The sequence below is a fragment of the Chiroxiphia lanceolata genome, chromosome 11, assembly GCF_009829145.1.
Source record: "Chiroxiphia lanceolata isolate bChiLan1 chromosome 11, bChiLan1.pri, whole genome shotgun sequence".
In the NCBI taxonomy this organism is placed as follows: domain Eukaryota; kingdom Metazoa; phylum Chordata; class Aves; order Passeriformes; family Pipridae; genus Chiroxiphia; species Chiroxiphia lanceolata.
The window spans coordinates 10,811,471-10,883,237 of NC_045647.1; the positions used below are offsets into that span (position 1 = coordinate 10,811,471).

The 71,767-nt window shown below is 46.4% G+C and overlaps 1 protein-coding gene across 2 annotated transcripts; it reads right to left on the minus strand.

The window, feature by feature from the left end:
- Positions 1-6,623: 6,623 nt before the first annotated feature.
- On the minus strand, positions 6,624-37,237 carry CHST13 (carbohydrate sulfotransferase 13). Of its 2 annotated transcripts, none has more exons than XM_032698781.1 (3): positions 37,141-37,237; positions 11,343-11,425; positions 6,624-7,944 (listed from the first exon to the last, which is right to left on the minus strand). In XM_032698781.1, exons 1-3 carry the CDS (start codon positions 37,235-37,237, stop codon positions 7,099-7,101), a joined length of 1,026 nt encoding a protein of 341 aa, XP_032554672.1. In that variant the 3' UTR covers positions 6,624-7,098. The 2 variants fall into 2 exon arrangements, with proteins under 2 accessions (XP_032554672.1, XP_032554673.1); XM_032698782.1 differs by lacking the exon at positions 37,141-37,237 and adding an exon at positions 27,232-27,252.
- Between the last annotated feature and the right edge of the window lie 34,530 nt (positions 37,238-71,767).

Below are 71,767 nucleotides of genomic sequence, written 5' to 3' on the forward strand. Positions count from 1 at the left end.
CTTAGTGCTTTGTTTTGTAAACCTTTATTAGCTCCTCCAATTTGGCACCGGCTTGAGCAGTCCTGGAAGATAACTCCTCCTGCCTCACCACCATCACTCCTTCTCTTTGCTGCGTGTCCCCCACTGCCTTGGAGAGGTCTTCTCTGGAGCTTGGTGCTTTTGCTGCTCATATGGATCAGGTAAGGCTGGTTCTAAAGACAAGCTGATGAAGACACCCCAGACCTCTACAGGATCCTGAACATGTGAAACTTTTTCTGATTTCCTCATAATAGCACAGATTTGCCCTTGCTTCCTCCAATCCTGCAAAAGCCCTGACTGGAGCCTGTGGCTTGAGCAGACTACAAGGGACCCCAGTCACACTCCAACATCAATTCCCACTGCCCAACACACAACTGCTTCTCTATGTGCTTGCAGCAAAGCCCTGGTACTGGTACATCCCTTTATCAGGGATTTCTGGGAAGAACTCAGCTTAATCTGGTTGTCACTGTTGACAGAGGACACGGATGGGAACACATAATGGATGCCATCCGTGTCCTACTTGTGGGACTCAGCTGGGCCAGGGTGACCTGTGCTGCACCTTGCCCATGCTGGGCTTGGGGGGTTCCCACTGGGGCTTGGAGCTGATGTGGGGATATTAGAGGGCACAGCAAGACGTGCTGTTCTCCAGGGTACCCCTTGGTGGTCAGCCAAGCTTCAGCCTCGTGCTTGTGCACACAGTGTAAGGAGTGCACTTAAGACTCAAAATTGCTTCCAGCCTCAAGCAAAATGATATAACCAAAGGAAATGGTTTCAATAAAAGGGGATTTTTTTTTTCCCTTTTTTTTAAGGGCAGCAGGAGGCTAGTTATCTGGCTGTTCAGACTGTTTACTCTTTCTCTTTCCTCCTTTTTTTTCCCTATGCAAATAAGAAAGGGCCTTTGCTAAAAAAGCTTATATGTAACCCTGGATCAGCATTCCTGTAACTCCATCTGAACCTGCTCATCTAAGAAAGTACCCCCAGCCCCTCCAGTTACTGGTCAGCACTGCTCCCTCTCTCTGACACCGGCTGCCCTGGCTGTCCCAGCAGGGCCAGAAGCCCCTGAGTTATCCAGGCTGCCTCCTCCTTCCCTCCCCTTAAAAGCAGAAATTTGGTGCTTAAACGCCTGCAGGATCCTCAGCTTTTAAGAGCTTTCAGTACATCACAGAAGGCCCTACCTGGTTTTATGCTCCCTGTGGTGTTGTGTTGGGGTGATTTTGTTGGGGAGGAGATTTGGGGAGGGGGTTGCTTTCCCTCCTTTTCCTCCACAAAATTCACAGTTTCAGAGCAAACCTATGTGGGTAGCAGAGCCCAGACAGGGTGTGGATATTTCATAGTGATTTCTGTCTTTAATCTAACCCAGCAGGGAAGTCATTGCCAGCGGTGGGCCTGGCTTCTCTGCTGCTATGTCTGTCATTACTGTGCTCGGCTTCTCACTAGGCTGGAGCCACCCCACCAGAATCACCAGCACCTCTGTTCAAGCCAACAGTGACTTTTATTTGTATTTAATCCTTGTAACTCCCAAGTAAGCAACATCCTTAAAAAAGGAGGAGGTGAGAGAAGAGAGCTTCTTTCTTGCTGCTATTTAGTCCTTGTCTGCTGACCTGCCTACCTGGGCTCAGTGCTGGCCCTGGACTGAGAGACCCATGAAATGCTGTGAGACGCTAGTGGAAGGCTTATCTTCTTGTAATATTTAGGGGGAATAGAGGAAAATGTGGAGTGTTGGCAGAAGAATGAGATCAGCTGTTTTTGAGCCCTGTGCAGCCATCAGTCAACTGATCCAGTCTGTAGCAGGGGAGAGTGAAAAAATACAATTTTCTTTTTTTGTTTAAACTCCCTTGATTTTATTTCCCACTGTATTAGCAGTGCCATTACATTCACTCCTGCCATCAGTCATTAGTTGTCCCCCAGTAAACTCGAGTTGATGTAAGTGTTGTGAGACAGGGGCTGAGGAAGGGCACTGGAGTTTGGGAGGGAGTGGGTGTCAGCCATGCACCACCACAGTGCCAGTGTGTTGGGGCCTCAGGGAGATGCCAGCTGAATTGGGAAGGAAGGTCAGTAAGGGGTTCCCCCATTCCTGGGTGCAGAGCAGTTTCTCTTTGCAGGCAAAGAAGGGACTGTCATCATCTGCAGAGACAGATGAGAACAGGAGTTTGTTTTCAGGGATAGTCAAAGCATTTATATTTCTCCCCTCCCCAGCTTCCAGTCACTGCCTCCATCCTAATACAGTAATTTTCCAGAAACTCTGAGATGCAGCATCCTTACCAGGGACAAGTGAAGTGCCAGCCAGCAAACACAAGCAAGTCTGAAAAGCCTCCTTCAAGCGAGACGCCACTTCCAAGACATACTTGAAAACACAAATTTTTTTTCCCTTTCAATGGAAGTCTATTTAATCCTTCAGCTGGTAAACAACCCAATCTGTGGTGCACAGCAAGCTCTGGAAGGAAACCTCCTGATTACTGAAGCTCTATTTTGTTCCACTGGAAGGGGAAGCTCAACAGCTTCACATGGGCCACGAGGGATTGGCCAGTGGTTCCATAGCACGGAATACCCACAGCACAGGCAAAGTGCCCACCATGCTCCTAATTCTGGTGCAAGTAGAGCTGTCAGTGGCACTCAGAGGAAAGGGCAGACTTTCCATCAACTGCTAAGCCATGTTGGACTGTGGCAAAGTTTAACACTGCAGGAAGGGAAGGTATGCTGCAGAAAGGGAAGGTACTCTCTTTTTTATGCTAGGGGGCATCACTGTATTTATATAATAAATATGATGCTGTACACATATGTATATGTAGACATAGATAAGCCAAATGCCTATTAAGTATTATAACCATATACAAATATAATAATATATAATATGTAAATATAATAATAAATGCTCTTTAATTATTCTTTTAATACATATTTTATACATATATTCATATGACATACAATGCATGTATTATCATCTATAAATATTTCAAGTATTTGCAACAATTCTATTACACATTATAGTATAATCATTATTTACCTTGCCTAGGTGTGCACACATAAACATGCCAAAGTGAGCCTGTTCTTGTTTCTTTTGTGTCCCTGGTGCTCTGAGAGCTCCCCAGTAGCTTCCAAGCCAAACTCCAGGACCAACCTGAGTAATTCGGAGTTGTTTGTCCCCAAGCTTTTCAGTGTTTCTGAGGCCAGGATGGGAACTCCCATGGTACCAGCTGCCTTTCTGAGGGTGGAGGGATATTACTACCGGGGTCCTCACTTCAGCAAGGCCATGACTGGCACTGACCCCCAGGCATACCCATGCTGTACTTGCCCCATCTTGGCTCTGTGACACAGGCACTCTGTGACTCAGAAGTCTCAATGCTACTTCATATGGCAATGGCCATGCTTTGCTGCTTAAATTATTTATTTCTAATAGGCAGCTGATGAGGGGGATTAGGAAGGGAGGGTTTAAATAGAGTTTGCAAGGTTATTCCTTCCCCGAGGCTGAGCCCTGTGCGATCATGGTGTTTAACTTGGATTTTTCTCTTAATCTTTGTGCTTCCTTTGCAAAGCTGGGGTGACCCTGGCAGTGCTGTCATGGCAGCTCTCCCTTCGCCAGCACAGTCCTCCTGCCCAAACCCATCACTGCCAATGTAAGAAATCCAGCTTGGGCAGAAAACGGCACTGCCCAGTCAGTGTGATGCAGTGCCTAAACCCCACAGCAGATGAGCTGCCTCATGGCATAGGTGTCTAGTGGCAGCCACACCCATTGTGCAGTCTCTGCTCCTTTCAGTGCTTTAACAGCCACTAGCATCCTTGCTTGGCTTTCTGTGGGACCAACCCCTCCTTGTCCACAGCCCAGCTGCTCCTAACCAGGCCCCAGATGTGGGAGGTCAGTGGAGAGTAACCCCTGGGCACCAGCCCCACAGGGAAGGTTTATTTCCCTGCAGAAATACCAAGCTGGTTTTTTTTCTTGGCAGTGTAAGGCTTGTATTTAAGGGCACTGAAAGAAGTCCATGCACAGATAGAAATGCCCCTGCTGCCCTTGGGGTTAACCCTTTGCTCCTTTCTCCAGGTGGCAGCAGTTGAGCTCATTCCTGGTGGGATGGTTGGGTCTGTCTTCACCTCGCTGCTCTTGAGGCTGCGAGAAGGTGAGAAGAGTCTTCACCTCCACTCATTGTGGCAAAAGCACAGCACAGTACAGTACAGAACAGTATAAGGTGTGTAGTCCCACAGGCCAGTTGAACCAAAGCTCCATTGCCACAGGACTGCATGTTGGTCATGTTTGAGATCCTAGCGGTGCATTTGTGCCCTTCATCACCAGACCACTCTCTTCCTTCCAGGAACACTCCTCTGTTCCATGTTCTTGGAGGGCAAACCCCAGGTATTCCCTTGTATTCCATGCCCTTGTGGTACATCGAGCACTGCCACATTCCCACTTCCAAGTAGAGGAGTAAACGAAATCCAATTACACTTCAGAGGTGACCGAGGGTTCCTTGGTATTTTCTCCTCTAAAAAGAAAAAAGGAACGCAATGAAACAGTTAAAAACGCCACAAGCAACCAGGATCCCTCAAAGAAATCATTCCCAGCACACTTACACCGCCTGTAGTTGGGATCATCGGTCACACGGGGTCCTCCTAGCTCCGTCCTGCTCCCGTCCTCCAGCGCTTTCGGTGGGACTGGGGAGGGGTCGGGCCGTGCCTGCCGGGAGGGCCGCAGCATCGCGTCCCCGCAGCATCTCGTCCCCGCAGCATCCCGACCCCGGTCCCGGAGCGTCCCAGTCCCGGCTGTTCGGCTTTGGCACGGTCAGAGCATTTCCAGGTCCGGAAAGCTCCAGCCCGGGCTGAAAGTGTTCACTTCACAAACACAAAGTGGTCCTTTTTTTTTTCTGTTTGCACGGGCAGGTTTTGCTCTGGAAAGCGAGACGCAGGCAGGGAAGAAGCCAAGGGTATGACCTAAAAGGGTTGGACTGTGGACGTTGTTTGTTGGGTTTTTACAGAAAAAGCCCAAAAGCGGCTATTTCCAAAGGTCCTACGTGACCCAGAAGACACCTTGTTAAAGGGTATTGCCTTCAGCAGCCCGTGGCTGGGGCTGGAGGGCTGCAGTTGTTCCATACATGTGTGGTTAGGGCGCTGTTTGGGTCAATGGGTCAGGACTGATGGGGATGCCAGGAACAGGCTGCCGATCAAATGGCAAATGGTTCATGGCTGGGACCATCTCCCCATCGCCACCATTGCAGGAAAGACAAGAAACTGGCTAAAGAACAAAGCCCAGAGCTTGCTCTTCCCTCACTTTCACACCAAAGAGAGCCCAAAGGGGCTCCCAGACAGCCAGATGTTGCCTAAACACTCACAGGGAGCAGGGAGCAAGTCTATCTATCCTTGCCACTCATTGTGCCATCAGCTCTTTAGAGGTATCTGCAGGGAACAGTATTTAGGAAAAGAAAAAAAAAAAAAAGAAATCCATCCAAAAATCCGTCCCTTTATGACTCTGCATCTGACCCCAAATTATGATTCATGACCAAAAGGAATGAAAAGATCTTGTGGAGACCTGAACAATTACTCTTCCAAGCAGAGGCAGTGCTAAGCAGGGAACACGAGACTCCTGAGAAAGCAGGAGGAATGCTCTCCAAGCCTGAATGCTGCCGATGAAATTTGTTGCATCATATAATCTGTTTTTGTGCTTTGTGTTTCAGCTAGGCAGGGAGATACTAAGACAGCATGAGAAAGGCCATTTCTGCGAGATCTCTAGTCCAGATTGGGAGAATCAGTCAGACTGCCAGGATCACCAGCAGTTTCATTTGCTTTTCTTTTTCATTGTTTTGCTAAACCCAATCTCCAAATGCAGCAAGCAAGGAGGGAGTGTCAGCATGTAGGTGCCAATCAGAGGCAGAGAGGAAAAAGGTTAAGATATAACAGCTGAAAGTTGTTAGATGGAAACATTGTTTTTGAAAGAGCCTGAGAGCACTATAATTTTATAAAACCTCCCATTGTATTGCACTAATAAGTCAAGTGTTTGCAGTTGAGCCAGCAGACACACTCTACAGCATCTCTAACCAGTGTATTTATTTACAAAGGCAGTCACCGAGCCAAAGCCAAACAGAAAAGAGGGAAGACTGAAATATGGTTTTAAAGAAATACAGCTCCTTGGACTGGTTTTAATTTAAAATCCTAGGGCTAGGTTTGTCATTTTCTTTTGTGTTTCCCCCCATCCTCTCCTTTTTTAATTCAAGGAATGATTGTCCAAAGGCAGCCAGGCAAAGGGTTGTTTCCCTCTAGGTGTCTCTCTCCCTGTTTTTATCCTCAATTTTTTCTCAAATACACACACACACATGTACACATACACACAGACAAACAGACACAAACATACAGAGACACTTTTCCGTTTTTGGAGTCAGGAGAAAGCACTGTGGACCTGCTGCAAACATGTCCTCTCACTCTCTCTGGTGTATTTTGTATTCAAACTGAGAGCATGTGGAGAGAAACAAAAAAACCCTCCAGGTACTGACAGGGAGAAATGTGTGGTCAGAGTGACACGTCTCTGCCTTCTCCAGCAATGGGGGATGGTGGGGGAAGTGGGACAAGGATGGTGGAGAAAAAGGCAAAAAGAAAAGGTGGGAGCAATTTTCAACAAAAGGAAAAAGTTACATTAAATTATTGCTTTATTTCTGGTTCTATGCAAGTCTCTGACACACTCCACCCTGACCCCCAAGACACCATGTCTGCCCCTGAACAGCCCAGAAAGGAGAAAGACCTGAAGGGATCCTGCCCAAAAAAGGAGCTTTCCCAAGACTTGGATCTACAGAGGAGTCCCTTAGTTAAAAGAAAGTCCCCAACCAAGGCAAGCCCTCCTACCCAGCAGTTTCCAGTCCCACCACCATTCCCTGTAGATATTGAAGGGTGGGAGGGATAGCAAAGGAAAAACTCCAGCCTCAGTGTTTTGAGAGGTGTCCTCCCTCCAGACCATGCATGAATAAGGCATCAGGATGTGGAGCAGACCCTAGTGAGAGGGCACAGGGAAGAAGTCAACCAAGAGATGAGCACAAGGTGGGAGGAGAGGACTTGAGGCAAGATGAGAGTTATCCAGCTCTCCCTCACCTCTCCCCACCAGCCCCTGTCTCATCGGATGCGGAGGTATGAGGGGATGGAGTAATTGAAGAGCAAGTAGTCCATTTTGTATAAATTAAAAAGTTTCCTTTGGTAGAAGGGGTTAATGTCCTGGAAGAACTGGGCTGTCATGTCGTCCGTGGTCCTGGTGGTCTTGGATGAAGCTGGGAATTTGACGGTCGTGTCGGCCCCAATCAGCTGGAGGATGTAGTTGGCATCTTCGGCCAAGGTCTCATACTTGCCCACCACGTCGTAGTGGATGATGCAGGGGTGGCAGAGCGAGTGCACTCGCTCCCAGTGCTCGTTGAAGGGCCCCTCCTTCTGCGTCCGTGGATCCAGCAGGTAGTAGACGAACTCCTCAAAGCGCACGTCGTCCCCGCGCTCCAGGGCCTTGTCGCTGGGCTTCTGCCGGTGCCGCCGGATGATCTTGGTCCCGTAGTTCTTGTGGAAGGCCTGGTTGTAGCTGAGGGTGAACTTGTTGCGGTAGGCTGAGACCAGGCGCTCGAAGGGCTCCCGCACGAAGACGAACTTGAGGTAGCTGCGCAGGCGGTAGTTGATCTCGGAAACGCTGTACTCGGAGAGGGTGCGCAGGTTGGATGGGACATGGGCCTCATGGGCGGGGATTTCCAGTGGGTCCTTGTACTTGCCTTGCCCTGTCAGGACCATCATCACCCGTTTCCAGTTAGTGCAGGCCACTTTGGGCACATAGCAGTAGAGCAGCCCATGCGTGTCATCCACCACCAAATGCCGCAAGTCATCCCGCTGCAGGAGGCGCCGCTTGCGGGTGTAACGGTTGCAGACGTTGCTCAACATCTCCCGTCTCTGATGGTGAATCGCCTGCAGTGTCGACTGTTCAAACTGGGGAGAAAAAAACCAACAGAGATGGTCACCAGTTTGCCCAAGATAACTGTGGCCTACACACAAGACTTGGCCCACAATTGTCTTCATTCCTTCCCCTTTCCTGGGGTTGGCAGTCACCCATGTAGGATTTTTGGTGACAGCATTGGCTCTGAACACAACTTGATTTGGTGCATTTAATCCTTGGACAGGCTGGGGTGTAAAAGGGAGGACAAAATATGATGAAGAGCTGGGTGAAGATACAAGTTAAAGAGGGTAAGGGAAGAACAGGTGGTGCAGAGAGGGTCAATAAGGGAGCATCTTTTAAAAGCATCCCCACATGTACTGACCTAACGTGTTCTCCCTTACACCAGTCTGGGGGACATGCACGGCCCCAGGGGCAGACACTGCAGCCTGTTTGCTGGCACAGGGCCCCTCCTGGTGCTATGGGGCATTTCTGCGTTGCACTGACACCTACACCCGCGGGCTCGCTGTAACACCCCACCTAAGAGTGGCACACATGTTCAGGTATGCATGACAAAAAAGGCATGGATGTGCTGCCAAGGAAGGCAGAGGGAACTGGTCTTTAACGCTGACAGTCCAAGCCTGGGGAGTAGGTGGGGAGCTGGAGGTGAGGTGGGGTGGCAAGGGCAGGAGCAAGGGGCTGCTGCAGATGGTGGTGGGACTCTTTCTGACGGCTTTGGGTTCCTTCTACTGAGAGACTTTTTCTACACCTGCCATTCCAATGCCTCGGCTCTGGTCACAGTTTCCTTTATCACAGGAATGAGGAATTGAGACATGGTCATTTATCCCTTTTCACTCTTGCATCAAGGCCTGGTAACTGCTGCACTGGCTTCTGAGGAGCCCAGAGCCCCCTAACTGCCCAGCTGAAACCCTCCCTTCAGATTTGGGGATGTGACCTTTCCTGTCGTGGTTTTCATCAGAAATCCCAAAATGTCATTAAAGCATCTAGGGAAGGAAAACCATTTCCAGGAAGTCAGAAGAGGAAGGTCCCCTCCTCCTCCTACTCACTCACTCCCTGTTTTGCTCACAAGGCTTGGGAGGTTTTGTGTTCATCATTGCTGGGAACAGCCCTGTCCAACGCTAACGGCTCCACCACACGCCGGCCGACTCGGGATGGCTCTGACCCCGCAGGGCTCTTGCTCTGATGCTGTGCAATTACTGCCATGTTGCAAAACAACCGGGGGGGTTCCTCTTTGGGGTTATGAAGACAGTCCTGTCAGCGTCCCAGGGTGCCACAGCAAACAGCTCTGCCACCCACAGAGACAGGGCAACCTCCCGATGAGGGCAAGGGTAGGCCGTGTCCTTGGTCCCTACATCCTTGCCTCTGACAGCTGTCACTGCCTAGGCACGCCCTTTGCTAAGATTCAGCTGCATTCTCACTGCTCCCTGAGGGACTGTAAGTTGGTTTGGGAGGCACCAGAGCCTGAGAGAGGCAGGGTTTGTAAAGCTCCTTAAAGAAGTTGGGATACTGAGACAAACTGCCCAGCCTGTGGATGATCCAGCGGACTTGTCTCCTTCAGAGAGGCACTAACGCCTGGGCAAAAAGCTCCTCCTGCAAGGGATGAACCACACTCAGACCCTTTTGGATCTCATTTCCACAAAAGAAAGAACCTTGTCTGGGTCGCTGCATGGGCAGTAACCTGAGACAGGGGTAGGAGAAAGCATCCCATCCCTGCTCCTTCCAATAGGGGCATGATAAGGGAAAATGCTCAGAGGGAGGAAATGCAGGTGAACAGATGCTAACTGCCACCAAAATATGACTCTGACATTGTTAGCTACTTGGCTATGAAGAAAATACAGCACCTAGGGGGGTGATAACCATAGCTGAAGAGGCATTCTCATGGTACAACGTCTTGTGACACAGTCAAACCTTTCAACAGAAATTTCTTTTGTTTGGAGCCTCCCTGTAGCCTTTTAAAACTGGAAACTCTTTTTGCAAGGGCTTAAAAAAAAGAGGCATTTTAACAATGTGATTTTTTTTCAGGTGTTTTTCCTTACACTTGCATAATTCAAAGCTATTGGACCAGAGAGACAGACAGACAGACAGACATTGTCTGCAGGCATGGCAACAAATAAATGTGACTACTTTTCAACAGCCGCCCACTGGAATAAGTGCATGTCTTGCAGTTATTTCAGAGCAAAATTGTTCCCTTCATTTCCTTCTCTTTAAAAGCCAGGGAAATTAAGCATGACTTTTAAGGAAATAACACCATGACATTCCAGCAGCATTAAGGTTTGCCGGCAGTATGGTCGAGGAAGTCCATATCTGCCATTTTTCAGAGAGCAAACGTACTTCGGCTGCTTATAGGCACAAAAGCATCAACCTAGACAGTAACATAAAGCATCACATCTGGAGAGGAGATCCAGCTCCACCTGCATGGGGCAGTGCTGATGGGCAGTGGGGAGGCAGTGGGGATGGCAGCCCACTGCAGGGACCACCAGCATCGCCCTATGCCCTGCAGGAGATGACAGCCCCACGGACATGAGGAGATGAAGGGCACATTTGGTGGCTGGGGCATGTGGCAAGGCCCAGCCTGTTGCACCGGTTGGAGGGTGGTTTCCTGTAGGACTTCCTGCAGGGAAGCTGTGGGCGAGGATCCCTCTGCAAAGACAAGTGTGGCTGCAGGAGGGGAAAACTGCCCACCCAGAGGGGAAACGCAGCAGAAGGAAACAAACACCTTTTGCAGTTTCAACCACAAACCCCATTGTGAAGGGCAAGCAGGACACCTTCCCTGATTCCAGCTGGGATGCAAGGGCTCCCTGCTTCAAGCAGCAATCATGGCTTTTCCTGCTGCAGACCCTTGCATAGGGAGGGACCCACTAATCCCACCTGGAGGAGGGTGATCTCTGCCCAGGCTGCCAATTTTTCAGGAGATGTAGCCGGCACAACTGAGGGTGATAAACAGGCCTGAGATGTCCCAGGATTGTAAATCCCTCATGGCTGAGTACATAAAAATATATATATATAAATATTTAGATATGCATATATGTATGTGTGTGTGTATATATGCAGCACCCAACACAGAAATATCTATCAATTATTAGCTCAGAAAGGGCAGCAATGATGCTCTTTCCCTGCTATGACAGCCCAGAGTTGGCTTTGAATTCCTCAGAGGGTGAAATCTCCCAGATTTGCCCACCTATGGCTCAGCCCACTGGTAATGAAACCATTTGCCCGAGTACCAGCAAGGGCCATAAGTGGTTTGTATCAACAGTTACTCCCCAAAGCAGTGTGGTCTTGTCTTTTGGACACAGCCAGAAGTTCAGGTGTGAGGACCTTGGGGGTGGTTGATGATGGCACAGTGTCCTGCACACCAGAGGGGTGAAAGAAAGGGTCAGTGCCCAGCACTCCACTCCATCTTCACCCCACCATCTCCATCTCCCCTTCCCCTTACCTGGTAACTCTCATACAGGGCCTGGAGTGGGCTGCGACCGGCCTTCCCCTGCCAGGTGGATCTCATAGCTCCGTCTTCTGAGGCTGGAAAAGGAGTGAGAAAAATTAGAGGGGTTGGAAGAGTCTGCTTCCCTCACCTTCTCTGGAGATGCTCAAGCTGGAATAAGGCAACATCTCCTGAGAAGAGACAAATCCACCTGGTTCTGAAAGCAATGTTCAAGCAATGCTTGTCCCTCCCTCTTACATTTTAACAAAATCTGCAGCTACGATTCAAAAGATCCAGACCTAATCTTTAACAAATAAAAGACCATAAATAAAGATTACATCTTGTTACAATTTCAAGAGCAATTGGGAACAGTTTGATCCATATGCATTTGGGAAATGCCCCTGTGTGCAGGCTGTATTGTTGAGGGAATGACCCAGGAGGAGATAAGACCTCGGTCAGCATTGCCACAGCCCTGTGAGGGATGAGATGGCATCTGTGCTTGGCAGAGGGAAGGGGCAGATCCACCACCAGCAGCTCTGTGCTGAGCCCCCCCAGGCTCAGAGTTTGCACTTCCAGGCTCAGAGACGTGGACAGTAATAGAGAAATTGGTCAGGTGCTTTGTCTGACTAGTAAATCAATTTAAGTTCATTTTTGCTATTTATTTTTTTCTTCCCTTCTAAATCAGCACCATCTCCTCTGGTGTTTGAAGCTGAAGATAGCCACCCAAGCAGTCATTGCCCCTTCCCTGCCCTGCAGATTGTCCGGTTTCACTTCAGAGGTTGATTTGCAGCAGCACCAAACCCAAAGTTGGATCTGGCCAGGTATGAATGTGGCACCGGACACTCAGTTGGTGATAGCTGCTCCAGCTCTCATGCTCATAAATTATGTAGGGATGCAACCACCTTCCAGGCTATGAAGCATCTGCTTCAGCTGCCATTCCTTGGCCCTAGAGACCTGTTTCCAGCACAGCATGAGCAGAACCATGTGGCCTGGATATCCCAAACCTAATGCAGGGAGCCAGCCATGGGAGGAGCACAGGTTCTCGCTTGCAGTAATACCTTCAAGCAGCTGTCCCACAACTCACTCTGCTTTGTGTCTCTGACCCTCCCTGTTAGCAGAGGATGTCACAAGAGTTTTCACATGAGGTTTCTAACCATGGGTGTTGTGCAGGCCTAGAATTGGTTTCCACAGAAGAAATCACACTCGTGAGTTTTGAAAAGAAAAAGATGTTATTTCTGAAGGGGATGATAGGAACCAATGTTCAGGAGATTGTGGCCTGGGAGGCTCTTCCAGTCCTCCAAGTTCCTGGGAAAAGCATGTGACACAAGCCATTTCTAGCAACATGAAGGTTTCTAATAGAGAGTTTTTGCCTGACAGTTTGAGGCTCTGGATCTTTTTGTTCACTGACCATCACCAAACAAAACCAAATTTGTTATACAAGCCCCATATGGCATCTGTATAACCAAAATAACCAGTAGGAAAAATCCAGATCGCATCTCCATTTTCATGTGCTTGTATTTTGCTTAAACGAAAACTGCTCCAAAGCACGAAGTAACCAGGATCTAAGCTAAAGATTATTCATTCCTGGAGCTGCAATTAAGAGGAAGTGACTGCCTGACCTCACAAGATTTCATCAGCAGTGCCTGAATGCTTGTGCGTCCGTGGGAAATGACACTTCCTGCAGGACTGGACTGATCAAGATGTGACTCAACGAGAAGTTACAGTTTCTTCCTCAATACCCTGTATCAGTTACCCCACAGGAGGGTGAAATGGCATCTATGCTAATGAGAGATAAGCAGAAAATCTAACGTACAGTGCTGGGCTGAGATGCTTGTCCCAGAGGGGCCTCGTTTCACATTTCCAGGCTCAGCCCTCTGCAAATGACAGGGAATGAGATCAGCCCTGAAAACTCAACTTGCTGCAGCTCAAATCTGCGAGCAGAGACCATTAAACTTGAGTCTCTTTCCTGTCTGGGCCTGATAAACTCCCGTTCGATGTAGGAGAGTGACCCCACTGTGGGCTGTCTGCAGTGCCCTGCACTGCAGCAGACACTGGTCCTATATTTAGTAAAAACAATGCAGAGGTGTTTGTTTTCAAGATTAACACGTGCATCAACCAGAACCTTTCTCACTAGGACAGAAGCAAACCCTGGGTGGTTCAGGCTGACTTAAAGCTGCTAGAAATGCAAATAGCTTGTGCTGGTGCTGTGCAAGGGGGTGGGGAAACGTCCCAGGGAAAGGCTTTGGTGCCTGGTGCAGCGTCAGGTCACGGCCCTGGAGGAACACTGGCTCGGCAGGAGGCTGTTTGGGCTGAACAAAAGGCAAATCTGCAGTAGAGCAGGGAAGGCAGCAGAGGTTGGGCAGGTCACATCCATGCTCTGACCTTTCAGTCCTCTTTTTTTCAGAGGAACGAGCCTGGCCAGCGGCTGCTGCACCTTGCAGGACTTGCCAATAGCCCCAGCAGAAATGCTCCAAAATAGATTTCCTCCAGGCTTTCCCCAGCGCAAGAACTGTTAGAGAACGAGGTGTCTTCTCTGGTTAGCAGCAAACCCCCTGGGATCCCTGCTATGCTCTTGCTGCACAGAGTTCCAGAACAAAAGGGAAAAAGGAAAAAAAAAAAAAAGGAAAAATCCCCTGTCAGGCTGCTCCCGTGCAGCTGGAGGAGGCCTGGAGTGCTGAGCTGGCGGGGGGAAGATGCCAGTACTCCACACTCACTGCATCCTGATGTGCACTCCAAAGCGATGACACCATCCCTGCCGGGGCACTGCCAAACCCTTCAGAGTGTCTGGCCCAGTGGCAGGATTTTACAAGGCTCCACTGTAGAAAGTCTCCCCCCTCAGAAACTGTCTGCTCTCACTACACACAGCATCCCAAGGAGAAAAGCAAATGGGATCCTGGCTGGGCCACAGTGATGACTTTTGAAGCCAGTGTTAAGCACCACGGCAGATTGGGAGATGCAGCTGCAGCCCAGCACAGCTCCATGAGGCACCGATGCATGGGAGGGCAGCAGCTGGTGTGTATGTGTGTCCCATGGGACCAGAGTGTCCATTCTCTGCAGGGCTGGGTCAGAGTGGCTGCAGGTGCCTGTGGCCAGCAGCATGTGCATGAACAGCGAAAAGCCCAGGCTGCCTGTGCTCAAAGCATCCCAAAAATATGTGGGATGACCTGGCAGAGCTACACTGGCCATCACAGTGGTAAGCAGGCCAGGGCTGCTGCAATCCTCTTGAGCCAGTAGCGGGCTGTAGATGGTAATTTAGCAGAGTCCAGCCCCACTAAGATCAAGCTTTGTCATCTAACACAGATCTGCCCCATGACCCCAAGATGTGATCATCTCTTACTCACCATCTTTCAGCCCTGACACCTGTAACATCACTGCTCATGCACTCCCCTGCCGGTCCTCCCCTGTCACCAGACCTCAGGTCCTCATCATGCAGCTCTATGAACACAGCTCAGGCCTAAGCTGAACACAAACCCCCACTTCCCCAGCTGCCTCGTCCCAACCACCTTATCACTCAAAAAAAAATCCCACAGCTTGTTCCCATTCTGGGGTTTCTCCCTATTTTGGGACTCCAGTTTGGGAAGGCCAAGGAATACTGAAATAAATGACAGTGTTGAGGAGGGAGTATCATCTGAGTAAATCAATGGTTTGTGCTGCATTTTGGCACCATGGCCTTGAGTACAGCAGGATATTCCATCATGGAGGAGCTGCCAAGATCTTCACATCCTGGCTTTTCTCCTGACTTTACAGCTTGTTACTGAGGTTCCCAGATTCCACCACATGCAGTGGTAATGCTTGGAAATTTAGCATTGCCACAATTGCATCTGAAAGCAGCGACGTTGCTTAGCCAAGGCATATCAACTTTCTCAAGGGGAAAAAATATCAACCCTTGACAGCTGCTGGATCACTATTTGGGTAAGAAGTATCAAAACAGTGTATATCTGTGATGCAAATCCAAAATGTTTTTCACTGAGACGAGCAGAAGGAAGTATCACATTTGTCCTTTGCATCTTCAAAGTGTGAGACAAGGGAATAGCAGTGATGCAGAGCAAGAGAGCAAAATTCCCATGCTAAGAGACCCTGACCAGAAATCACCAAATGAGATGAGCTCAGCTGAAAGGGAGTTCAGGCACATTTTTGAGTCTCCTGTGCAACACATGCTTTCAGACTTTCCTTTGGAGCTCAAAAAGGCATCATGCTCCCTCCCTCCTTTCCCCCTGCAGCCCAGACTTTAGTGCTGTGCCATCACAACTGAAATTATTATCTTGCAGCGTGACATCAACGCAGCAGCAGGATCTGAGGTTTCAGTGACTTGCCAGCTCTCACTGGAAAAGGGAACAGATTTTAAAGCTGTGACTATTTAGGTGTACTAGCTGATTACAAAGACAGCCAGACATGTGTGAGGTGAGGAAGGACTGGATCATGCCCATTCCAGACCTCTGGAAGCACCAGTGAAAGAATTTGCTGTTTTGGCTGCAGAGACCCTTAAGAAAGGAGGGAGGTTCTTTCTCTGCAACCACAACAGCAAATCCAGTGCTTGAGCTGAAAAGTTTGGCCAGGAGACAGGATTCAGGCAGCGACAAGCCTGCTAGGCTGACATCAGCATTACTCAGGCTTTAGAAAATAGTCTGAAGGAAAGAAAACAAATACAAGATGTGGGTGCAACTGAAAAATAAATAAACATGGCACTTACCAAGCACAGCTCATACCCAGGCAACCTCGCCTGTGAATAAAATAAGCCATTTCTGTAGATCAAGCCTATGTATCAGATCTTCACCCAGATAAACATAGCACATGAGATAAGACACACCACAGGAAACAAGTACTTCAGTGGAAGATAAAGTTTAAAAGGAGAACTGTAAAGGACATGAGCAACTAGAAAGCAGGTGGCACTTAAATGAGAAATACTGGGCAGAGGGCAGATTTCTAGTAAAATATCTCCCAGATCGGCTTTGGGATTAATACTTTGGGAAGGACTTGACATAAAAATAGAAAGATACTGATGACAGACAAAGCATTGAGAAAGGTTGCCATGGCAAGGAGAGACTGAAACACCAACAGGGAAAGTTCGTCCTGGACCAGGGGAGTGGAAATTTAACAGGATTTAATTTCACAATGTTGGAATTCAGCCGTGTCTTCTACTTTGCTGCTGGAAGTGGCAGGAGGTCCCAGGTGCATTAGTTCTGGGCTATCAGCTGCCAGCGTGACAGTCATAAAAAAAAGGCAAATGAAGTCCTGAAACATATCAGGTGAGGTATTTGCCATAGCAGCAAAAAAAGCATGAGTACTATTATCCATAGCATTGGTGACCCTCACCTGCTGTGCACTGCCAGCTCTGCTCTCCTGGGACAAAGGCAGATCCAAAGCTGCTGACAAGGTGCCAGGTGATCCCAGGACTTGCTGCCCCACGGGAGGCTGCAAGGGCTGGATGTGTGTATGAGACGTGATTATACCCTGGGAACAGGCCAGCAGAGAGTAATGGGAGGTGTTTCACACACAGGACATCTTCATGCCCACTTACTCAAGCACCAGGTAGGAATAGGTTTGGAAAACTCAGATCAGAGGGATCCAGTGGCCAAGACAAAACAAGGAGGCATCCCAACTCATTTTGGGCTGGAGGATGAAGATTTCAGGCATTTTCCAGGCTGGACACCAGGGCCATGAGGAGCCAAAAACTCCACTTGTGGTCTCCAATACAAAACACTGGAGAGGGTTAAAACCTGGAGGAGATTCAGTGGTGTCCAGCCAAGGGAAGTGAAGAGACAGCACATGTGCTTACACATGAGCAGGCACCCCAGAGGCCCTGAGGAGCTAATCCTGACCCCACCGCTGCCTCCCGCTGCTGTCTCACAGCCCCGGCTTCGCTTCCTGTTGTGTCTGTGCAAAATCTAAAAAAACAGAAAAAATGATTGTAGTGCCTGAAATGATCACTGTTAATTACAGCCTGTAACTGCCAATGGGTGAGTGGGATAGGTGCTTCTTTGTTCTGTAGGAAGACTCATTTCTCAGGGCAGACCCTCTTGGAAGGGGATGTTCTCTCTCAGACCAAAAAAACGCTCCGAACTCAGAGGAGGTGCTATTATTGATGAATTCTGAAAGGAACATAGGAAAAGATATTAGTGATAGGAACTGTCTGCCTAGAACACATGGCATGTGTGCAGCTGAACTGCATTCATGGGAGAAGGAAGAGTTTACAGTGGGAAACAAATTATTATATTACCCCTTTTTATCAGAAAGGGAAACAACACCCAGAGGTCTATGAAGTAAAGGGTTTAGCACTTGCTTTAAGTCAGTCACTAGAAGAGCCAGAAATTAGGACCTGAATCTCTTTGTGGGCACAGCAATGAGCTTCTCCAGACCTTGCTGACTCCTCTCCAGCACCTGTCTCAGGCGATGAGTGAGTGTTTCAGCCACAGCAGTGATGGCTCACTCATTCCTGACTGCAGAAACTCAGCTCTGCTTCATGAAGAGTCTCCTCACTATTAAAATAATGCACCCAAGAGACACAGAGAAGGATCCTGCCATCTAATTTATGAGAGGTTATTGTGACTGTTAGTCGAAGCCAAACCCAAGTTGCAGCCACTGGCTGCTGAATCTGTCCAATTTTCGATTTTAACATCCAAGCAGAACAAAAAAAAAAAAAGAGAAGGAAAAAGAAAATAGAGCTTGGCAGCAGCAGTGATAGATCCAGACAGTTCCTTCAGTCTGAGCTCAGTTTTCCCTCCTGCTTTGATAGCAAAGCCTAGGACATGCAGCTGGACACAACAACTGCATGAGGATGGTCCAGGGCACGGCAGCCAAGAAATCCCACATGGAACCACAGTCCTGGGCAGTGGCCAATGGTCCACGTGAAAAGTCCTGCTTGGAGAGAATCAGAGCTATTGGGTCAAACAACACCATCTCAAGAAAGCAGTCTAATTCTAGGAAGGTCTGGCTTTTATGCTCCTAATGGTGGAGAATATATTTCCTTAATTTCTACCTAAGCACAAGGTCTGATTGTTGTTTGTCGGTTTTGTTGTGTTTGTTTTTTTTTTAATGATAGCTACTTTTTAAAACAAGGGTGATGTGGGAATCCAAACACCAAGATTCCACAGAGAACTCCAGATACACTGCCTTAACGCTGCGGAAAGCAGTGACCTCTCTTTGTGTAAAAGATGACCAAATAAGTGACTATTTGGTTTCTCACATGCTACACTTGGCTGTGAAGACCTGTGGTAATTTTGTCATTCACAGAGCTAAGGAAGAATCTCCGAGAATTAAAACCAAAGCTCATTCCTATTTTAATTCTTACTCAGAGGTTTTGATTTGGAAATGGAAATTTTTGGCTCCAAAATCAAATTAAATTTTTGGCTTCAAAGAGGCAATCAAGTCTCCTTAGATTCTCGTGACTGCTGATTCTTACTGCATTTAGAAAGTCAAGGATACAAACAAAAGAGGCTGAATTAAAATGCTTAAAAAAGGAAAAGAAATCTAACAGAGCCACATGATTGATTTGCTTAAATGCATCCTTCAGCTTTGTAAATTCAGACACAAACACCTCCACCAGGGAGCTGCAAGTGTAAGGAGGTGTAAGTGCAAAGGCTCATCCGGGTGTTTGCACCCAGAATGCTCAGATGTAGTGGGCAGCATCCATGCCCCATTCTGGCAGGCAAATTGGCAGCAGAGCACATACACGAGTAAGAATTTTGGGGAGAGAGAACATGTTATGGGGAACAGCAATATTCAGAGAAGCACAAGCAATGGCAAGAAGTAACCAGCCCTGTGGAGAACAACCAGAAGAGATGTTTTCCAGTCTTTTCCCCCTGCCTCTCCCATGCAAAGTACTGCTCCCCAAGAAGAGGAAAGCTCAGATATCAACCTGTGACAGCCCCCACCCTGCACAGCTTCCACATGGCAGTGAACAGATCCCTTAGGAGCAATCGCTGTGCTTGACCTCTTTTGTTCATCCTGGGGCTGCCAGCAGGAGTGATGGAGGGGAGCTGGCATCAACTCACAAACTACGTAACTCTAACATTTACAATACAAACATGCATTTCTTGTTCCAGACTAACATTCTCTGCAACTCAGGAAATGCCCCTGTGGCCCTTCCCACTTTTGCTCCTCTTGTCACGGTGTTTTTCTCTCCAGTTATGGCTTGTTCAGTGTGTTCTGCTTCATGACAATGTCCTCTTGCAGAAGCTCAGCACAAGCACAGGGAATCACCTGTTCCCATCAGCAAGTGAGCAGTGGGTGGCTCTCCTGTGCAGGAGGTTGTGTGGACACAGGTAACAGGTTGCCACCTAACACAGCCCTGTGCGGTGTGGTCACAGGCAGACCCACCGCTGGCTGCCTCCAGTATTTTCCTGGCTGATGAACAAGCCAGCAATGCATAATCCAGGCTATCCCTGAAAGCCCGCCCTCAGCTCTGCAGGCCAAGCCTCAGTGAGGGCTGGCTGCTCTGCATGACTCTCTGCTGAGGTAGAGGCGGCACAGAGTCTGTTGGAGATGTCTGTCTCGGCTCACTTGTTAGGGAAAGGGAATAATTCTCCGTTCTCCATCAGACCTTTCCCCTGCCAGCTCCTCCTGCTGCCTTACAGCAGACAGACAACCTGGAGCATCCTGGGGAGCAGCAGGGACCTTCGCCTCACTTGCTCCAGAGTGTTTTCAGACATTGGAGCAGAGCAAGGGGCAGGACACCGCTGAGCTGACTAGCTATGGATGGCTGAAAGAACTGCACAGGAGCCCATGCATTCACACCAGGACCCAATTAAGGTCCTGATCCTGTACAACTCTAGCTGGAAGAATGGGCAGTGGGAGCTCCAGGACCTCCAAGGGGAACCCAAGGTCTGCAGCTGGTTATACCCCTGCAAGTGTCCTTCCCAGATGGAAGGACAATGTAGCTGGCTACATTAGCCAGGCTAATGTAGCTTATCAGAAGGGCAGGACTGTCACCTTTGGGATTCTGCTTCCTTGAGCAGATCAGCAGGTAGGCACATCCCTGTGCCCTGCAAAACTATCCATCACATGATTTAGCGGCATTGCTCCATGTCACCAGCTGAGCCACAACCCTCAGGCATTGGCACAGCACCAGGAAGCTCAGCTGTCCCTCTGAAATCACTGGATAAATGTCTTTTCACCAGCACCGCCTCCTAACTCTCAGGATAAGAAACTGCCTCAGGTAGGTCGTGTTTGGGTCATACAACTCTATTTTCAAGCATAGCCACCACCTCGATGTTGTCGGCCTGCTTATAACCCATGGCAAAGCCCCATCTCCAGCCAGATGTCACCTCTCACAAGGACAGCCCCCAGAAGTACAGACAACCAAAATATGTCTGTTCTCACAGGGTTGGGGAGCAAAACATACATATAAACCTGAAGCTCATCTGCTTGTCCATCAGAGGGCTTAACAAAGGGTATTTAATTTCTCTTACCACTACAAGACTGCTGCTATGAGTTTGTATAAGGCACTTCCCAAACAGAACCCACATGACACAGTGGGCTGGAAAACACAGATCTGATCACTTTGGGACTGAGCAACAGATCACTGGATGTTTTGGTTCAGGTGGTCCAGCACACCCTTGTTTAAAGGCCCTGCTGAATCAGCCAAATGCAGGATTGCGCCCAGAGAGACCCTGGTACCATCAGCCCAGCCTGAGGGGACTGCTCCCCATGGGAAGGCAGAAGGTCCCCTTTGGTGGTTCACATGGTCCTGACTTAACGATGTTTCATTCAGCAGAAATTAAACCGAGTGACTTGAACTTGGCTGGATCAGACAGAATCGAGTCCCAGCAGCATGGGGATGCTTGAAAGCTTAGCTCAGGCTTTTTTCCCAGCGCTGCACATTTTCTCCCATCCCCCCCTAGACCTTTTGAAACAGCCAAACCAAGTAATTAACCCCCCCCTTCCCCGCCTCCCCTCACCTCCCAGCACTTAGAAACTGTGGAGAACTAAACAGAGATGTGTTGGGAGAAGGTTACCCACAAAGCTAAGGGAAAAACCACAAGCAAAGCAGCTCGGGGCAAACCTGAGTGGGGCAAGACAGGACGTGCACATGAGGAGGTTTACACAGAGAACCAGCCCACGTACAACAGGCACAATGAGCTGCAGCAGTGAAAGACAAATCATCTCTCCCATCAGCTTGGATGGGTGAACCTGCACATGTTTGCATATGGGAGAAGGTGGTTTTGCAGCACCACAGGCACTTGGGGTCACTTAGAAGTGATGTTTTAGCCATCATAATAAAGTACCATTTCAGGGCAAGATGATGGAGGGATGCAGAAGAGGCATGAAGGCTGCACAATGGTCCACCATCTTCCTCTTCTCCAGTACCTGGTTAAAATATATTCCATTGCTGTGGAGCCAATGGAGGGGTCCTACCAGCCTCTATCATGCAGACCTTCCTTCCCTGAAAATCTCTCCCTTTTCCCCAAATGACTCTTGTTCTTCTGGGAAGCTACTTGAGGCCAACTCCAAGCAGCCAGAGATGGCTCCAGAAGGGTGACAGGGCACCCAATCCCCTGAACCTATTTTCACCCCACACCTCTGCCGACAAAGCACCCCCAATAACTCCTTCCCAGCCATGTTCCTCAGAAGAGGCTCCACGGGAAGTGAAGTGACACAGTTCATTTCTGAGGAGGCACATCTGTACAAACCTCTTAGCCAAGAGGGAAAGGGGGATTTTCCAAACTCCTTCCACCAAATGCATATGCTAAATAGCTACTATCCCCTGGGACAAACCCTTCTGCAGTGTTTTCTGCCCCAAGCCACACAGTTCCTACACACACAGAGATGTGGAGGTATTTGGGATCCCCAGAGCTCACCATTACAAGATGTGCACGGGCAAGATGTCCAAGACTACTTCCTCTGGGAAGCAGGTGAAAGGAGGTGTCGCGTCCTAAAAATAATACCTTTTTTTTCAGCAATCACTCCCTTGTAGCTTCTTCAGAGTCCCAGGGCTGTGTGGGACAACTGGGTGGTAACGGCAGCCAGGCTCCCTGGCACTGATGACATTCTTCCTCTAGCCAAGAAACACACTCCAAAAGGGGACAATGAGTCACTGTTTTACATGGGATAACTCAGACAGACCGCACCGCCTTTAACAGGAAAAGTCATTCACTCCTCCAGGGATGTGCCCTGCTGGCTGGAAGGCAGCAGTCCATGGGCAAGAGAGGTACAAGGGGAGTGCTGCCTCCAGGAAATGTCAATGCAGGGTGTGGAAGAAGGTCCTAAGCTATTCTCTATGGGAAGTCATGGATGGGAAGAGCCACGCAGAGGGGTGAGTACATGTCCTGCTCTAGTTCCAGCCAGACAGGGAACAGTCAGGCCTGCCAGAAGCAGCAGTGGCTGTGGTGAATGTCTGGGGGTGGAAACGCATGGCCCCAGGGAACTGAAGCAGGACCAAAAATCCAAGCACTCCTGCCTCCACCTGTGTGTAAGATCCCTGACATCTGTGCACAGTAATCCACTGCCTGCATCCCTGTACCTGGGGCTCATGGGGCTGGAGTGCCTCTGGCATGCTGCACAGGGGGATGGAGAAGCAGCAGAGCTGCATCACTGCTCTGATATTGGGGCACTTATCCCCCTCACACAGTGCATATTACTCGCAGCACAGAGCCCTCACACAGAAATCTGAGGGTAGACAGGCGTATGGAGAGCCCAGGAGCCCCAGGCATATTAAATGCTCTCACACGGTTTCCAGCCCAAAAAAGGCAGATGGATGTACCCTGCTTCCTTGATGTGGGGTTGCAGTGTCCCTTGTTCACGATTGTCACCTACCCATAACCATTTCTATGCTCAATGGCTCACACCAGATGCAATAAAACTGCAGATGGCACACATGGGGCACTGGCCTCCAGCATAAAGTGCCACTGGCACCAAGCGCCACCAGACTTCTCTGGATCCAGCTCAACATAACCACATTGACTTTCATTGGAAAATGCCTCAGCCCAGCCTCTCAAGTGCTGTGGCAACCTTTGTAGGGCAGGCAGTGCCCGTGTGCCAAGAACAGCGACAGATGCCTCCTGACCAGCTGGTGAGACAGGCAGCAGCCTCGCAGCTGACCTGACCTCCTTCCCAGACACAGTCTGGCACTGTCCTCCTTGTCACCAACTTTTCAGTATCTTCTCTTCTAGCTTGAACATGTCCTGACCAAGATCCTTGCCAAGAATCACATCCGAAGTGAGCCTTGTGACAGGTCACATATGAGGCTGGCATAGCCACTACTACAGAAACGTGACAATTAGACCTATTTCACATCACCACTCCCTCCTCCCCCGAAAGGATCCAGAAAACATTTCTCCACGGGGCAACTTCTCCATTCTCACTCCTCAGGGTCTGCTGTGCCTTTGGCACAGTTCAGGGCTGGAAACAGGACGCTGGGTGAGATCAACCCCTGCTGCACCACAGCCTGTGTGTCCTATTCAGCACCACGTGGGATGTGGGATGGGAGGGAGGCAGCAGTCCAATGTTCAGAGCTCTCTGGATATTTCTCCAAACCACTAAAAAAGAGGGATCTCTGCTGAAAGTGCTCAAAAGAAACATAGCACACATTGCTGACAATATAATCTGTACTGTCCACTTCTATTAACGCTCTTACAGGTTTAGCAGCAACTGGAAGGCATGGAGCTGACTTTTCACCATCTGAGGCGTGCAAACACTTCCAGATGAGCAAAACCAGTGTGACCCTGCATCCCCCACCAGTGCCCTTCAGAGGGGCACTTCCCAGCAGGCTGCTGGAGCACTTGCCTGGCAAAAGAGACAATGGAGTCATTCGTGTGTGTTTTGCTCCACGTGGCTGGCCAACAAACCCATCCCACAGAGCTTCATATTTGCAGTGCACACTCAGCATTCTGCAGTTAGCAGGGGCTGAGAGACAATTCAGAGCTGATGATTTGCAGCCAACTCTGCTTCCATCTGCTGTACGCCACGGCTCAGACAGCAGTCACAGAGGTGGCTGCGAGGTTTGAGAGGGTGTCATCAGATGTATGTTTTTTTAAGCTGCTACAAAAAGAACATTAAACTCCTGACATGAGATGGGGTCTGAACATCCTGCACAAGTTTAGATTTCTACTACATGTTATGCACACTGGGTAGGAAAATAATTATCTTTCTAACTTTTTTTTTTTGCCTTTTTTTTTTTTTCCCCCTTAAGAGAAGGCTGCTCAGCCTTTAACTGCCTGGAAGAGATTTCTGAAACCTGAAATCCCTGCTCTGTCCATGCTTCAGCCAGATGACTACTGTTTAGGGAGTGCTGACTGTATGCAAGCCAACGCAGGGACTGGCAGCCGCTGGTTCAAGAAGTGACTGTGATTCAGAGATCTGGCTTCTGGACATGATTTAAAACCACTTGAGCATTACTCCTGATGTTCAAGATCCTGAGAGGTTTACTTAGGAAGAAGTTATTGCCATTTCCATTAGGAAGATATTAAAATTACATAAGGAAACTCCTTGTTTTCTATAAAGCTTCAGTAAAGCTGTTTCCTCTCTTGACTCCTGCTTTCTCACACAGCTTACTTTGCCTTTACATTTCTAAAGATAATTTTTCTTCATTTTTCGTCAATGATACCTCTTTGACCATCACAGTGTCACCAGCCATACCCGGGCACAGGGGCTGGCACAGCTGGCCCTTGGCTGTGTGGCTCCCTCCTCCACAGAGGTGGGGATGGCTCAGGCTCTGTTTTCCAAGGAAGGTCTTCTTATTCCCATTTAGTCAACTTGAGTCAAGGATCAGCCAGGGAAACTCTAATCAAGTGATGGAAAATGGTGACAGTTATAGGATTAGCTTGCAATAAATCATGCAGAAAGGGAAAGAAAGAATCCAGCTGCTTCCAGGAAGCTGCCAAATACCCCAGCATCGTCTGTGGGGATCATATTAGGAACAGAGCCAACAGCAGCTGGTCTGGACACTCCATCCCATTCAGTGGTTCTTCCTAAACCCTCATGTCTTCTCGGCAGCAGGAGGCTCTAGTCACCTGCTATCAGCCTGAGGCAGATGCCAGGAAGGTTTAATAAAAGGATCACAGGCATCAGAGGTGGAGGGATGTATTTTGCTGGGGCAACGTCCCTAGCTCTCTGCTGTCACAGGACTGCAATTAAGAGTTTTATAGGAAACCAAAAATTAATAATATCCAGCAAGAATACGGTCTCTGTGAGCAAATAAAGTACCTGTGCATAAGTACTATACAATCTTCTGTTTCCAAATGGTTAACTCCTCATATAAGCCAAGCTAGAAGCTTTCCAAGAGCAATTTCTCTTCCCCATTATGCCTGTCGCTCTCCTGGTCCCACTTGGCTGCTTGCATTTATAATGCAAGCCTGGGCTGCCAGCAGTTCCATTCCTTGTCAGTAAACTCCTCCTCTGCAGCCTGCTACCCACAGGAACTGCAGAAGAAGGGTTTGCACTGGCAGTGCCAAGGCAGGGGTCCTTGCCGGGGTGCACAGGGGCTGATTTTCCATGGGCAAGGCTGCACCAGAGACCCACCTCTCCCTGCACACACACACACGAGGTGGTTGTGTCCATACCCCCTCAGGCTCTCATCACTGGGCAGGCTCAGGCAATCCACAGCTGCTCACACAGCACCATGGACCTACCAAGCCAAGAGACCATCTGCACCAGCCTGCTGCCTTCTGCTCGGCTGCTGAGGCCACGGTAGGCCAGGGTGCGGGGGACCAGGCTGGACTTGCTTAAAACCTGCCCACAGTCGGGTCTGGTCTGGGCAGATGCTGTTTGTGCCCTCTGCACACAGGCTACCTGCACACATACAACAAAGAGAAGTCTTGCTGAGTAGGTTTCAAGCCATCTTGTCAGTGCTGTGCATCTGGGATTGATGAAAGCCTCAACAAGCAGATCTTGGAAAAAATGCACACTCAGCAAACCCTTCCCAACACAGCACCTTGCACACAGCCATCCCTCCCTGGCTTTGCTTCATGGCTCTCACCTCTCTGCTCCGTGCAGAGGCAGCTGAGGGTCTATGTCCTGCCTTTCTAAATGAGAGCAGGTGAGACTCATTGTCACAAGATACAGCCCAAGAGGCTTTTACAATGTGTCGAAGAGATGCATGAGCTTGCAGAGGAGGACAGGAGCTAATTACAGCCCGCTGGAGATTAGGGAGAACCACCTCCAGCACATAAGGTCCCAACACCTAGCCCCTTGTGCCTACTTCTGCTGCATTTAGCAGTGGCCATTGCCTGAGGCCACCAAAGCCCTTCTCCCTAGCCAGCATATTCAACAGAGGTGACAAACATCTCCAGTGCCATCAAAGCACTGAGACACAAGAGATTCAACACCACTGGAAGCAGCTTTCAGAGTGGCTGTTGGATTTAACTCTCTGTTGCCAGTCCAGCCCTGAGAGTGGCTGTTAACAGCAGGTGCTCTGAAGATATCTTTCCTTTTTACAGGGAATGAGCAAGCTCTGATGGAGACCTCATGAAGAAGAGAACTATGAGGCTTGCAGCTACACCACCCAGCAGCATCGGTAGGTGCAAAACTCCACGAGTGTCAAGTCAGCCTTGTTTCAGTCTCACAGTGCCTGTGTCTACTGATCCCATCAAGCTACAGGGAAATCAATCTCCCTGATACTGCCAGAAGTAAACTTGGAAAAGACCCAGCTGTGAATATGCTACCCCTGCACCCTTGCCAAAAGGAAGGGCCTGGCTCTGTGCAGGGCTGAACTTGCTGCCTCTTCCTGCCATGGGGAAATCTGGCTGTGCAGAGATGCTCCCTGTGGCCAGACAAGGTAGGCAGAGCCACACACTTGTACAAATGGGGATGGGGAATTGCTGAGAAGCTTCTAACTTCCAGTTAGTTGCTGATTTCCCAGGTCCCTGCCTTGAGGAAAGCCCTCTGGAACAGGGCAGCCAGCCCCAGAGACACCCATGCCCAGTGGCTCCAAACAAACATCACCTTTGAACATCATGTCAATATTACCCACCTTCCTGCAAGGTCAGTGAAGCAACATCTGGCCAGAGAGCAGGCTTGGATCGGGTTCCACATCAGCACTGAGGCTGCAAATTCACAGGGAGAGAGAGCACTTCAAGGGACGCCTCAAACCTGCTGCTGCTGCTCCCTCCCTGGAAGAGCTGGGAAAGCAGCCAGGAGATGGAGGGCTATAAATCAAGTGGCATTTACATGGAGAAGGAAAAGCTGTGAGCACTGTTGTGACAGGAGGCCAGGACTCATGGCCTTGGTGTCCCTCCATACAACAGGTGACAAAGCTGATGGGAAGGGACCCATGGGCCATGACATGCCCTGTGCACTGATGAATATCCAAAACATTCAATGGCACATCTCCACACACAAGTACCATGGGTAGAGATGCCAGCACCTGCCCATCTGCCATGCCCAGGCTAGAGGCTTGCTGATCTGTCACTTGAGCCACTGCAGAGACAGCAACACCTTCACAGGCTCTTCTGGGGAGAAAGCAGCTTCAAGTCTCATTGGATAATGCTCTGAGGGAGTCTATGAAAATTAGGTCCAATTATGAAAAAGCTGGATCTCACCAGAATCAGGAATTTCTTCATCACAGCAGGTCTCAGCACCCATGCTCAGCACAGTTTGTGTACACGGCCACATAACAGACTCATCCGAGCACGACACCAGGCACAGATCTGGGGCAGTGTGGTTTGCAGCATCCCCCAGCTGCAGAAACAGCTTCACAGTATGACACACCATCAGGCAGAGCAGGGAACACTGAATGCCTTTGTCATGCATAGCCCCAGTGTATCATGGATCATTGGTAAGGTGGAGGGAGAGCCGGACATGCTCACAAAAAGGGAGGCAAACAGCCAGGCTGGGCTCTCTGCAGGGCTGGGAATGGCTGGTGCTTGGAGAGCTCAGCCGTAGGTGAGGAAGCTCTCGCCGCTGTGCAAGGAAGGACCTGAGAAAGCAGGGGACAGCATGTGCAACTGGGACAGAAAAAGTCGCACCCTCAAAACCAGGGTCTCGACCATTTTCAATGCAGAATGGTGATTTCCATCTTGACACGGAGCTGCCAAAGGATGTGGGTTATGTGGTCAGGCCTTCCTGCATCGGTAGACAGTGATAAGACACCTCAGCTGCAGATGTAGCTGCCAAACGTGAGGGTGACAGAGCTGCTGCAATCCTAACCAGCGAGGAGAAACCCTGCTTTCTTCTCCCAGGAAAGACCAACTCCCAGCTCTTCCCAGCCAAATTCCCATCAGTCTGCCTGCCCATAAATTTACAACTGTTTATCTAATCAAAGCTCATCCAGATATTAAGAGCTCAGGGGCACTATAGGGAAAACAGGAGGAGGCAGGGCAGCCAGCCTGTTTCTCCAACAGGCTGCAGGAATTCACCATTGGCTGGTTCAAGGCTGGGCAACTCCGTGCCCTGAAGCTGAACGTGTTCAGTGCCATCCCAGCAAGCTGAAGGGAATAGAGTTGTGCAAGGATCTCTGAGGAAAGCATCACCAGATGTAGAAACAAAATTCAGGCAGATCTTTCCCTCTGAGACTTCAAAATGTGGGAGCAGGAAAAGGTTATAAGGCAGGGACCTTCAGAAAGCAAATTGACCCCAGGCATCCCAGTAAGGGCTGCTGCAAAGGGTCTGGGAAAAGATGAAACCTGCTCAATAGCATTCAAAAGAAATGCTAGTGGAGAACTCAGCTTCCCTCCCGCTTCCCCTCTCCCTGTCCACCAGCAGACAGCATAAAGATGTTCCCACATCTACAGGTCCTGCCAGGCTGGCAGGTCAGCACCAGCTCTTGCTCTTCACCAGCTTTTCATACTAGAAGTCCATATTTTAGGCAGCTGCCCAGGTCAATGCCCAGGTCACAGCAATGCCTGGGGCTGATGCTGAGACCAATTTGCCAACTGCAGGGGAGTGTGTGTGCACGGGGCAGGGCGTGTGTTTGCCTTTTGCAATCACTGCCCAGTCTGCGAGGCTCAGACTGAAAACACACTCAGGGCACTACTGTACTCTGACAGATTCAGCCCAGTGAGAGGGGAGCAGAGATTTGAGGGCTGTTAAATGGTGTGGTAACAGTTGAGGATGTTAGCCACTGCAGGTTCCTCTGGCTACTGGGTCTCCTTGGCTTGCTCACCTCCTTGCAGAGGAGAATTGGCACTGCTGGAACCAACTGTGCTGCCTCCTACAAAGCCTGTAAATGTCCCATTGCCTGCCTGGTGCTGCTGCAGCCCCCTCTTGCAGACCAGCCAGCACACCACATCTCCTGACAGCATGAGCCTTGCAGTGGCAGTGTTGGGTATCGTTTCTGCACAGGATCCAAGTCATACAAAGCCATTTCTCAAACTGTGTCCTTTGGCTCCCCTTCCCTTCCCTGCTCTCATGTACACTGCATGCACCCTCAGAGCATCATGTTCTCCTTCCAACACAATAAAAGAAGCATCATCTCTGCTCTCCAGCCCATTAAAACTATAAGAGAAACAAAATCAAACCACATGTCCTAGTGCTACCTCCTACAATGGGTGACCTCCTGTGAAGAACGTGGTGGAAGAGTTTATCCAAGCAGTGGCCACGCAGCTCCTGGGGATACAGAGCAACTCTTTGCCCATGTAGGGCTTTGACTTAGGCTGAAATTTTGGCTTCCCAGTGGAAGCCACAGGCGATTGGGAAATGGAGAACAGAGCAAGTCTAGACTGCAGAAGAGACATTTGGGGGTTGAACCCTATGTATCAGAGCTCTACAAGTGACTTTACTGGGTAATTTACTGGAATGACATGGAGTGCAGACCTGCAACAGAGAAAAACTGAGATAGCCAGAAGAAAGCACAACAGCCAGACATGAATCAAGAATCCCAGCATCTGGAGATGAGTATCAGGGATGGGAGACAACCTCATAGAGCAGCAGTAGGTGTAAGGTGCATTTAGCAATACCTCTCACCATCCAGTCCTACTGGAAGGATTTTACTGCCAAGGGGGCAGTTGTACCTGAAGAAAGGGAAAATTAAAAGATCCACGTGAATCAGTGGGGAAACTGCAGAGGGTTTGTGGTTGAATATAGATCTGTCCCATAGCTGCAGATCCAGACAGGAAACAGAGGCAGGGTGTCCCAGTTTACAGCACCACAAGCTCTGCAGGTACAGGTAAATGTATGGGAGAGAACAGACTGGTCTGAACTGGGCAGCATAGGCTGTGAGTATGGGGTTCAACTCTCCACTGACACCAGTCACTCCCTTCCATCCAAGAATAATTTTACTGGGGGAAAAAAGTATCCCCAGCTCTTAGGGTAGCTCCATTTGCCCCTGTTTTCAGCATCAGTGCAAGCTGTGCCATGCAGGCAGGACCAAGGCATGGCAATGTTAAACCCAGGCTTTTCAGGCCACTGGAGCTACTTGTTGAGATGTTTTCCCCTTCTCAGACTGCAAATAGTCCCTAACTGCTTTTTAACAAGGAAAGTTTTGGGCTTTTGCCCAGCTGCGCCTCAAAGCCTCAATGTGAAACATCCCCTCTTGGCCCCACAGAGGTATTTGGGGAGTTAAGATCTTCTTTGGGTACTCAGCTCCAAGGGGGAGTTCTGGGAATTAAGTACCTAATGCCTTTGTAGTTTCTTGGCTTCTGATATGGAGTCCTGGGAAAGACAGCTGTGTTTGCACTGGAATTAAGATGGAGGGTTTGTCATGCTCTCCATTAAGATGCTTGCAGGAAGTAAGGACCAAGAAAGAAAACCCGGCATGTAACAAACCTCAGCAGCCCCAGGAGTGCCCTGGTCACTGCATGAGCACTCCCAGCCTCAGGCCTGACTGATCATCACCTGCACCAACACAGGCAAAAGTCCTACTGTTGATATTTTTGTGGAGTTCTTATTGCAGTATAAATAGTAGTGTTGGAGTTTTGTGAGTGGGGACAAAACATAGGTGCAATGTGCTGCCAGAGAGGAACAGCCAGGCTGGGATGCCAGAGGTCTGTGGGACCAGCAGAGGCTGGATCCAACTGGCAGAGCCACTGAGATACGAATCTCTCCTGCAGGGACAGAGTTAACTCCAGGCGTGCTAAGCCCACTCCTTCCCCCTCCAAAACCTCTCTCACGTATCAGAGATTCTCAGGAAATTGTAGAAAGCCAAGAAGGACTAGAGAAAGCATTCCTCATGAAAAGCCTGGCCCTCAGGAGCAGATGGGCTTCATTACTGCCCTGTTCTCAGCATCGGACTGGGCAGATTTTTCTACCATGATGGGTCACAGCTACAGTATTTCATGTCTTCTTCAAACATAGCACATCTGAGGGCTTCTAGCCTGTGTTGCCTGATGTCTTGGCTGACAAACATTGCTGTACTGTGAGCACTGGCTCCTCAAAGGGCAGCAGCTGCATCCTGGGCATCACAGCACTGGGACTGGGAATCTGAGCTAGTCAAAACTACCCCATGACAAAACCAAATAAAATAAAAGAAAAATCCACACTATCTGAGGGTGTCTTAGATTTGTCATCCCTGCCTGTGCTTGCACCCTTAGCCAGGTTGAAGGCAGCGTAGCCCTCCTTATCTGGAAGGCTGAGGACATGTGTCAGCCAGCTGGAAGCATGACCCAGTCTCAGAGAGCGTTTGCTGGCCGAACCTCGCTCACGTCCCAAGGCAGCATCTGAATTTCAGCCTGAAAACACCTTTAAACAATGGGGAGGAACTGAGGACTAAAATAGGCTCTTTCCTGTTCTGAAAAAAACCTCCCTGTTTTTTGCAAGGGTCTGCTAATATTTAAGTGTGCATTTATCTCCATTCAGGCCAGGTCTAGGTGCATTTTGTAGGTTCAGGGACTAGGGCTCTGCAGGACCTCAGTCAAATCACTTATCAACTCTATAATCTCTATCAGTCTATAATCTCTACAATAATTTGTATCCCCCTGAAGGGACAAATCTTAAGGCACAAGGATGGAGCTGACTGAGATTTCACAAGAGCAACCACAGATTTGGATGCATAGCTCAGAAAACTTGAAAGACAAGATTTGGAACAATGAGAAGTGAGAGTTTCACCAGGACCTGCTGGTGCTGAGAGATGTTAGACTGGGCAACTGAAACCACTGAAAATTGGCAGAGTGGTGGCAGCAAGTGTATTCCATTATTCACTTTGGCACATCAGAGGGCTAAGAACGTCACAATGATGAGACAGTTTCCTGAGGCCTGTGATACCTGCTACATGTGTTGGTGTGGCTTCTGGCGTTACTGCTCCTCCTCCTGTAACACCTCAATCCTTCTCTCTTGGGCTGGTGAAGTGGCACCTCCACTCCAGGTGAGGCTGGAGAAGGCTTTGCTCTATCAGTGCCCAGAGGAGGTCAACTGATTGATGCAGGGGTAGATAAGGATGAAGAGAGGGATCTTACTGCTTTCTCACTCTGCAACCTTTCTGGACCAGTATCACAACCTTGGCACTACTACAGTCTGTATCTCTTGTTGTGAAAGGGTCACACCAAAGGCTGAGTATGTCTCACCTGCAAAGCCCCATGAAGTTCAACAGCTCGTGCTGACAGCAGGTTGTCAAACAACATGGGGACTGCAGAAGCCAACATTAAACGAGTGCTGCTAGAAAGACCTAAGAAACAACAGCTGGATGCTGCAGACAGGCAGAACCTGACAAGAAATAAAGGAGTACCCTGACCAGAAATAAAGGAGTACTTTGAGATTGAGGGCTTTTCTTTCTTTCTTATTGGAGAAAACCTTCTAGCTCTCTGGAAGTCAGTACAATTTCCCTACTCATAGTTTCCCCAAAGACCTACCATTGGGGTGGCCCCACACCAGTGGTCTGCAGAAACCTCAGCTGCAGACGAACGCAGGGCTTTAGCACCTGCCTCTTACCTCCCTCTACCTCCTTCAGCTGTTCCTCCTTCCCTCTACCCCACATCTGTACTAGCAGAGTCATCCCAACTCCCCCACTGTCTCTAAAATCTGTGTGGTGCCCCTGAGAACAGCAGCGATCAAAACTCTGATGTAGACAGGGATTGGCAGCCCCCAGTATCTCCCACTGTGCCAGCCTAGATGTGCTGCCTCCAGAGTGAAATGGAACAGCATTCTGGGAGCCCCATTGCTTATTCTCAGCTCTGTGCAGATAATGTACAGGGTGCAGAAGTCAGCACAGCTAATGGTGCCCTATTCCTGAAGGAAACAGCAGATCAACTCAGAAGACAGATGACAATCATGCCAACGTAAGGCGGGATCTCCTGAATTGCTGTGGAGTGACACCAAAACAGCCAAAGCCTCCTGATGGCCCTCATCATTCCCTGAATCAAGTTGAGATGTCATGAGGTTTGCCCAGGAGCTGAGCATACCTGCCCATACCACCAGCCCAGATGCAGGAAGGCTGGAGATGCTGCAAGGTGGCTGCTCCAGCCAAACCCTGGAACTACCCACTGTGGCAGTGTTTGGAAACTCCTGTGGCCTGTGTGCTCTTCAACACCTTCCTGCAATGCAGACATCCTGCCCTTGGCCATGTGTCTGTGAGCCTGGAGTGAGACAGCCAAAGGTCAACAGGACAGACAGGTCACCACCGACTTGAACCGAGCAAGGGACAGTCCACAGGCACGGCTGCACCCCAGGGCCAGGAGAGAGCTGGGACTACAGCCCCTGAGCCAGCTCACTGGTACAGCCACTGGCAAGGAAAGTCAACAAAAAACAACCAGTGCCACAAAGCCAGGGCACACTCAAGCACACAAACCCACACATGGCTGCTCTCCCTGTGGAGCACCAAGACTTGTCCCACCTCTCCTGAGTGCCAGCAAGGTTGGCAAACACACCGAGCCCATTTCTGCCTCCAAGAGGTACAACGGGGAATTCTGCCACTGACTTCTGCCACAAATTCAGCCCAGCACCAAAATAACCAACTCAGCAGCATTTAGAAGCAGAGTTATTTCAGCACAGCCTGGTGTGTGGGTGTTCCTGAGGCAGAACAAAAAAGTCTTATTTCAGCACAGCCATGGAGCTCAGTGCAAACCACTCCGGTGCACAACTGCCTGGATGGAGTTATAAGTGGGCAATGCAAATGGAAGAGTTAATTCCTGCTCCCCATGCTGAGTGAGGCATTAGCACTACCAAACTTAAAGGTTTCTGGTTACATTATCTTTCTTCCCATATTGTATTCCTTGTCCTGGTCATAGGATGGTTCGGTCTCTACGTGCTGTTAGCAAGGATTAATTCAGTATATTACATATAATGGGCTGTGGGTGGCCCAGGAAAGCAACCTGCTCAATCCTGCTAATGATGGAGAAAGGATATGACTGCTCCTGGGAGAAACTCGTAGCATTGTTGCTTTTTTCTAGCATATTTCTTCATTATTATACAGAAACCAAATGACACCAGACAACTAGAACTCCAAATAACCTCCAGGCAACCATCACTTTAAAGATGACACTTTTGTTTGCAAATTGTTTACCTATTATTGTAACTTGTAACTTCTAAAATTCAAATAATTGGCCTCGGTTTGCTTTCCTTTGGGACAAAAAAAATGAAGCAACCTTTAGCTTGCTTCTTTCCTCTATATGGTAATGACCTTTCCTCTGCTAGTGTGAGTTTTTCACTGAACTGAAGAGGAAAGGAAAAACTGTAAACTGAGAAATAATAAGGGAAAGAAATGGCACAAAAATGAAGGCTGGACCCAGGGAGAAAACTATGTGGCTAGAAAATAAGCAGATTTTAGAGAACATGAATATCACTTTAACTCACCCCTTTGGTGAACCTTAAGGGGCAAATCTGCAGATAGTGTTCACCACCCTCACAAATGGGCTCCCACTGAGTGACAAACATTACTTGGTTCCAGTAGCTGGGGATCCCTACTCCAGACCTATCACCATCTACAGAAGGTTCAAAAGTCACACTTGCCCCATATGAAGGAACAGATTTGCATGTAGTTGCAATTCCTAAAGTCTCAGCTGTCCAGCACTTCTCAAGGGAGCACTCCAGACCCAAAATCCCTCAAACCCCTTGTGAGATGCCATCACCATTACTGTCACCTGGTTTTCTCTGACCTTTCACAGACTTTCCTTTCAAGAATATGCTGAGTTGGAAGGGACCCACAGGGATCATCAAGTCCAAACCTTAGCCCTGCACAGGACCATCTCCAAGAGTCACACCATGTGCCTGAGAGCATCATCCAAACACTACTTGAACTCTGTCAGGCTTGGTGCTGTGACCACTGCCCTGGGGAGCCTGTTCCAGTGCCCAACCACCCTCTGGGTGAAGAACCTTTTTCTAATATCCAACCTAAACCCCCCTTGACACAACTTCAGGCCATTCCCTCGGGTCCTGTCACTGGTCACCCAGAGAAGAGATCAGTGTCTGCCCCTCCTCTTCCCCTCACGAGGAAGTTGTAACTGCAGTGAGGTCTCCCCTCAGTCTCCTCATACACTTCCCCTCAAGGCCCTTCACCATGTTCATTGCCCTCCTTTGGACACTCTCTAATAGCTTAATATCTTCCTTACATTGTGGTGCACAAAACTGCCACAATATTCAAGGTGAGGTTTCCCCAGGTCACAGCAGAGCAGGACAATCCCCTCCCTTGCCCGGCTGGCGATGCTTTGCCTGATGCCCCCCAGGACACGTTTGGCCCTCCTGGTTGCCAGGGCACAGCTGACTCATGTTCAACTTGCCTCACGGGAACTCTGTGAAACAGTGTTGAGATCAGGCAAAGGATTAAAATCAACTCAGCACAGAAAGTTCTGCTGACTTAGATCTTCTGCAGAAGTCTCTTTTTGAAAAACAGTCCTGAAAAGAGCCAAATTTTTTCCAGTCAGATGCTAGAAAGAGTATCCAGCGTAAAACACAATCGTCTCTCCATTAGGAGCCTTGAAGATTAAAGCTGATTCAGTGCTGCAGTTTTTACTGAGCAGTCTCAATACAAAATTAGGATGCATAAATTATTTCTTTTAAAAAAAGTTACTAAGGAATACAATACTGATTGTAGTCTTCTGGGATTTCCAAATTCATTTGACAAACTTCACATGCTCATCTAGAAATAACAAATGCTTGCTGAAACCCAACTCCTTTTCAATCTTACTCAGCCAACAAGTTATGCCTTTTTTATTTTTAGGGAAAAAAACACATTAAAGTGATGGAGCAGCCCCTATAAGAGGAAAATCGCATTTCATTTAGTCCACGCTGATAAAATTCCATTAACGTTTCAGTCAAATCAGTCTTCTGAATTTTAAGATGTAACTTTAAAGGCCCCATTGATGGATTGCTGCTGTACTCAGGAAACATTAGTACATTGTTAAAAAGGCAGGAATTACCCAACAACGTCTCTTAGGAAAGAGGAGCTAATTTCCCCAAAAGAGCAGAAATCGGCCAGGGAAATAAATTACCCCTTCAGTACAAAACTGTTTATATTTTAGTTCTGAATTGTTTCCCAATGTGGAAGAAATTTTTAAGAGCGGACGCGAGAGAAGTCCCTTGAGCCATTCGAACCGATTCCCCAGGAATTTTAGTGACCGCGGGTGCAAGTGGGCACTTTCGGGACAGAGGAATTCCCGTTTCCCGTCCCAACCCCGGCACAGCCTCGGCAGGGCTACACGAAGCTGAGCAGTTTCATGCTCCGCAGGGGCACCGAACGGGACACCCATCCGAAAGAAGGCGGCTTTAGAAACGACACACGAGTTTCGCTGCGGAACAGCATCGCCGGGACGGTACCGCCGGTCACACGCTACGGGCGAGCGCCGCGGCGAAGTTCAATGGTCTCAGCCGAGGGATGTCCAACCCCCGGCGAGTTCACCCGAACTTCAACCCGCCGGCGGACCGGCCGGCTCTCGCCGACACCCGAGGGGTTCCAGGAGCAAGGCGCTGCCCGCCGTGCGGGGCTCCCCGGCCCCGCTCCGCCCGCCCGCACCCTCCCCTGCCCCCGCCACCGCTCCCGCCGGGGGTCCTGCCGAGAGCGCGGCGCCCCCGGACCCACCTGGGCTGAGGCTGCTCTGGAAGTAGAAGAGGACGACCAGGAACGAGCCGAAGCCGGCGGCCAGCACCAGCCGCAGCACCAGGCTCCCCCGCCGCATCCTCGGCCGCAGCCGGGCGGCGCAGCGCCCGCGGCCAGGGCCCGCCGAGCCCCGCCGAGCCCCGCCGCCCCGGGCGCCGCTCCCACCCCGCCCCGCTCCGCGCCCGGGGCCCCGGTACGCTCCTGCCGCCGGCAGGAAGTGACACGGGGCGGCTCAGCCGCGGGAAGGGGAACTTCGCCCCCCGAGTGCCCCGCTGGGCTCGCCCCGTCCAGCCCCGCCGCGGGGGCGGGGGCTGGGGGGGTTTCCTCGCCCGGTGCCGTGTCCGCTCCCTGCCAGCCCTCGGCAGTGCGCACTTCCCTGCCGAGCTCCCGTCACGGCTTTAAAACTCCCTGAGGGGAAGGGAAGAGTCGCTGATGTGCTGGCAGGCTCGGGAGTTTCCTGGTGACTTTTCTCAGCACGGTCAGTGCTTCGTAAGCACGGCAAAGTTTCGTGGCCTTAAAACACACCTCTTCTTCTTCTTCATTTTTAATATTTTTTTTGGCTACCCTCGGCCCTGCAGAATTTTACTGAAAGCAATAATGGTTCTGACTAATTCTACCTCAAGCAGTAAATTTCTATAGAAGGAGGACAAAATTGTCTACTGCTCTCGGCATGTTTTTGGAAAGCAGAAGCACAAAGTTCTCTTAGTGCATCCCCTATCCCCCAGGCTCTGTAATCACAGGCAGAACCAGCCCTGAGCTTATGTTGCCCCAGTTTTGAAATAGCAGCGATGCTCTTCACCCAGCTCTGTAAAACACTCAAGATCTACTCAAAGGCCACCTGCCAAATTAGAGAGCCAGGCTCAGAGCTGGATTCCCACTGACAACACTCATTCCTGCTTCTCTTCAGCCCCCAAACACTTAACTTAAAGAAAAAGAGGACAGATCAAGGAGGAGCCCCTGGGAATGATAAAGCAAGCCTGGGTGCGTGCACATGCTGGGCTTCATTCTGCCCTCATTTAGGGCAGAGTAAACCAGGAGGAGAAATTCATTGCAGTGAAGGAGGCTGAAATGAAGTAAAAACGTGCACAACATCTTGCAGGCCAAGTTGAGCTATGACCACGGAATTACACAGGTCTTTAAAGTCCCTGTTGGATGGTCTAGAGAGAGGCAATAAAAATGAGACCACAACTGAGACTGTAATATAGCTCCTTGCAAGAGCACACCAGTGCGTGCAGTAACCAGCTGGAAAGATAACCTCAGCAACAGAGCCTCTGCCTGTTTGATATGTGCAGGGAGGGACTGTGACCCCTGCCACAGGCAAGTGAGACAGATAGTGCTAGGGGAGAGCTGCTGGCTGGGAAGGGCTCTGCAGTTGCAGCTTGCTCTCTGTTGCAAGGGGTGCAGTAATTTTGACCCCTTGGTGAGTGTGCAAAGATTTGGGCTCTGCCTCACCTGTAAAGATGGGCTGGGAAACCCCAGGGCCAAAGGGACTGCCTGAATCCAAGTGGGGAGGAGAGACTGGTGAGTGTGAACAAATTTGGTAACTGCTTACAGGTGTTACCCTCGTAATAGCATTACAAAATGAAACCTCCCTTTATTTTTGTTTCTGAAGAAGCTTCCAGTAACCTCAGAGGGGAATAAAGATTTATGGGTTTTGTCAGCATTGGAAGAGACCAGAGTGGTTCTATGGGTGTCCTCAAAGCATGTCTGGGGCTGCTGTCCTTGGGGACAGAGTGAGGTTCAGAGCCTGAAGGCATATCCAGCCTGTGCAGTGGGAATCCCCTCCCAGTAGCTTTTCAGGAGGTGGATGTTGTACTCAAGACTGTTGGTGAATTTTTCATTATCTGCATCTCACAGTACTGAAACACCAGGAAACCTAGCCCAAGGCTCTTAGGGGAACTAATGAAAATAATCATCCCTTTGGCCCAGCCTCCCTGGGTTCACCAGGGGAAATAAAAACCGTAGAATTGACCAACCTTCACCCATAGTTGGAAATTCCCTTTAAAGAAAATACAGTAAAACGTCCCAGTTGAAACTCAGACACTGACCTGTTGAGTCCTGCTGCCTGCTGTCTGTATTTCATCCCTGGGGGCAGGGCTGGGGCCATCTGTGTTCACATCAGATATGCGAGGCTGGTCCTCCAGCAGTCCGAGGTGAACGTGCTGCTCAGATCCGCAGGGCTAGAAGGGGAAGCATGCCATGAGGATTTCATGGGATTCCTATGTGGACTCAGCTGCAAATGCACCCTTTTTAGAAGGACAAACACATTTTCCAACAAATCCCTTTTAGAAGGACAAACACATTTGCAAGGGGGAAGAGGTGCCTTATGGCAAGGACTGACTGGTGGCAATGGCACCAGCTGCTGGGAGGTCAGGCCTTTGTTGTTGCCTATTTCTGTGTGTCTGATAAAGCTCCCTGGTTACACATGCTGCTGCTTCATATCATTCCCCTCCCCCTGCAGCCCCACCATACAGAAAAGAAAGAGCAACTCTAGTCCATTAAGGCAGACAACAGTGGCTGGCCCTTACCTGAGAAGAAAGGTGATCCCAGATGTGTAGAAGGGCAGAAGGTCTCAGAGTCTCAAATTATTTTCCCAAGCTATCTCTAAAGGAATCATCAGATTCAGTCTGCACTGGAGAAGCTCCTCTCTCCCTGCCCGGCACCACTGGTGGCTGGAGAACAACAGATGCACAAAGCACACATGAAAATACAACTTCTCAGCAGCACACGTGAAATGGCAAGCACTGATCCTGGCTCTGTTAATCTGCCACTTTACCAGGTTAATTGGAAGAATCGAGAAATGAGTATTTGCTGTGGAATGGCAATGGGTCCTTCCCTGACAGTCTGTGAACTCCCCATGGAAGGGCCACCCTGCTCCCAATCTGCACGGCCTCACACCATGCAGTTCAGACCACGGCTGGAGCTACCTATGACTGCTAAAGCAACACTGATAACCAAAAGTAACGGTCAAAAGGTACTAGTAACATGGTGCAGAAGAAAATTACTTGTTACTGCTGAGGCCTGAACTGCAGCTGACTTGTAGGTGAAGAGGGAATGCTGTTTGCCTGCAGAAAGATGCTGTGCCTTTGATGCAGTGTGTGTTTGATTCTCTCCCTGCTCATTAGTAGTGCTCGTTACTGTCTTCTCAGCAGGTTTCTCCCACATGCCTTGCTTTTTCCCAGGACCTTGGTGCCACTGAGTGAGATTAACCCCAAGCTTTGGTCTGGTGACCATGTTGAATAGAAATTAAGCAGCGTCCAGCTTCAGCTGAAAACTGAGGAATCTATTGAGCTCCTCCCTGAGTTCTGGTTGACCAGCAACGATGAAAAAGAGCCTTTCTAGGGGATATTTTAATTTTGCACCCAGTTATTTAATTCTGGAGCCTGGATGCCACAGAAGCAGTTTACCCTGGCCTCATGCCGGTGAGACTCCCATCTGCTGGTGGCCCAGCACCAGTGCACTGACTGCTGCCACAGCCCCGGGGTTCACCAAGCGAGAAAAGGCTTGGGCAGGGATGTAGGGAATGACACTGATGCAGTACAGGCTTCCCTCAGACACCAGCAGCTGGGGAGCTGCTCCCAGAGATGACTATGGGTATGTTTCCTAAGAACTGTGTCAGACATCGTCCTACCTCCGGCATTTCCATGGGCCCCAGTGTATCTTGGTACTCAAGGCTTTGTTTTATATTTTATGGAATCACTGTAATGTGCTGGCTGAGAGGGACCTTGCAAAGCCCCAGCCCATCCCCTGCTTGAGCAGATGTGTGTGCAGCTGGTTCTGGAAATTTCTCTGTGAGGGACACCTAAGACCTTGCCAAGCAATCTCTTCCAGATCTACAAACCCATAAGAAATTTTCCTATCACCTTATCTGGAACATCCTTGTCAAAACTGGGACCCATGACATTTTGCTCTGAAAGACAAGCAGGGTGCCAGGTTCTGTCACGTTTTTTTATTAACCAGGAAAGGTCACTGCTGCTGATAGCACTGAGGTGGAATACTTGCTTTCTCAAGCAGTGCATTGATTTCCTATCATTTCCTGTAGTCCTTTGCACCTGCAAAATGCAACTTTTCAAATATTATTTCATAAAAACATGAGTGTTTATGCTCACTTTGCACTGACACCTAACAGCCACAATTAACAGCAGCAGAGAATCATGCTGGGATGGACCTTTTTACCGTTAAGTGCTGGAGTAAATTTTTCCAAGGTCAGTATATAAAAGAAACAGGTTGGATAAAAGGTAGAAATAACATTAAATACCTCTGGAGAAGTAAATGGAAAATTAATAATAACATATCATAAAACAAGATGCTTGATAGATCTTTTAAGGTCTATGGCCAGATTTTGACACTTGTTCATACAAAGTAACATTGTTGCCTTGAGAAATCTCCCTGGGTTTAGGGATACAGGACAGAGAAAAAGCAGCCAAAGGCATTTCACACCCTCAGGAATCCCACTGATTTGTAGGTTTGACAGTGTACGTTTCCTAAAGTTAAGCAGGTTCATATGCCTTGTCAGACAAAAAAATACTAAGAGTGTAATTATTTACACTAATAGTGTAAATAGCATGTGATCCAGAGTAGTCAATATTGTAATCTGGCTAATTCCATAGTTTGCCAACCTTGCTATTCCCACTTCCCACTCTCCTCCCCTTGAAAAAACCCACCCTAATGACTTCCCAGGAATCCTTTTGCAATTATCCCCTGATGTCCTTGAAAATTTTCCTAGAGACCAAGAAACTAAAAACTGGTCTGTCTCTTCTCATTTTGAAATGCTGGCCTCTGTCAAAATAGATTTCAAGGGATCATTCCTTTAACTTTCTTTCTGCCACAATTTAAAAATAAAATAAAAAATAAAGCAGCAGCTGTTTTCTTTTAAAAGCACCAGTGGTGATGGGAGCAAACCAAATTATAGGCTCTGAGGACTATTCTCTGCCTGCATCTACTGGAAATTCCATTGGCAAGATGGAAACTCCCGTCAACCTTTTTATTCAATGGTGGCAACGAGGGACTTTGTTGCCTTTTGTACCAGGCATTTATATTTCATTGGTTTATATACTGTTCCCAGCTGGGAGCTCGTTTTCTGCTGATGTCTGATTTAGATGCTCACATGAGGAAGGGATGTGATTTACAGGTACACACTGGAAAGCCAATTGACCTTGATCTGAGCGCAGCGTTGGGAGCTGCAGTTACTTCAACAGCAAGAGCAGCAAACCTGTCAAGCCTCCCGCTAGGAGCAGGGTCGGTGTTTGCTTCCTGCTCTGCTGTTTCTTGCACGCTCTCAGCAGAAAGCCACTGCCTTTGTCCCTGCTGCCCAAAGCAACTGGTTGGCTCTGCCTGCCATCCCTGTAAGAGCTTCTCAACACAACTCAGAGGGAGGAGATGGAGGGAAGCAATTTTCCTGCTGTGTTACACAGATCTCCTGCGAGCAAGGCTTTGCACAGAGCAGGGACTTGTACGCTCAGTGCTCGTTTTTACAGTCTGATTATGGTGGCTGGGAAAGAAGACTTAGAGCATTTCAAGCCCAAATAGGTCTCGAAGTGGGAATTTTTCCCTCTCCTTCCTTAAGCTGTTGCCTCCTCCAAGGAAGAACTGTATCTGCAGTATCGTGAGGGCTCTGAAGGGAAGGATAAAGGCTGTTGAAACAGGACCCACAGGATTTTACCTGGCTCACAAACACCTAACTCAGAACAGGTACATTGTCAGACTTTTCACAGGACCTAAATTACCTTCTCTTGCAGATTTCTCAGTATTAGTGGCCACTGAATATTCAATATTTATTAAAAATATTTTCTGTCTTAGTCTTACATTATGCTGCAAATCCCAATAAATAAGACCAAATCCTGTTGTGGGGAAAAAAAATACAAATACTCCTATAGTTATACACCCAAATCCCTCTGGGCAGGATGGACTCTCAAGGGCCCAAGCCTGTAACATTGTTCATGACCAGAATCCCAGGACCAAATAATCTGGTCTTGTCATCTTCTACATCCATCCAGCCAGGAGCCAAGATATAGCACAAGAGAGCCCCTGGTTTTAGTACCTCATCTGCAAAGTCCCCTTTCTTAACCTAGCACCATCAAGCATGAGATTGTGATCTGGGGTATTTCATTCTCCAACTCCCCAGGTTTGAGCAAAGGCAAGTTTGTACCTGAGAGTGGGGTGAGGGGCTGTACTATGGGGGTAAGTGCTTGTGGCCCAGCAGAGCATCTTCTCAGCCTGGAGGGGCATTGCATGCTGGAGAGAGCTCTCTTCCCTGCATATTTGTGCTGCTGTGGTGCACACAGCCATCTGAAGTGTCTCCAAATGCAAAAGGAAGGGAAAAAACCCTACCATGTAAATGACAACATAAATTGCCAGCAGTGGTCAGAGCAGTACTGTAAAAGTCTCTTAAACGAGAGAATGAACATGCTGAGAAACTTCTCTTTCTCCTTAAAATCTTGTGTTGTAGACAGGGGCAGAAGTCCCATTTGTTCCTGTCCCTCTTGCATCAGAGAAACTTGGAAAGGTCTGTCCCTTCTCCCCTCAGCACCCCATGTCCTGACAGCATAACCAGATCATCCAGAAATAGTGACATTGCTGAAACTTTCTACAGTGAAAAAAGACAACTCTATAAAATGACATTTTCAAAGAAAACATGTGTCTTAGGTGCTGCCCTCATTGACCATGTCTAGATGAGTTTTTGGGTTCCTAAATCTCTTTACAACTGCTGAGACATTCCCTTGTGATTAAAACAGAGCTTCTTATTTACTGAAGGAGGTATGATTAAAATAATCATCACCATCTAAATACCATTTGTGAGGCCATACCCTGCACATACTGCCACAAAGTCAAACCCAGGTTTGTTACTGCAATTTTAGGCATAAAGAAGTAATTGCATATGCCTGGACATGACAGGGCTGGTCAAACCCAATTCAAAGAGCTTCTATTTCATGAAAACCCTGGCTGAAAAGGCATATAAATATTCTTAGTCCAGCACTTGTTCATGACACTCTGTGTTTTCACTATTCTAGGAAGCCTGAGATACTATTTTTATTTAAACTAAAAATAATAAAAGCTTTTCTCCAATCCTCTGGGTGCCCTAATTTAATTATATCTGCATTAGGGAACTCCAGTACTGCTAAACTCAAACAGCCACTGTCCCATAATATCTAGGAGGAGTATCAAGGAGGTGTGGTGTCTTCCTCCACCAGAAGCTCTATCCAGAGATGTCTTTTGCAAAAAGTTTGCTCCTGGAAAGGTACCAAATCAGCTTAGTATGGAGTGGAGAAAGCTCATTCCAAATCTCTGAGCCACTGCAGAGAAAGCCAAGCCAGATGGCTTCTCTCTTTCATAAAGAAATCTTTCAAACAAGGACTTCACTCCAGTGCCCAAGACAGACAGAAGGGAACAGGGCATTGGATTTGCAGCTGGAGCTCTTATTACTGCCACAGTAGTTAGGGAAAATCAGCCCAAGTAGCCCTGCAGTCTGCAGCCCAAACCACTTAGATCAAAGGTTTGCAGGTAGTGCCTTAGACTCTTCTTGCAGATGTTGGCCCTGGAGTGATGATTCATGAGTTTCTGCATCATATGCTCCCAGGAACTTTAACCTGTGAGTCCCAATCTCAGTTTGCAAATATTCTTAGTTGCAGCCCAGTGAGAATATGGCTGTCCCCTACTATTGGTGACCCTGGAGGGGGTACCAACATGACCTACAAGGTGACCTTCAATTTAGGCACAAATAGTCTGGCTGGTTGAGTTACTGGTGCTCTGCACTGCTCAGGGCATGGCCAGACTTCCTCTCAGAGCACCTGGCTTGTAAAGCTTGTACTGCTGAAAATGTTCAAGAACAGCCTGACTGCTACCAAACCTATATATTGATGGCAGATAACTCGTGTACTTTCTAACAGGTTATTGTATTTCCAGCTGTTTACAATGAGACAGGCTCTACTCTGTTCCACAAAGGTATTTCATTCTCCAACTCCACGAATCCACAGTAACACCCATGAACCTGACCTTCTCTGAAGTTTACCATCAGGAAGGGAGGGAGAGAAAAAGCTAATTTGTTTCTACAGATGTTTTCAGCAATAGTGTGATTTCAGCAAAGCCAGAGAGAATTCCAATGCCTCTCTCAGCCGAGGAAGAAAGCGCAGTCATATGCCTTGCCCAAACCCTCTTTCCAATGAACAGTGGAGCCAGTGTCACTGGAAAAAAAATTAAAAATGAAGCAAGCGGGGTGCTGGTTTTTTTTTTTGGCTGTTATTTCTGTGGTTACAGCTACAGCTAAAAGCAGCAGTAACAGGTTACAGCAGAAACTGAATATGCTACTGTGCAGAGTTCAATTCAGTGGACTGGGCAGCCTTAAATTGCTTTTTAAACTTCATAAATGAAACAAAACATGATTATCTCTTTCAGTGGGGGCATGTTCAGAAAACACCAGCTGGACACAGTACAAGATAGCTCAGGCGTATGTTGCAAGGTTTAAAACCTGAAGCAATTAGAACTGCACTGAAGCTGACTCTGTTTTACTTCCATTTGGCATCCCAGAGCTAATGGAGTGGAGGAGCTTGAACAAAGTGCTACAGTCAGCCTCTGTGGCTTATGCCCTGAAATGCCCCTGGCCAACAATACTGTACTGCAGTCCTCCAGTCCTTCAGAGGGATCTCCCAGATGTGGCACGGGGGACTAAAGCCACCCCCAGCTTCCTGGTTTTAACGAAGAAAGACTAGGAATACTTAATAATTAGTGAGGAAATAAAAAACTGCTGCTCAAATTGCAGGGGTGGCAGAAAAGAACATGCTCTGAATGAAATATAAATCCGTGCTGTACTGCAACATGGCTCTCATCCAAGCTTGCATGGAGTGTGCAGGCTGAAGTCCCTGTTCAGAGCTCCCCTTTGCACCATGAAGCTGGTGAGAGCTGGGGCTGCTGCTGTGCCTCAGCTTTCTGCTAAAGGGGGGTTAAATCCCTCTGGGCTGAAAGCACTGAGTTCATGTCACTTTTTAATGATGTCCACAGACCACGTGGAAAAGCTTCGTGCTGCCCAGCAAAGCAGCTGAAACTGAGCTGTAAGATAATCAGTGAGAGGGGATCATGGTTATACATTATCTAGAAATATGGCTGGCCCAGCATATAAACTTTGGCTCCATGCAAGGAAAAGATTAGGAATTGGGGAGAAAATGTAATAAAGGTCTGTTATTCTGACAGTTAATTCTCATCCACACTGCAGTGCAGTATATATGGCTTTACTGTAGTCCTGTACCTTTTATTCCCAGTCCTCTGTGTGTGTGTCTGTGTGTGTGTGTCTAAGCAGCTGTGTGGTTTTTAACTGCCTGCCAGGTTAAACCATGACTATTGTCCTCTCCTATTCTGCTCCCTTAGCTGTATTTTCTCTGCTAGTTGTTTTGTAGCCAGCCAAACTATTCCTGCAGAGTCCAGCAGAGATTCATGGTGCTAAAGCAGCCAAGTATGCAGTCAAGACGAATGCTGGCTTTCCAGAGCCTCCGCTGAAGATATCCAAAGCTTGACAAAGTGGGCATGACTCCATGGATCTCGTGAGCTACTGCCTGACTACACAGGAATTTATAGTTATGTGGTTGCTACAGCTTTAGCTGAAGAAGAGACATGCTTAACTAGTTTTCCAATGAAATCTTAATTGGACTATGCAGAAGCCAAGAAAAGAAAACCGTTTTCAGCTGGAGTCTCCCAAATGTATTCTGCAATCGGTCAGGACAGAAGAGAGAAACCTAATCCTAAGTCACGCTCTTTGTGACCAAGGTTAGAAATGGCAGTGAATGACACAAAGCAAAATCTCATCTTGAATGCAGCATCTCAAGCACCTGTCCTGCATTCAGAGAAGTCTGATCTGTGATTTCATGTTGATGTTTGTGAGTGTGACAATGAAACTTGAAAAATTGCTATGAGGAAACTGTAAAGGAAAAGGTATCAATCAACAGCAGCATGAAACCACTTCATGTTCTTCCTTAATGTGTTAAATAATGGCTGAATAGAGTAAAAATATGTAACAGCTGAATGAAATATTAGACTGTACAGAAACAAATGGTAGTACTAAAATTATCAGCTTTTCATGCATGGAGAAGTAATGCTAGTTCTATATGGACTTAGCCATCACAATTTTCCATCCAGTCCAGCTTTTGAAACAATTAATCTCATGCAAGCCAGAGCAGGAAATCCTGCTGGGGAACCAAATGTTTTAAAAACAGTGCTTTGATGAAAGGTCCAAGAGCAGTGAAAGCAAATACACCTGACTTTCTGGGCTGCAGTCAGCAAAAGCCCCCATTAGTTGCAGTGACAGATGTGAGTATCTCTGTTCTCCTGAACCAAGTTTGTCAGGCCAACTTTAAATCATATTAAGTGATATTCAATAAATATCATATTAACTAAGTAGGGGAGAAAAAAAAGTTTTCTTTTACTAGATTCAGATATCTGGTTTTCTCCTTATCCAAAAAAACCCTTCCACCCACCTGCCTTCAAGAATATTGGCTGTAAAATCATCAATCTGAAGAAACCTGAAGAAACTCATCTAGCACAAGCATGTCCCAGGACATTGGTGTCCATACCCTCTCCAGATACAGAAGGTGCCATTTCTAACAGTACAGGACTTGGTACTAAATCAGTAGTTCCCAGGATGCCAACAGACACCTGAACAGAGGTGGGTGCCAGAATGGTTCTCTGAGACAAGAGTGAACTTGTCCAGGGAAGATATTGAGAAAGCAGGAAAGGCAATGTCATCTCCCAGTTATAGTGGCTGGTTCCAGAGGGGTTGTAACAACTGGGTAACATTCAGAATGTCCAGACTCATACAATCAATTAAGATCAGCCCATTTGATGACCTCAGAGAGGGCAGAAAGGTACATCCTGGGACAGATTTTCAAGGATCAACTTTGCCATACAGAGGGGAAACAGATGTGAAACCCCCAGTGTTTTCAATTAAGAGAGGTAGAAAGGGGACACAGCTATTCAGCTAGAATAGTGGCATTGAGGACAGAAGCAAGTTATGCAGGAGACAGACTGTAACAGGAGGCAATGAAATGGGCTGTGATTTTACCATTTGTTTCATACAGGCTCTCAGGGCAGCCCTGCCTGACACCAGAAAGCACATCCAAGACACGACAAGCTTCAAGTTCAACATATGTGGGTGGTAGAATTTCTATTACAAAAGGGATAAAAACCTCCACCATAACTCAGAAAGTAGTAAGAACAACATTCAATAATACATCTCCTTAATCTTGGTCAAAGAACAGCTGAAACGTTTTCCTAGAATCTAAAGCAAATTAATCAGCATGAAGCAGACACTCTGTTTAGAAAGTTTCAACCCAAATAGTTGCAATTTGGCAAACCTATAAGCAGCTGAAATGAATTATTGGTTCTGGAATTGCTGGTCCATTTTAGCAATAGGTGGTATACCTGTGTCACTTGCCATATGCACAAAATCCAGTATTGCGATGACAAAGACAGAAAGGAAGGCTGAAGATGTTAATGACTAAAACCTAAAGTATTGTAAGGAAATCAGGGAAAGCAGGTTTTTCCTTGGAGTTAAGAGGTGATAATTTCACCCTCTCTTGCAGGGGAAACTCTGGTTGCTGAATTTAAATTTTCACAGATCAAAAAAAAAAAAAAGCCTCCAGGTGGTTTCTAATCCATACAGTTAACCAAGTCTGTGAATTTTGAGACCCCCTCAGATAGGCAGCATCTTATTTTCGGAGCCTTTTTGAAAAGCCTAATAAAGATTAAATGAGCAGCATTTTTATTATCCATTCCAACACAGGGGTCAGGAGTGGAAACAACAGGGAACACCACTGGTCGGTAGGCAGGTGCTGTATCTTCTCTACATTAGAAGCTCAAGGATGAAAGGGTAGGTGTAATTTGTTTATGATGTATACAGAGCTGTGTAGGGGACTGAGTTTGGAGAAGGAGGTGATGGTGAGCATCGGTGTGCAGGAGGAGCACACAGTGAATGCACCAGCCTACAACTTGGATTGACAGTTATATAAAAAGAGATTAGTATGATGACAGCATCCTGGGTTTTGAATTTAAATTCTTCAACCAGATTCTAGGGGAGTATTATAGCTATTACCTAAGCAAGACAGGTGAATTGTCAAAGTAATTTCAAACACAAAGAACCCCGAAAACTCACTGAGATGGATGTTTGCTGGGTGATATCCTTTGGGATCAGACTTTATTAAAGCACATCAAAAAGATGTGCAAAACTCCCAGCTATCTCGTCAAGCAGTCCCCAAAGCCACACCCAATGACAAGCTCTGTTCCCAGTTTACCATACCACACAAGTCCTGAGTAAAACCCATGGGAATCAGCTGGGAATGCAGAGCTCTGCTCACACACTCTGCAGAACTTCCTGAACCTGGCACAGGCAGGAGAAAAGCCCACCGGCCATGAGGTGTCAGCATTTTCCCCCAAAACTTCTGCTTCAGGAAGGGGATGCTCAAGTCTTCGTGGCAAGCTGCAACATGGTTTTAGTGATGCCACTATAAAAATACTTGATTCAGAAGAGACTGCATTGCCAGACTGGTTAATGCAATGAGAAACATGACACATTCATAGCTCTTTGTGGCAAAAAGCATGCAGCCAAGTGTACAGTGAAGCCCCATAAATGTTTCTGTGTGCTAATGTGGTGAGAAGTATGCCCTACTAGTAGCCACTGATAGGCTCTTTAACCAATTATACCTTCACTACCATTTTAAATCACCTCTTTTAACAAGGACTTCCAATCTACACTACCCTCTTCCAAACATCAAGGGTATATCTCCAGATCAACTGAACATGGACAAAGTAGAAAGTAAACAGAGCCATTACCAGAAAGGAATGAGACAGACTTCTCCTGGAGGCATGTTCTTACAATCGTCACATCAAGATGAACTGACTTGGCTGTGATGGAAGAACAAGTCAGTGGCAGAGGGAAACAGGTGACTTGATTCCTAGTAGTTTGCTCCAAAAAGTTAATCCTTCCTGATGTCCATCTAGAGAAGTTTCTCTGACAGACATCCAGGTTTGTTATCCTGGTAGTTTCCCTCTCCTACCTCTGGGAACGCAGGTGGTGCAGAGAGCCATGGGCTTAGTGCTGAAGGTCAGCCTCTGAGGGAGAGCAGGTATCACTTTTTGAGGCTGTTAAGTGTTGTCAGGTGATCCCTGCCTGTCCTGCACCCTGTTAAGGCACCAGCAGCAACATGCTGCAGGAAGACAAATGGTTTCAAACACATGCTACAAAAAGCCCCTCCATGTTACAATAGAGGATCTCTCCAAAATAATATTGATGTGGAAAGCCCCATGCCACAAACTGGAATGCTGCCATCAAAAGCACCTGGCTCTTGGCTTGAACACCCAACCCATGTGAGAATCAGGAACCTGGAAGGGTTTTCTGGCTGTTTTGATGACCTTTAGCTACTAATCTAATGTGAGTTTTTTGTTCCTTTCAAGTGTTTTACTTACACATTCAGAGCGTAAGTTCACTTGCAGTTCACTTCCAGGGTAAAGGGTAAACCTGTCACTTTGCTCCAATTCACCCTGGGAAAAGTTACATTATCAGTGCAGCCAAACATGAGCATGGGGGCATAGCCTGGGTTTTTATCATTTCAGCAAGTTCTCTCTTGTGCACACCCACAAGAGGGGCGACATTCCTTCAGAGGTCATTAATCCATGGGTTACAGAGCTTGTGACTGCCAGCCACGTTGGGTGGACTGCCTTGGCTCTTGCAGAGCCCTTCCCGTTGGCTTTTGACCTCGCTGAACGTTTACACAACCTAAATATTTCTAGTATTTATTTCCCAATGCTCTCTTGGATCTTTGGAAGTGTGCACTGTCCTCGTTTGGGTCATCTCACTGGTGCTACTGCAGAGGAATTGTTGGCTCCTTGGCAGACACAAAGTACTCAGATCCTCCATTCCAGCTTGAGCAACCATTTGGGGCAGCCCATAGTTTCTCAAACATATCTGTTATTCAAGCTTGTGTTACACAAAAGCAACCATCTCTTGGCTTGTACTGAACACCCCTCTGAGCATCATGGACCTGAGGGGGTTTTCTAGCTGTTCTGCTGACCTGCAAAGGAGCCTGGAGGGAATGAGGAGTCCTTCTGCAGCACAGTGCACAGATGGGAAAGGACGAAGGACTGCCTGGAGCAGCCAAGCAGGCTGCAGTTTCTCTCCCCACGATGTTTTCAGAAGACAGGATGTTTTACTCTGAAGGAAAAGGACAGAGAGTTGCAGAGAAATCAGGTATCTGGTTGAACTTACACAGATGCACAGGCTGTGCATGTTACTCTTACATCTTGAAATGTAAGAGTAACACTGATCTCCATGTCTCTGAGGGAAAAGGGAAAACGTTCAGCCTTCTACTAAATTCTCCTTATTTGCAGATTTATTTTATTTATTGAGGGTCTCTCACAGCTCAGGAATATACAAAAGTGTTCATTTAATTTACTGTCAAGTGCCACATTGTGGTATGTAGTGTTTCATGCACAGGCAGGATTAAAAGGTTTCACTGAACTGAAAAGCTGAGTTGCATTTGATCACCTTCAAAGGGACCAAACTCAAGAGAATGGGAGGAAAATAATTTTCCATAAGTTGAAAGGCGACGGAAGTTAATGATCCCTCATGGTTAACTTACAGCCCCTTATTCATTGCGGGTGTTAATGTTAAGTCAGCTTCACTGCTGCCAACTTATCTCCTGCAAGACACCTTTAGCTACTAATCCAATGTTTTTTGTTCCTCTCAAGTTCTTTGACTTACACATTCAGAGTGTAAGTTCATTTCCAGTTCACTTCCAGAGTAAAGGGTAAACCTGTCACTTTGTTCCAGTTTGCCCCGGGAAAAGTTCTATTATCACTGCAGGCAAACATGAGCATGGGGGCATAGCCTGGGTTTTTATCATTGTGCACACCCACAGTTCAATCCAAACAAGCTCTCACAGGGGTTTAGTTCTCCATTGCAGCACACAGGCTAGTCTGCTTGGATTGTATTTGGATATTGAAATGAAGTGTGGCTGAGAAACTGGCTCAATTTCAGCAAATGAGGCATTTCTGCCTGGGGAGCTCACCTGCACCATGAGAAATGAAGCATCTTGCAGAGGTGCACGAGCTTTTACCTACAATGGGAACACTCTAACCCCAAAAGCTACACTTTCCCAAGGATGCCTACTGCAGCAGGGGGCCAACCCCAGTGCAGGTCAAGCCCAGGCTTTTCAATTGGAGTGTTTGTATCCGAACCTGCTCAGAATGCTGCTAAGGACAGAGGGAATAATGCCATTTCCAGTCCAAAGGCAGCCTCTATCTGCAGAGAAGTTCTGCTGCTCTTTCAAGAGCAGCCAAGAGCAGAGTGTGCTCTGCAAACCCCCATCCGCCCACAAACAGCAGGAGACTCTCCCTCCAACTGTCTGAGTGCATCCAGGGGGACCGAGCCCCCAGCAGCTCTGCTGATGCCACACTGAGCTGCCTGATCTGCTCAGATCCACAAAGGCACCACGTGCTCCCAAAAACATCCCCTGCACGTGCCTGTAATTTTGTCTAAATTCACCTTTGAACCTCGTGGGCTTTGCAGGCTCCCCCTCTCATCCCTCTTCACTGCATTTGAGGGAAGGACTAGATAAATAAAAGCTGTAATAGAGAGGAGCACACTTCCCTCGCTGTGCATGGGGAGCATCAGCTGGAAAGAAGCCAAGTGACTACTGAGCCCTGGAAGAACAAAACAGCAACTGGTTTTCCTGAAGAAATACAAATTGAGGCTGAAAGAGATTTGAATTAAATGAAAATCCAAAGAGGACCAACACAGCTACTGCAAAGCACCCAGCCCTCGGGAGGAAGAGTGTTTATCCCCAGCAGTGCTGCTCTGCTGGGAGCCTCTCCTGCCGCTCCCTTGTCAGTGCCACGGATATAACGAATTCCCATGAATGTCCTCCGTGACTTGTGCTGGCCCATCGATCGCAGCTAGCTGAGAGGAACCACATCTGAGGGTGTAGGGCTGAAATCAGTCAACAGTAAATCATCCATTGGGGGGATGTTCCTCTGGAACATTAATCCATGGGTTACAGAGCCTGTGATTGCCAGACACATTGGGTGGACTGGTCTGGCTCTTATGCAGTGCATCCTGTTGGCTTTTGACCTGGCTGTGCATTTACATAACATAAATATTTCTAGAATTTATTTCCCAATGCTCTCTTGGATCTTTGGAAGTGTGCAATGTCCATGTTTGGGTCATCTTCTCGTTGCTGCCGCTGCAGAGGAAGTGTTGATGCCTTGGCAGAAAACAACGTGGGAACCCAGATCCTCCATTCCAGCTTGAGCAATCCTTGTGGGCACCCCACTTTCCCAAGTGTATCCATTACTCCAGCTGACCTTACACTGTATGCTAGTATTTTGCTTTTTGTCTTTTCCCCCCCTCTCTGTAGTTGTTACAAGCAGTCACTGACAGCCTTTGGGCTGTGATTGACGGTGTTTGACAGCGTAAGACTGCAAGACCTTTCTGTTCTAACCCCTATAAGTGGGAGAATGGTACAGCTCTGAAGTAAAAAAGGTTGTTCTTTTTTTCTTTTTCTTCTTGAGAACATCAAATCTTCTGGATCAGACAGGCCTTGCTCAGGGCAGTGTTCCTAGAAAAAGAGATTGGTTTAGCTTTAACCTCAAACTGTACCCTGAGCAGTAACGGGCCGTGGGTGCAGATGGATATAAATTCCTCCAGCTAAGTTTTGAGCCGTCCAGATGCAGGCAGGCTCCAGGCCAAAATCTGTTGTGCTGCATGAGTGTGGCGCTGAGCCCGGCACGGCGGGTCAGAGCCCTCCGCACTCAATACTTTTTTTTTTTTTTAATTTGAATCTCTTGCAATTTCACTCACAAACACTTGGCTGCCAAGTGAATTGTGATTTACAGTGAACTACTTGCAACACCATCCATTCAGGGGAAACCCCTCCAAAAAAAAAAAAAATTTGCAGGGGTGCTTGAAGCATGCGCCACGTGACCCCAGCTGCGGAGGAGGCAGCTCACTCCTTTGTCACCGTGCCTGGATGCCAGGGATGAACAAGGCAGCTGAGAAACTCCAAACGCTGTGTGAAGCAGGGTTTCATTAAAATAAAGTACACCAAGGTCGTTGCGTGTATTGATTTGTAATTCTCACCAGTGGTTGCTTTCATAAAGTAATTGCAGATGCTCGCTCTTGTCGCCTGCAAAGAGAGCAGTCAAAATCTTTGTCTTGCTTAACAGCCTCTGCATCAAAGACCTCGTGAGAGGCTTGGACACTTTAAAAGGATCGGCAATTATCTGTGGTGCTGGCTTTGCATTTACTTTCCTTGCATATTCATGCCAGTGATATTTTAGCATGCACATAACAGGAGGAAGCAAAGACTGACAGTGGGGGATCCAGCTGAAGTGAAGCAGATGTCTTTTAAATTCAGAACACATACAGCACAGTAACACTGAGTGATCGAACACAAACTAGAAGTGAAATCAGAAAAAACAGATTTTTATACTTGAAACCGAGCACTGTAGAAAGAACAAAGAGTCTGAGTGGTGCAAAACAAACTTATATTAAAAAATTCTTCACTCTGAGAACCCTACTGCACTGCCAAGGACAGGTAAGGAATTTCAATAAACTTAGTTTTATGTTGACTGTGTCCCTTTAATTATTACTTTTTGGCACAGCACACAGGACACCTCCAGGCCAAAACACAAGTGATGTTGAAAGTACAACTGTTCCTTCCCTTTGGGAATGAAAGTTTTCTGACTGTTATATAAACATATTTGGATCTATTTTTTAGAGATTCCTCCCATTAGCAATTATATTATTAGCAGTGAGTCAGAGAGCTTTTTGCTGATGTTTTAAAATACTTAACTTAAGGTCAGAACCTACTAAACTTCACCAAGCAAGCAGACCTGGTGTGAAACAGCCTTATTCTCTCCAGTGGGATTGCTCTAATGAGCAAGGGTTGGTAGCCTGTGATCTTAGATTGTGAACTATATAGAGCCACTTCCTTTTAATTGCAAGGCACTGGGCACATCCAGGCAAGAGAAAACGTAAGGATAAAAGAGCAAGTTAGAGAAACAGGAGATAATTATAAAATGAAAAAGAACCAAGGGTGGAGGGTTTCTCTTTTTCCTGGTTAATCTGGGAAATTTATTCAACTGAGGCAGCAACCAGTGGTCATTAGAGGAGTGCTGTGACACACAGGCAGTAAAAAAAGCTCAAATCCGGGCTTTTACAATAATCACAGACCTGAAGGCAGACATGCAGTTTCCCTCGGATCAGCCTTCTTCTAAAAGCAGACCTGAAATGTAACCCACATGCCTGAGGCTATCTTTGGTGCAGAAGCCCTTCTGGATAAACCAATGTGATGAGTTCCTTGGCAGTGGAGCAGAGTTACTTATAGTTTTGATTTGGCTTTTGCACAGCACAGATGAGGCTGTGGGGAAAGGCCAGCAGGCTGGGGAGGCTCAGCTGCTTTGTTTTGCTGTTATTCACTTAGGATTTTATGAAATTTTGATCCATGCAAATTAGACAACTGCCTCCCCTCCCACAGTTGAATTTCACTTGGGTTTCGAAGAAAGCTGAAAAAATGGAAATAAAGCTAAGCTTAAAGTACAGCTTCTGTTTTGGGCATGTGTCCTCTGGCTTAAATCACATAAAAGGGTCGGCTTCCCCTAGTTTAGAGAACATTTCAAAATACAGCTCACACTTTTCTCAAAAACCTTTTGATTTCCCAGGCCATTTGAATGGCCACGGGCTGGCTGCTGGTTGTGAGGCAGAACCACATGGGGTTTACACAGTTTTGCTTTTTGCTGGGGTACGTTTCTAGCAGAGCTTTTTCCTGCCAAAACCACAAAGGATGAGGCAAAGAGGAAAAATCTCCAAGGCTGTCAGTGAAACGACTCTTGAATAAGGTGACATAAGCCTCGCACACAGAAGATTAAGCCTAATCTCTGAAAAGGGACAGCAGAAAGGCTGGTAGGCTTCAAAATGAGCTACAACAGCTGTGTTTTGGTTGGCCAACAACTGCTCCTGCGTTGGCTGCGGCTGGCTCAGCTCATGTGAACAAGTCAGATTATTAAAATACAGCGTTCAGCAATCCCATCCTCGGAGCACTTGACAGTGCTGCCTTCTCCTTTGTATGTCACTGCTTTGGATGTGGTAACAAAGCAAAGCGGAGCGATAATGCGACGTGACAACAGCCAGTGATAATCGCGTGGTTCTGTCTGTGGTTCAAAGCAAAAGATACCATTCACTGGCTTAAAGCTTGTCTTTTTGTTTCAAAAGTACCTTCTGCGTAGGGAAATGCATGCCCTTCTCTTTGTCTAGTTTAACTGCTGGGTTTAATTGGCCTTATTTTAGAGCATAATAGATAAATCAGCAAGACACGGCAGAATTCAGAATAAATCAAGCTAAAAAGCTTTTCATGACTTACTAGTCACCACAGAAGGAGAGAAACTGCCCATTTTCCACAGTAATAAGCTATGCTACCAACCTGAGGAGTAGTTTAAAATAATTAACAATACCAAAAAAGAAAGGGTGTGTATATGAGTGGTTCAGCAGAGCCACTCCACCCAGTACAATGGGAAAAAATTAACTGGGTGGACCTGCATTCCCGTGGCAGCTCAGAATGTCTTCTCTTTATATTTATGTGCCTGGAGATACACATTTCTTGCACATGATCACAAGCATTGAGGCAAAATAAGATCTTGAAAAGCAAAGCAAGATAAAACAACACACTCAAGGAAAAAAATGGAAATAATTTGTACAGCAAGATGAAGAGCAACTCACTGTGTTTTCAGGAGTGCTGCTTTCCTCCTTTACAGTAATTATATCATTTATTAGGCTATGTTTCCTGTATGATATTTAGAATTATTGTGGGGAGATGTCATAACATCCAGGTTTATTAGATAACTTTGGGAACCTTGCTGTGGGAGACTAAAAGAGAAAAGAATGAAAGAAGTAAATTGTCTAAGAAAGATAAAGTGCTCTGTTTGAATGCAAAAGGGACCACACACTTAATGGAAATGGGAAATAACTGTGCAGTGCCCTTTTTCCTGCAGATGTAGGATGTCTGGTATTCAGCTCTAACCTGGTATCTAGGACATCTCCCATACTGACAATAATCAGGAAAAAAAGGGATGCAAGTCCTGCCAGTTCCTGCTGGGAAGGAAGGAGATCAAAGGAGAAATGCATGTGCAGAAAGGCCAGGAGATCTGGAACAGGAGAAGACTGGAAGGAACTCGGGGGGGGGGACAAAAAAGCTGGTGCTATACACCAAAAAAAGCCCAGAGTACCCTTAAGCTGTTCTTTTCATGGAGGAATTGCTCAAAAGGAGTTTCCTTCCCATTGAAGGATTTCTGTATGACTCTACTCTGGGGCCTGGACATTTGAGGTTGCTCAAAAACCCTGCTGTTGGTGACAGCCTGGGGACCACAGAGCTCTGTGCCACCACTTTGGTACAGGGGCTTGAGGCTAAAGTCAGCCAAAAAAGTTGGCTGGGCTCTGACATAGGTTCAGACAATGTATTGTACCTTATTAGAGTTGTGTTAGTCCAGGTCTGGTCACCATTACCTCTTTGTTGATAATTTTGTTTCCTCAGGAAAGTCTGAGAATGAAAGGCAACATCATTCATTTCACCTTCACGACAAAGATACTGAATTAATACTTATTTAAAAAAAGAAAAGCCAATTGAAATGTAGTTACTGTTTGGAAAACAAAAAGCATTATATCAGTTGTACAGAAAGAAATATTCAAAGTATTCAATTTTTTTTTTGGAGTCAAATCAACTTGATTTCCTCTCCCTCAATAGGATGTCCCTTTGGTATTTGATGTATTTTCTGGTTTTTGAAATGCCAATTTTGTTGTTATTGTTAGTGAAAAAGATGTTAAGAATCCTCCCAGAGTGCACTCATGAATAAGTGTTGAATTCATTCATTTCCTTAAATCCATCATCTTGGCTGTGTAATGTTACTTGAGGCACCACTACTGCAAGGTTGTGTGGGGCTCACTCCAGGTCTCTGCTCAACTGGTACCCCTGTGCAGAGCTGAAAACATCACTGAAAACATCCACTGAATGTGGACACTGTTGACATTAGCTCCTAACTGGGGAAAGGTTTAAGCTCCACATGAGAGGTCTGTGAATAGATGTCAAACTCTTCTGTCAAGGTGGGTTTTTCCATGGCAGCATCATGTCCTGCCCCAAAGAGCACCACAGGCAGAGCAAAAGAGAATAGCATCAAGCTCTGCTCTGCAACAGCATTTTAAAGCTGAAGGCAATTCAGATCTGTTCATCTGGAGAGAAGAAATTGTTCTTTGGTTTTTGAGTGCTGGGTTTGTTCTGCACTGCTGCTAAGCTGAGAGTTTTGCCTTTTTTTCAGACTTTGTCATCTGAGGAAATCCATATCTAGAGTAAAACAAGAAAATTCATCTTACAGGGTGAGTGTAAATGGAAGCAGTCACTAAGGAGGCTCTGTCTTAATGCAGAATTTGATTTTTACCTTTTCTTCCATCTCCATTCACTGTCTGCATACAGCTACTCAGGCTTGCCATTTTCAGTGTCCCTGATTAACACCTTCTGCTGGAGTAATGCCATCTGCCTTATTGCTGTGTTGTCTCCAACATCTGAGCTGCAGAGCAAAGGTGTTACTCCAGTAGTGCAGTTGTATAATCACAAACTCTTTCACTGTGGTGTGGAATGGTGGCTCTCTCTAAAACTGCAAGTGTAATTTGCTCTAAGATATTTTGATTTTCAGATGGAGAATTGCACATGTGGATCTGAAGTCTTCTGGAGCAATATTTCCATAGTAAAAATGAGACTGGTGGTGACAGTTTTCATTATGGTAAAGGAGATGAGTTCTTAAAACTTCTTTTGGCAAAATTAAACCCTTCTCCTTGGCCCACAAAAATGTAATTTCTCTGACTCAAATGTGGATCTGATATTTTGCTATTCAATTTAATATCTCTGCCCTCCTAGAGAGACTGCAGTTGTTACTCAATTTCCTAAACGTGGCATTCTGAGAGAGGGAGGGACTTGTTCACTGCTTTTTCCCCTGAGGCTGTATCTAGGATCTGCAAAAATTAACCTATAAGGGAGTCTTATGGTGCAGCTGCCTTGTATTTGCTGTGCCATCGCCCCTGTAAATACGATTTTTTCATAAAAACAAGCCTATTAACATCTGTCAGTTCAGTCACTTCCATGACCTTGGCAGGTCAGTGTCCTTGATAACAACTTTCCTGTTTGTTTTAAGCTGGTTTCTCACATGCTCCTATAAGTGACCCCAAACAGCAGAACATGGGAACACATACATGCTAATCACTCAAAAAAGCCCACAAAGTTTCATTTTAGGTCAATCTGCCTCAACAGCATCCTTTGAAGAGACCTTACTTTGGTGGGTGGGTAGGGTGCACTGGACTCTGACCATAACTGTCCTTCTGATTCACTTCCTTCACTGTCCACTCCAGGGCACATTTCCCTGGGGAGATTTCCCACAGTCAGGAGGTGATTCTATAAGTAGCAGCCTACACAGCACCATCTGACCTTACCATGCACAATGTTTAAACAGTGTTGAGCAACTGACTGTGTCAGAGATGCCAGAGCTTGAAGTAGTGTGGAGTTCCAGGGGAGACATCTTAAACTGGAGATACAGAAGGGATGAGGGAGTAGTTACAAAATCAAGAGTGATTTGGAAACTTTACCCCTTTCTGTAAGTACTGATTTAGTGAAGCACTTTTTTTCTGCACTGCAGTTGTAGCCAGCAGCATATACAGAATAAGGATTGAAATATTTTGAAGTGTTGTCACAGTGTGAATGATTTTCTTTAGAGCATAAAATCAGTCTGCAAAGTTATTTTCTGTCTGCAGTGACACAAGAAGAATTTGAATGTCATCATCTCTGGCCCTGGGCATACAGAAGAGCAGAACTGGCCTTAACTGGATTCTCTTTCATTCAATCCTTCTAAGAAATATAAAATCCAAAAGAAACTCTGAATCTGGCTAGATGTCTCATAAGAGGAACAGGATTTCTGCATAGCTGAAACAGCATGGCTTTGATAATTTAAAAACGCATGATTTAATCATTTCATTATGCATACCTTTTCTCAGCAGGTGCCACAGCCTAAAACAGACAGAGACAAGCATTAGATAAAACAACATGCTTTCTAGCTGGAGAGATTGGAATCAAAGAGCTTAATCTTGCAAGGTGCTGATATCCTCAGTGCCTTTAGACTTGGCTGCAAACAGCAGGTGTGCCGTGCACAGCTGAATTGAGCCTTAGCAGAGTCCTTCGCTCAGAAGAAACATCCTGCGGGATTACTTTGATGTTTCCCTTCCTTAGTGCATATCTGCCCATGTCCCACTCTCCTCCCCTTTATCTGCACATGAATGGTGTGAGGAAGAGTTCTGCCGGTGTCCTCACATGCACTGTCAATTCAGGCTGCTCCGACCGCCCCCACCTCCCCACTACGCATCCATCCAACATCTGTCCAGGCTGTGAAATCATCGTGGAAGAGACACGGATCTCAGATCTGCCTCCTCAGGTACCAAAGAGAAAAGAGATTGATTGTGCCAAGTGAAGTTTCTGCACAAAGGCAGGTTTTAGCTCTTTAGAGCATCACCCATTCCAGACAGAAAGCCACTACCCCCAGCACAGCCCAAGGACAGGTCCCTCGGATCCCCCAGAGGACATGGGACACACCAGCCAAACCCGTCTGAAATCTCTGCAGGGGACACCCGGGATATCCCCACCTAACAGTCCGCGCTAAATTGCTTCAAACTCTGTGGTTGAAGCCCCCAACAGGAAAGAGCAGGGACTACAAACTCAGCATCTTCACCACGACTCGGCAGGTAAGAGAACCAGAGCACGCAGCCCTCTCTCTGCTAGAAAGGAGGCTGAGAACACCGACCAGTTTCCTGCAGACCTAAGCTGAATTAATCCAGTGACCCAAGGAGGCAAAGCTCAGTCCCAGGTCCTAAAATGTGGTCTCATGGCCAATTAAATGCTGTTCAAAGGGCAGCAGAGCATCAGAGAGCGCTTTGATCTCAGAGATGCCAGCCAGATGTGTAATATCTACTCAGGTGTTTGCCAGGGATCAGTTTACAGTCCTTGCACATCAGACAGACAGGTTTCTTCCTGGGTTTGCTAACAGAGGCAGCAGTTCTCACAAATCACAGAGAACAGAAATAATCCCTACCTTTTTAAACATCAAAAACTGTAAAGCTTCACAGCTGCACAGTTCTGAAATTGAATTGAATGACTTGACTTGCCAAAACCAGAGATCAGAGTTCTAGGTCTTCCATGCCCCAGCTGAAAGCATCAATAGCACTCAAAGAAGAGCACAGTGCTGTCTTTCAAATACCAAATGTGGCTTTAGAAGCATTATTTGGTCTTTACCTTCAAACACGGTAACCGCAATTCAAAATGAATGTGAATTAAAGAAAACTGACTTTCAATATGAACATTTTATTATTTAAAGACTGCTTTTCTTTTTTTCTGAAGTTACATCTAAAACTAGCCAAGGAATCTGAATTTTGATTAGGTTTTGAATTTAAAATAAAAAGCATTTGAGTTCATCTTTAAGTGTCTGGGCAGTAATGTGTTTTCTCTGCAAGCAATGCAACAGTTCAAAAGCAATACCCGTGCAAGCACAAATCACACAGGGATCCAGGGAAAAAGGCTTTTGGGATGAAGTATTCAATTCCTAGAAATTACTTTTTCCACTGATCCGTAAGAATCCCATGTCTGTTGACTTCTCCTCATGCTGTAGGACCTCATTGCTCAACCAGAATATCTTCCTGCTTAGCTACAAATCCCTTGGCTTTATACATTGTCCCAGCACCTGAAATACCTGAACAGCTCAATGTAAATCATGTATTTATCTTTCTAACATCCCTTTGAGTTCTGGCACTGTTACTACCTACCTTTTACAACAGCTAAAGGCAAGGTAGAGGGAATCTAAATAACTGGTCAACAACAGCTTTTTACTCATTGGTCACTGCATTATTCAATCAGGTTATTATAGAGAAACAAACAGTTATTAACTGCTGAATAACATTAAAACATACCAGCATTAAAACCAGAACTATTCTTCTTGAAAACACACAGAAGGAGATCAGTCATCATTTTACTCCCCACAATATCTCCCTTGTCAGGATGAGCTGGAGAGCTCAGCCACTCTTAGGGGGGTATGTCCAGTCACTCATCATCTGGGGAAAACACCTGTGGGGACTCTGACAGCAAAGACTAGATTCATACATATATAAACATATATATAAACCATACCTATATTTTTTATGATTTTATATATATAAATTCTCTATATATATATAAACATGTATTGAGGTGTGTATGTGAAATGTAAAAATGTAAAATCCATAATTATCTTCAAAGCACAGCATCCTGAACCCCTTTGAAACCTGTTGTTTGTGACAAATACTTTCTCTTTTTTGCCTTTTTATCACATCCCTCAACTGCAAAAACCCAGAACCACTTTGTGTCACGGCAGAGAAGAGAAAAGAAAAGAAGAGGGAAAACCAAAGCCAAGGCAATTAAAAGTTTTAGATCGGCCTCTGCTAATGTTACCAGCACTTTCTCAGTGATCACTGGTGACTGGTGTGTGTATTGCATCTAGTGCTCATCCGAAAACCAGTGCTGATAATACAAAAAGTCAGGGCCTACTTAAAATGCTGAGTGGGGAATCTGCAGAAGGGCATGAGCTGGTTATGCTGGCTCTGAACCAGAAACATCCCAAGCTGCCAAGCTGTGAGCTTCTTGAACCAAAGCCTTGTAAGTTTTGCTGATGTCTGGTCCTTGTGTTCGTAATGCCCCAGGTAAGAAGCTACATCCAAGCTTCTCTGCACCTGTGCAGTGTTTGAAAAGCACGATCCAAATTTTGCATCTTGAGACCACATAGACAGTGAACAATTTAAAAAGAAACAAAAAGAATCTCCCCCCCCACAACCTGCTGCTTATTTTACATTCTCAAGTCTCTCTGAATCTGTACAAATAGTAGGAATCAGCCAGGCTACAGATGCATCAGGAAATTACCTCATCTCTTCTAAGAACACACATTAAAATGAAGAAAGAGATGAAGATCAGGGGACCTGATGCCCTTCAGGAACTACTGCTGGAAGCTTTGCCTCTAGGTGATGAGGGGGGAGGTGGTTAATCCAGGGCAGACTGAGGAAGATAACATTTCTGTACTTGTACAACATTAGTTCAGACAGGAGTCTATTAACAGTGTCTGATGGAAGCAATTGTATTATTTATTAAACTGACAAGATCAATTGGCTGCTTTGTACCCATATAAAGAGAACTATTGTACTTTCATGTCCTTTTAAACACAGAGAATAAAGCACTCCCCAGGGTGCTTTCATGGGCTGCCTTCGATTAAGAGTTCTGAGAACATCTGATATTGTCAGAGATGGCTCGCCAGATCCCCAGCTGGATTCACAGTCCTCACAAAGAAGGAAGATGGTAGCAATTATAATCATCAGTGCTCTGAGAAGGAAGAACCTTACCTGACTTAGAAGAGTGCTTTTACTCAGTCTTCCCAAAAATTAGGCTCTCAAACCTGAGGGAGACTGACCCGCTTTGATAGCACCAGCAGCAGTGTCAGGACTGGCGTCGTGGCACGAATAACTGAGCACAGGATGTTAATCCCCTTCTTCACCTGAAAAATGGGATGAGGGAAAGAAGATGGCAGTTTCTAGGACATGAGTAATTTTTACTAGGGCCCCTCACTAAAAGACATATATTGAGGGGCTGGAATGAGTCCAGAGAAGGGCAACGGAGCTGGGGAAGGGGCTGGAGCACAAGTCCTGGGAGGGGGGGCTGAGGGAGCTGGAGGTGTTTAGCCTGGAGAAAAGGAGGCTCAGGGAGGAACTTTTGGCTCTACAACTATCTGAAAGGAGGTTGTAACAAGGTGGAGGTTGGTCTTTCCATCTGGGGAAAAGCCCAAGTCCACTGTTATTTTGTACATGCTACTAACTAGGTGTGTTAACACACATTTTTACCTGCAGAGTATTTTGAGGAGTACATCCAGAGGTTGCAATTTTGTAAACTACAAAATAAGCAATTTCAGTCCATTTAGAGTGGATAAATATGCTAACCGAGTGGCACACTTGATAAATTAATAGCAATGCTGTCTCAGAGCAGCTATTTCTGTGCAGTTATGGAATTTTCCAAACATCTGAATGCACCTTTTACTGCGTGCTCCTAAACAGAGACGTGCACTGATTGCACCAAAGCTGGCACCAGCTTATGGAAGGAAAAATTCTTCATGGGTACCAATGCAGTGTTGTTCTGAGTTTTATTGAATCACACTTCTGTGTTTATCAACCTAGAACTAAAGCCTCCTACAAGCTGCCAAGTATTATTGTGACACATACATCCTGTATGTGATGAAGCTCAGACTGAATCTCTCACAGCTTGTCCAGAGACTGGGAATGTCTCTGCTCACAGTTACAGCAGAATGAACTTGTAGCAACTCTGTTAGAGGACTTCCATGGCTTTTACCTAAATTTACCTAAGTGTAAATGAGTATGTTTTGCCTTATATTCAAACCCAGCTTTTATATTGGATTTTGCCCAGTCTTTGCCATCTTAATACATCTATTTTAAGATGAAATCTGTACAGCCCAGTGTTCTCAGTTAATACTGCTCCAAGCAGTTTCAGAAAGAGTGGAAAATAGAGCTACATGAAATTTCCCTGCTGTTCTATTTTTCCCTATTTCTTACCTCTGCCACCTGGATGTGCCAACCTTCGCCAGCAGTGCCAAGAGACCTCGTGGCCAATCAGCCTCAGTTTTGGGAATGATCCTAAAATCTCTCATTTTCTACTATTTTACTCATGCAATTTTAATCTTCAGTCTGCTGCTTCTTTATCTCTGCTGAGCCTCACAAACCTTAAGCTGGTGTTCAGCATCAGGCCTGTGCACCGTCACCAGCACAAACCAGCAAAGCCCGTGCCCCACCTCCCGGCTGCTGGACAGCACTGCGGGGATCCGGCTGCCAAAGCTCCGGGGGGGAAATCGGTACCCTCAGCTACGGCGTGTCAACTGCTGCGGCTTTGCAAAACACTGATCTTTCCCGGTTGGAGAAGTAAGCAGTGGCTAAATATAATATGTATTTATAATTATAAATATGTAAATATAAAATTATAAATAAATATAAATATACACAGCAGCACCCTCTGCACCCACTGTGGAGATCTGTATTGCAGGACAATGGTTGTTGTTACCAAATTTAACAAATCTGCGGCCCTATTTATTTTTACATTCTTTATAACCTGGTTTCCAAGGTACCACAGTGTGACGCTGTGATCAGTCAGTGTCACAAGTGGAGAGGAAGCTCAAACTCTCCTGATGTGGAGCACCTGATCCTCTCAGGATCAGGTGACATTAGGAAAGAGCTCTATAGGGAAACTATCAGACAGTGGAAGGAGGTGGCAAGGAATTACCAATAGAAATGAAAGGAAGGAAGAGCAAGGTAAATATTTGTAGTGGGGAAAGAGGACAAGGAGCACAAATGGTGCAATACACAGATAAACATTCAAACTTGGCCATCACACAACACCAGTCAGTGCCCACTTTCCCAGTTCTACAACCTCCCTAGATTTTAGGACAGTCAGTCAGTGTAGATAGGCTCTGTAGTGAGTTAATTACAAAAGTTTTCTCGTTCACGTTTAAAATACCTAGCAAGAGATGATTCATTAATTTTCTTACAAATTGCAATGAGAAAATGAATTCTTAACTCTACTAATTTGTGTGTAAATTTGAAAAGAATAGCTGACCTTGCCTCCAGGAATAGCTAAATGTGCTCACGAGAGTCTTGATGTCTCTAACCATCCTGTGATCCTAGCCTGCACACACAGAAAAATAAACTTATTTCAAGGATATAACTGTGTGAGCACACAGCATAATTTATCCTGCTATGGATCATTAAAGTCTCAGCACAGTGACAAATGTGTCATTCCCTGTAAGTTATACTGAGTGGGTAAAAATTGTGGAAAATACCTATTTAAGGACAGAATAGTTCGTCTGGATCACAGGAACCTTCTTCTTCTCACAAGCATTTCTCAGGAGTTCCCTCTTTTCTGTAGGACAATTTTAGGAAATCTGTAGGACTTGCTTTTTAGATTAAAAAAAAAAACAAAACACAATGAGGCCCAAAAAACATACACATACATGTGTTTGTTTTTTTTTCAAGAACTATAACATCAAAACTTTCAAAGTCCTTTCCTATGTGACTTCATTCCAAGAGACATATTCAAAGAAAGGAGCACTTAAAGGTGAGTTTATCAATTTTATCATCTTTCATGAGTTTTCTTTCTTTATCCAGCTGCAGAGTAAGAGCATGAGGGATTTTTCATATCCTACACAAAAGCAACGGAGGCAAACAGAGAACACTTCTGTGGAAAACACCTACAGTTACAACACTGAGTACCTGCATCACTAAGGAAAGTCTTACTTGTTTTGGCATTTGTGTCTTTCTGGGACCAGCACTTCCTGGTTTAGTAAACTTCCTGGATATAATCTTCTAAGCCATAATTAAAAGACAAGTTTAAGCATATATTGGATAACGAAGTGATATTGTGAGCAAAGCAACATCCGGCTTAACAGACAGGTATAGTCTAGAGTACACTTTTATAGAATCATATCTAAATTACTAGTTATTAAAAATGAGACCAAACAGAATCTAAGAAGTCTTTACATCTTGTGGGTTCTCAAAAATCCATATCTATTGTGACTTTTTATACTTGCTTGTTGCCAAGCCAAATGTATGAATGTAGAAAATACCAAAACCAAACTTTTGCTTACAATACTAATTTGTCTTCCAGGACCCTGTGATCATTTCATGATCCAATGTTTCCCCCACAGGATCATTTCTTGCTCCTGGCACTAAATCTGATTTAGAGCATTGATTGACTGGTCCAAGCTCCAGTTCTCATCAGGCCATTCAAATTTACCTCTGAATACAGAGAGGTTTAAATTCCTTATCTCTCCCTCTGCTGTCCCTGGCAACACCCTATCTCAGCTACTGCCTTTAGAACTCTTGTAGGAACTTATTAAAAGCACAAACTACTAGGAATGTCGTGCCAACTCCAGCCCTTTCAATGATGGAGAATATTTTTTTTCCCCCACTTGAAGATCTTTCTGTCTTAGAAGCCTTTTCTTTTCCATTCTTTTTTCAGAGCTTCAGGATTGGTAAGAACTTACTGCATAACTCGTCTCTTGTGCTTAATTGTGTGCACATTGATACGTGTGCTCAGGAGAACTGAGCAAGCCTGAGTTCAGCTCTTGAGCAGGGGGGGTATTGCATTTGTAAAGCATTTTGAATACAGCTCTGATTTTCCTCCTCTGCCAATAAACATCCCTGTGAGATCAGGTTTTATGGGAGCAAGGTGCATAGAATTTGGACAATGTTCACGCTGTGTCTTCAATCAAGTACTTTGAGATCAGCAGAAAAATGCCTTCCCTTCCTCAAGAATCTCACGAACACTAACTAAGCCATATAGTACCTTGCACAAGCTTACATGGGAAAGACAAGAGATGGACAAGCAGAGAACTTAACCCTGTGTAAAGCCAAATCAGCTGTAGGCACATGAAGAGAATTCAACCTCCCCAAACCTCAACCATTACAGTTACAGAAGCATTTTTCTTCTGAATTCATAGACCAAAGAAAACATATTCACAGTAATAATGTGGACAGGGTTATCATCCTTGAATACCTATTTTTATTTTTTGATGAACTCTTGCCTTGTCCCAATAGAAGGTCTTTTAAAAAAAATCTGGTTTGACTTTCTCTCCACTTCTAACTTCTTGTTCTCTGCTTCATGTATTTTGAAGCTGTCTCTAACAGGGGATTAGTTTTCAGTGTCAGTAACCCCAAAAAAAGACACATAAGACAAACCATTAGCAGAAAGAAAAGCCTGGTTTACCGTTGTTTCCTAAACCAACAGATTGTGACTTGCCAAGGCCAGAAAGCATTGGTTATAAACATCTCAGATTCCCATAGTGAGCCTGGTTTTCAGTAACCTCTGGTAGTGTAACACTCCTTACCAACAGCTCTTTTGTATAGGGAAAGCAGAACAAGCAAACTAAACAAAACCACAAAAAAGCCTTCGAGGCAGCACCAGCATAATCCCACCTATTCATAGCTCAGCTGAAGTGCTGCCTATAAAACCCTCTGCAGTGATTTATTCTGTTCTCATTTCAATATTGCCAAGAGCCCTGCCTTCCTGCCACAAATCTGCCTCCCTTTGCTTACAGAATAACCCATACAAATACAGAAATGTTTACAGTAATAAATTCTGTGCTGGATTTAGGTGCATATATTAAACTTGATGTGTATATCTAAGCTACCTCCTGCAAACGCACAAGCTGAGATCGTTCTACCAGTAGATGTCACCAGGAGCAGAGAAATGCCCGTTGAAGCCATGGAGAATCCCAGCTATCCCACCTGTGTGTCAAAAGGCACCCAGCTCCCACAAGAGGTTTGGGAAGGAACCCGAAGAGGGATGTTGCCAAGGCAAATATGATTCATCAGCATTGCTGCTCTCTGACCCAGTGGGTGCAGGTCTGGGGGAAGACACGCATGACACACTGCTGCCCTTTGTACAGCCATGCAAAGTGGTTTCATACAAACCTGTTCCTCAGGCTGTGTCTCCAAACATACCCTGACGGAGGAAGAATGCAGGGAGATTCCAAACTCAGGAGTTTCCCAATCCCTGTCACCTCCAAGCTTTGGCCCCAGTGATTATACAAATTCTCTGTCACAATCATTCCTTCTGATAAGGAAAAGGTAATCCCTGAGTTGATTTTACACTTTGCTGCTCTGGGCTGAGTCTAGAAACGTCATGCTGAGGGTTTCTGATGAAGAGTTGATCAATCTGTGTAGTGTAAATGTGGAAATTTGGGTTGTTTAAAAATCAACATTCCTATAAGAAAAATGCTTATATATATATATATATAAAAAAGCCCAAATGCCTTTGAAACCCATCCCCATCTGCACCTAGAAGCACAAGAATCCAGTCCACACACCTTTACCTGTATGATGCACTTACCAGAAAATGGTTCACGGGAGCAAAAGACTCACTGGAAAAAAATACTTTTTGCATCAGTGAGCAAAATTCAAATATGGAGTTTAGGTGAGATATAAGTACACAGGAGAGACCATCAGCTGTACTAAACAGTCTAAGGAAAATGTTGTGTTATGCCTTTTTATATCAGAGCAAGCAAAAAAAAATTATTTCAGATTAAAAATTGAACAGTAAATCTCAAGGCTTTCAAGCCCCTTACCTTCCAGGACACATGCATATTTCATCTTGAGTACTGCTTTCACCCACAACATCCTCCTGAAAAAGTATTCTGAATCTTTTAGTTTACTATGCCTTGGTTATTTGTATCTGGTACTATAAAAAAAGTAAAGATTTTCTCCCATAATTCGTAGAAAAAAATTAGAGGCTGAGTGAAGGACCCATGATGAGTAAGTGAAACCTCAAAACTCTATTAGACCAAAAGATATTTTCTTTCATAAAAATGTCTCTTCATTATCATTCATTCATCAAAATTTAAGTTTCAATGAAAAACTTCAAATACAAATTACTTTTAAAAATAAAAGGCCTATGGAAAATGCAGAAAGAAGCAGAGAACTTTTGCAAAAAAACCACAAATTAAGTTTTGTGTGTTTAGTGAGCGGAATGTAGAGGGAACAAGAGTATCAGGGAGACATCTGGAAGGAGAAAGGGGAAGAAATAAGTTTGAAATACGAAACGTTTACTTTTCAATGGGCATCAATCTCTGCTTTGGAAGCAACTCTTTACTAAAGCGGGATAAGAAATCTCCCAGTCATTGGCCAGAGCAGTAGCTGTTCTTGCAAAACTTGTGCCCTGACTCTGGATTTCACAAAAGGTTCCTTTCTTCCTTCCTTCTGCTGCCTACAACGCAACTCCAGATGTCACTGTGAAGGATTGTTCGGAAGTATTTTTGGCACATGGTGGCAGGCTTAGCTGCTGGGATCAGTTCTTCTTCACTCTGAACTGATTCTTATGTTTCTGAATGCAGCAGCTCATTCAGAATTCAATTCCTTGTATTTCACAGCAGCACAAGTTCAACTAAATTTTTTACAGGTTCAAAAATCAATCAGGCAAACCCAAGACAGAAAAATCCATAAGATATCCCAGTCAAAGCTCAAGTAGCTGCAGTACTAAAGTGCACTGGATGCTGTGAAGATGTACTGGAAGTCATGGGATGTTTTCCCTATTCTTTTCATTTCCTCTTCATTGGCCTCTATAGGAGACTATATAGACCTCTGGTCTGGCTTAGTATGGCTGTTCACATCCTACATTCTCATTAAGAAACCTTCCAGATGGGAGTTAATGGCAGTGACCCCAGGAACAGCAACTTTTTCTCTCTTTTGGTGTTTTAAGATGGGTTTTTGAAGATGGATGAGTTTGGTAAGGATATAAAAAGTGTAATATTTTATGAACATAATAAAACTGGACATATTAAGTTTAAAAGCACATTTACCTGCATATGAATATGCTTGCAGAATTTCAAATCAAGATTCCCCACTAGGAACCCCATCCCATTCCAGCTTTATTTTTCCTCCAAATGATGCTCTAATTTTCTTTTTTCAGCAGCTCATTCAATGCAGAAATGAAAGGAGTGTGATTTATTCTGGGTTCTCCACACTAAATAGCCCAGTGCTATTGTGTATGGACAGCGAGCACTTCAGAGGATGATGAGAAGTAAAAGCAATTTTTTTTTTAAATAAAAGTAACCCAATAAAACATTTAAATATATATTATGGTTAAAAGGATTTCTTTCCAACTCAGGTTTGGATCTAAATGGAGCTTCTTTGACTTTTACATTTAACTAATCTTGCATATTCATTTATTTGGGCACTTATTCCAATTCACAAGCACTGTATAACTCTGTGAAATGGCCAGCTTTAAGGGATTCAAAAAGCTAGGCTTGGATCTTGTGGAAATTCAGATCATCCCAACTTTCTGCAAAAGATACATTTTGATCAACTCCTGCTCACTGATGCAGCAGAGTGGTATATTTTAAATATGATGAAAACAGACAAAACAACAGCTGAAGAAAAGGGAAGATTCATTAGGTCAAGAATTTTTTACACATTCCCTTTTTCTAGTAGTTACCAATATCCAAGAAACATCTGTACATGCTAGTGGGAAACTTAGAGCTTTAGCTGCACAGCAGGATATAAAGATATTTTTTAAAAGCTTCTAAGATATTTTCAAAAGCAGTCAGGAAACAAGCACAGGAATGTTATCAAGAAGGCTCTCAGCCAGCAAATTCTCCTAAATGGCCCAGAGCTTTATTGAACAGCTTGCACTGGAAGATCAAGGAATCAAGACCATCTATAAAACAATCTTAATGCTGATTTACTAATTGCCTGTGAATACAACTCATCCCAGACTAGATGAGGCTCAGGAGACCCAAGACCCATCAGCTCCCCACAATAGGTCATGAACAGAGCTTTAAGTGATGCAGATCCTGTGTTTGGATTCCTCTCTGGGGAATAATTTTTTGCCATGTTGCCACAGGAAGAATCCATCACCTGGTAATTTTATTCCATTTGTGTGGCAATGAGCAACTTCAGCAAGCAACAACTAAATTAACCTTA

Excerpts from the sequence above, each read along its gene's own strand:
- CHST13 (XM_032698781.1), bottom strand. The coding sequence starts at position 37,237 with ATGCGGCGGGGGAGCCTGGTGCTGCGGCTGGTGCTGGCCGCCGGCTTC. Across the intron at positions 11,426-37,140 it reads CCAGAGCAGCCTCAGCCCAG|CCTCAGAAGACGGAGCTATG; the intron begins GTGGGTCCGGGG and ends CTCCTTTTCCAG. Across the intron at positions 7,945-11,342 it reads CCCTGTATGAGAGTTACCAG|TTTGAACAGTCGACACTGCA; the intron begins GTAAGGGGAAGG and ends TTTTCTCCCCAG.